At 33.8% G+C, this 72,089-nt stretch overlaps 1 protein-coding gene across 3 annotated transcripts; it reads left to right on the forward strand.

The window, feature by feature from the left end:
• The first annotated feature begins 27,990 nt into the window (after positions 1-27,990).
• Positions 27,991-55,453, forward strand: LOC149553402 (uncharacterized). 3 transcript variants are annotated; one of them, XM_089788865.1, is made up of 6 exons: positions 27,991-28,265; positions 37,326-37,927; positions 52,809-52,995; positions 53,469-53,533; positions 54,235-54,445; positions 55,012-55,453. In XM_089788865.1, exons 1-6 carry the CDS (start codon positions 28,182-28,184, stop codon positions 55,354-55,356), a joined length of 1,494 nt encoding a protein of 497 aa, XP_089644991.1. In that variant the 5' UTR covers positions 27,991-28,181; the 3' UTR covers positions 55,357-55,453. The 3 variants fall into 3 exon arrangements, with proteins under 3 accessions (XP_089644991.1, XP_089644990.1, XP_089644992.1); XM_089788864.1 differs by lacking the exon at positions 27,991-28,265 and adding an exon at positions 32,664-32,851; XM_089788866.1 differs by lacking the exon at positions 27,991-28,265 and adding an exon at positions 35,365-35,637.
• Positions 55,454-72,089: the final 16,636 nt, after the last annotated feature.

Genomic DNA, 72,089 nt, shown 5'->3' on the forward strand with positions numbered 1-72,089 from the left:
ATAACCAAGACATGCACACTGAATCGGATAAGGATGATACTCCACAGAGAGGCTTTGGGAAACACAACACCAAATAGGAAAATAAAAGAGATATTACTCCTCAACCCAAGCATTACTTTGATTCCTCCTCTGATAGGGATTATAATGAAGGGGCTAAAGGAATGGGCACAAGGGAAGAGAGTGATGAAGGTGCAGAGGCGAATAGAGAAGAGGAGGGTTTGGAGAGGAAAAAGGCAAAGAAATCCATCACTATAAAAATGCTGAAAAATAGAGAAGATTCTAAAAATACTGTCAGGGGTCAAAAAAAAAACACCCTGAAGCCAAGAAGGAGAAAAAATGGGTTAAGGGGGATGTGTTAGAAGGAAGTGAGAGGGATGATCAAAACCAAGGCTTTGAGGATTTTGGTACCAGTCGATACAAGTGCTTGATTACTAGTAGAGATAGAAAGGTGGTATGGAGAAATTTTGACACCACCTTGGCCAAGATGGGGTTAAATAGAGAACTAATTAGAACTCAAGTAAAAGAGGATGATGAATGCAAAATACTAATGGAGCAATTAATTAAGCCGACCTTGATTATTTTCAGTAACACTGCTAAGGAGCACCTAGATATGGACGTCATCGATAATGCCAAGAATAGTGCTATCGACAGTTTTCATACTAGTAAATGGATCTTCCATGAGCTCCAAGACCTAAAGTATAAGGTGTGTAGCCTTGAAAGAGAAAACTACAGCCTAAAGAACATAATTGCTGAGGAAGAAAAGAACAAGTATGACAAGGTGCAGGAAGTCATAAAAAGGGTTGAAATTATGGAAAGCTCCAAGCGGATCATCGTAGAAAAAAGCTATAATATCCTTAAGGAAGCCAATGAAAACCTCAAGATCCTTAACAACAATATGGAGGATCAAAGAACCAACAAGGATGAGGATCTGACCTCCCATAGCACCAAGGAAAAGACGTCAGAGGATTGCTCTAAGAAGCACACAAGATCTAGCACGAGGAAGAAGGATACTCCAGATCTTGATAAAGAGCATTCATAAATGAAGGAGCTAGCAGGAAGACTTTCGGAGCTCAAAATTAATGCAGCAGAAATGTTAAGAGAGATTTCCTGAGCGCCCTAGTTTTTTTGGGGTGGCTGGCTTTTTTCCCTTTCTCCCTAGCTTTTCACTGGCTCCTATCTTTTTGTAGGGAGATGTTTCTTTGGTATGCTTTTAGTTACTTTGCTACTTTAAGCGATCTTTCATGACTGTTCTTTTTATGTTTGGGTTTCAGGGCCCTGTTAGATCCTATTTTCCTTAGTCAAAAACAATATAAAAGTCAAAAGTTTGACCAACTAATAAATGTTCTCACCAGATTTTGAAAATATCTAAGAATGTTGAATCATTGGTTAACTCTTCCTCCTATTGCTACATCCATAAATACTAGCAATTACACCTTAGTGTGTAATGGGTATGCCATAGAGATATCAAAGGTCAACTGTGTATTTGTCTCTCCATCTCATCTTCTCTTTATTTCTTCATCTCCTCATCTTTATATTAGTCTATCTCACCATCTCCATCTCTTTCTATATCTTCTACTCTATCTCTCCCTCTTTATCTCTTTAAATCTCTTCCTATCTTTACTTCTCAATTTATCTCTATATTTCTACCTAATTTTTTCCCAACCTCTCACTCTATATTCATCTCTCCATCACCCCCTTCCTATACCATTAAATATTTACATCTCCATATTTATTCCCCCATCTCTTCCTTTATCTCCATCTGTATCTATATGTTTATCATTTTATCTCTCATTGCCTCTCTATCCTAGTACATGTTCCCATCTCTACATCTCTCTCTCTATATAACTTTCTACCTCTATCTTTATCTTTCTAGATCTTCCTTTCTCATTTTCATTTTTTATCTTTTTAGATCTTCCTTTCTCATTTTCACTTTTTAATATATTTCTATCTTCTACCCCCCACCCTCTCTCTCTCTGTCTCCTTTTCCTTTCCATATCCCTTTGCTTCTCAATATCAATTTGTATACCTCTTTTAGCTTCTTCCCTCTACACCTCTCCCTCTTTTTATCCCTATATCTTCCTATCTCTTTCCTTCTCTAGCTGTCTCTCTTCTTTGCAATATCTCTCTTTTTGCATGCCCATCTCTCTCTCTATATATATATATGTGTGTGTGTGTGTGTGTGTGTGTGTGTGTGTGTGTGTGTGTATACATATATATATGTATATGTATATGTATATATGTATATGTATATGTACATATACATATGTATATGTATACATATACACATACATATGTATATGTATACATATACACATACATATGTATATGTATATGTATATGTACATATACATATACATATACATATGTATGTGTATATGTATACATATACATATGTATGTGTATATGTATATGTATACATATACATATGTATATGTATATGTATATGTACATATACATATACATATATACATATACATATACATATATATGTATATGTATATGTATATGTATATATGTATATGTATATGTATATATGTATATGTATATGTATATGTATATGTATATGTATATGTATATGTATATGTATATGTATATATATATATATATATATATATATATATATATCCATTTCTATCTCTAAACAAGAATTTGAGAAACCCATTATTAATAAAATATATATATAACAATTATTTTCTACTATATGTATAGATATATCATTCAAGTAACTATTTTCTTATGTGGCCTCATTTTTCTTTTCTACAAATGGTTCATTTTGAACTTTTATATCAATAAAAATTTGTTCAAAGATAATTATTCTATTTTTTGTTTAGAGGGCCAAACCAATCATGCTTGTGTGTCTTGTTTTCCAATAATTATCTAGAAGTCTCATGTTTGAAACCTTGGTAGGCCTACTAGGACTTAATTGGTGATCTTTTGGTTTCAATTTTGCCAAGAGTCTATCTCAAAGCCCTTACAAACATTTTAGTGTGGCATCTTTGTGACCTCGACAAATCAATGCCCTTATATTTGTGTAGAAGCAAGTAATCCCATAGCTAGAGGTAATTGACATATATAAAAACATAATAAAAATATTTTTTACAACGCATTCACTTTTATATGTGTAAAGAGGATCATACATGCAATTTCTTTTATATTTTTTTATAAAATTCAAGATTTAAAAAAAAAATGTATTATCTTACTCTCAAATATGATAATTAATAGATCATCTACATAATTTATTTTTAACTATACATCAAATTGTATTTTTATTATTTTTATTATATATTTAATATTTAATTATCTCTTAAATAAAGAACAATATCTAAACTTTATTCATTATTATAAAATATATTCTAAATAAAATCTTATCCTAAAGGTTTGGAAATTTATTATGATGTACTTCATTTTTAGATAGAGTGATTTTAACTTTTAAAACTTTATATACAATTTTTTAGCTTTATTGATTAATTTTGATGTATTTCATTTTAATGAAAATAGGGGAAATGACACAACAGTCATCCAGGCTAACTTCACACACCTACAGTTCCTAATCCATATATCAAATTTACCATTTTTTTGGTGAACCTATGTAGGTGAGTGAAGAGCTTAAATCTAACTTTTTGGCTTTCTCGCATATATAGAGCTCCTTGTAGAACTTGTAGAGTGTGAGGTCGTCTAAAAGTGCCATTTTAAAATGTTCGCCCAATACCTACCACTATGACCCCCAATAGTCGTTATAGTACTTTTGGACAAATGGACCAATCGACAATCAAGAAAATTTAAAATTGAAAAGAAAAAAAGTGAATGACTATCGATGTTCATGGTGATTTGTTTTGGCATGTTGGACGATAATTGGGGGGAAGGTAACGGTTAACGTGGCAACATTGCATACATGGAGAAAAATTGGCTAGTTTCCCCTACTCAAAACTAAGAGAGATCTAATTTAAAGTTTGTAATTTTGGGGTTAGATGGATAAGGCCTCAATAGTAAGGGACACAATCGGCTATGTGCAGCATGTGCAAAAATTGAAAGGTTAATCGAAAAGTGCAAAATGGAAATACAAAACAACAAGATGCAAACATAGATGTTTATCGTGGCTCACAATAAATCGTAGCTACATCCACACTAAGAGTAGAGGAATTCTATTGATAAAAAAGAATGAGTTTACAAATAGATGTCATTAGCATTCATATATTATAAATGATCAGCTAAAGAGACACAAAATAATTGGAGGGAAAACACCCATGCCCGTTGCTCTTCAAATACTTAACAATATCCCACCTAAAGACAATGGATACATCAACTAATCATCCATTCCCCTTCTCTACATGTTGACTTACTTCTTTTCAACAAGGCCAAGATAAGTTTTGGCACATTTGTGCTGCAGTAGCAGAGCGAGAAATATGATAAGTAATGTTTTACGTTTTGTGTGTGTTTTAAATTTAAATATTTTCAATAATGTCCTACATGTGGTGGCATACCTGGAGTAGCAATTCAATGAGCTCTCCAGATATAGCCACCTAGGACTAGGTGTGTGGATTTTAAAATTAGAATAGTTGTTTTAATTTGTAGTTGTGCTAAATAATTAAAGAGAATTCCATCAAATACTGGTGACAGATAATAGGCAGTTACAAGAATATCCATGATTGTTGCATGGCATTGATGGTAAAACATCTTTCAAATTCCTATTCTTAACAGTTACAAGAATATCCATGATTGCTGCATGGTATTGATGGTAAAACGTCTTTCAGATTCCTATTCTTAGATGGAAAAGAAAACATTTTTATTACTACTGGACAGCAAGGCCAGTCAGACTTTGGTTATTAAAAAGCCAATCTTTTATGTAAAAAATGGTTCGAACTTGGGGAGGAATGGGAAGTTTTATGTCTCCTTTGGTTTCCTATGTTTTTTTTTCAAGATTATGGTTCTACTGTTATGTTTCATATATTTCTCATGGCAATCAGTTTAGGGAATAACAATTGCAGAAAAAATGTACTCTGATGTGGGGTCAATATCTGGGGTTTGAACCGTTGGATTTCTCTCAAATTTTTATATGTTGTTTGAAACCTAGTTACACCAAAGATCAACAGTTGGATTGAATAAATCTTTTCTAGTTCGAAAGTCGGGTCTATCCAAAGGCAGCAAGAAGATATTTTGGGGGATTTATTTTCAGAAAAAATGTACTCTGATGCAGGGTCAATATCTTGGGTTTGAACCATTGGATTTCTCTCAAATATTTATATGTTGTTTGAAACTAGTTATGCCAAATATCAATGGTTGGATTGAGTAAATCTTTTCTGGTTCGAAATTTATCCATGTCTGAGTGCGGGTCTATCCGAAGGCAGCAAGAAGATATTTTGGGGGATTTTATTTTCAAAGTTTTGTTTATTGAATCTGATTTTAGTGTGTGATCCTGAAGGTTGTAGATGCCCCTTGAAGCAACTCAGTTGAGTGACTGATTCCTCCTGAGTTTTCCAAGGTGTGGCTCTGCATCAATTTGAACTTCTCCTTAGCAACAACCTTTGTCAACATGTCTACCGGATTTATCTCTATATCAATTTTGGCAACCCTTAATTCTCCTTCTTCTACCACATAGTGAACATACTAAGCATGCTTGTCAATATGTTTGGAATGTTGCTAAGAGGAATGATTGTGAGCCATAAAAATTGCACTCTGACTATCAGGAAATAAAGCATAGTCATCTTGTTGCCAATGTAGATCGTTGAACAAGCATTTCAACCAAATCATCTCTCTAGCACCTTTAGAAAGAGCCAAGTATTTGGCTTCAACAAAAGAAAGTGCAACACAATGTTGCAACCTTGAGGCCCAACTAATGGCAACCCCAGAAAATATGAAAACATAGCCAATAGTAGACTTCTATTTTTCTCGATCTCTAGCAAGATTTAATTCAATGAATCCTTGCAACCAAGCATGATTTCTATCAAAACATAATGCATAATCAGAAGTGCCCTTGAGATATCTCAATATCCACTTGACTACTTCCCAATGAGGCTTCTCGAGATTGCTCATGAATCTACTAACTACTCGCACCACATGAGTAATGTTAAGACATGTAGAAACCATAGCATACATTATGCTACCAACCACTGATTTATAAGGAATATTATTCATAAATTCCTTCTCTTCTTGTGTTTTGGGACACAAATCATAAGTTAGGTAGAAGTGAGGAGAAAGGGGAATAGGAACATGTTTTGCTTCAGCCATAGCAAACTGCTCTACAACTTTGTCAATGTATGATTTCTATAACAAAATAAGCACCTTATTTTGTCTATCTCTAGTGATAGTCATTCCAAGAATCTTTTTGGCAGCCCCTAAATCTTTCATGAAAAACTAAGAGACTAACTCTTGCTTTAACTTGCTAACTATTTGAGGAGAAGAACCAGTAACTAACATGTCATCAACATAAAGTAGAAGAATTAAAAACTCACCATTAGAAAGCCTTTTATAGTAGATACACATATTAGATTCACATCGGGTGAAGTTATGTTTAGCCATGAACTGATCAAATTTAATGTATACCACTACCTTGGAGCTTTCTTAAGCCCATACAAACTTTGCTTCAGCTAGCAATGGAGATGTTCTTTCCCCTTTTGAACAAAGCCTGTATGCTATTCCATGTACAATTCTTCATTGATATCACCATGTAGAAAATTTGTCTTGACATCAAGTTGTTCTAGCTCAAGATCTCGAATGGCTACTAATCCCAAACTACCTAGATTGTAGTCATTCGCACAACTGGTGAGAAAATATCTACAAAGTCTAATCCCTTTTTTTGAGTGTACCCTTTGACAACCAACTGAGCATGGTACCTCTTTCTTCTACCATTGATCTGATTAGGATCTAGGACTATTACAGAGGAATGCTTAACATTATTTCATAAAGTAAAATTTTAAAGCGTTAATTAGCAAATTAACACAACTTAAATGTTGAAATGAACAAAGCATAAAAAGGTAATGACTGAAAGAAAGAGAGTAGAGAGACATAAGGCAAAACACGATTGATAACGGAGTTCATCCATGGGTCGGACTACATCTCTGGGTCCTGCTCCAATAGAGGGACCAATCCGATTTGCTCCAAAATCAATTACAAGTGTTCAAGATCTTCCCTTCAAGCACAATTATAGCATTACTCTCCAATGTGCAGGAATAATCATCAAGTCTCCAAAATCATAATCTCCTTCTCATCACTTGGATGCCTTTCCAAAGCCTACTACCCCCATTTTATACATCAAATTTAGCCAAAAATGGGCTAAAATAATTAACTAACAAAATCCCCCATTTTGGTTACATATTTCAAATTTACCCCTTTTACCATTATTTGGATATGATTTGACACCAAAATTAAGGGTTTGTTTTCAACAAATACCCCTAATTAAATAAGCTTGGGCGGATTTGTTATGAATAGATAACAACTCTTCCCTTAATATTACGTATGCCATAAATAGCCCATTGGTTGGTCTTAATTTTAGGAGGCCAATGGTTAGGAGTTCAACTCCCATTATCTCATTCCTTTAATTCGAATTAAATAGCTATTGTAATTCAAATTTGAATGTTTTCCCTCTCTTTATGATTTCGTGATGTCATGTTGATGTCATCGAAATCCATACTTTTACTAGAATTTGAAACCATCATAACTTTTATATCCGATCTCCGTTCTTGATGAAACAAACGCCATTGGAAAGCTTTTGACGAGCTCTTTCATTTGGAATCCATTGTCAAATACTTTTGAGATGATTATTTTTTCACCCTTTTACGACCTTTGGTCCCAGTTTGACCAAATTTTGACCAGTCATAATTTTTGCACTTGAACTCCAATTTTGATCATTCAAGTTATGTTGGAGTCAAAATTGTGAACACTTGTAATGATGTTGATTCTTGGAGCATTGGGGACATTTTACTTTTCAGTAATTTTCATCCCCTAGATCAAGCCTCCCCACTGAAGAGCTTTCGGACCTTCGAAAGTTTGGATTACTCAGAAAGAAGGTGAGGGTATAGTTCCCTCACTTTACCAATCTCCATCCATCTTGCCTTGCTTGGATGCATCCCCTTCAATCCCACTCAGAGGTATTCAACTGGTCCTCTTCGTGAAGTTCTGACATTCCTGTCAAGGATGACATCTTGTGGCAATTCTGACATGTACTCTGGTGAAAGGTCATCAACTGATGGAACCTGAACACTGATGTCTTCATCCAAGATCATTGGAGGCTCATACAACTTCAGATTCTCAACATTGACAACTGAGTAAATTTGCATGTATGGAGGAAGATTAAGGCGAAAAGCATTAGTACCGATCTTTTCCAAGATCTCAAAAGGACCATACCTAATAGCTTTGAGCTTCCTTCCTTCACCTTGCATTCTTTCCTTGCTGATATGTAACCAAACTCTGTCACCAACTTGGAATTGGTGATCAATGCGATGCTTATCATGGCGAGCCTTGTATTTTGCTTGGCTCTACTCTAATTGTGCTTCTACTGCCTGATGGATTTCTTGGACCTTCTGGATGAACTTTAAAGCCTTTTCTACATCATGGCGTCCATCTACAACATCATTCTTCCCAAAAGCAAAATCCATTGGTGTCTTAGGCAAGTAACCGAAGCAAGTCTCAAAAGGAGACCTCTTTGTAGAAGAGTGTGCCGCATGGTTGTAAGCATGTTGCACATAATGAAGACTTTCATCCCACAAGTTAGGATGTTTGCTGCAGTAGCCTCTAAGTAGATGCACAATTTTCCTGTTCACTACCTCTGTCTGTCCATTGGTTTGTGGATGGAAGGCTGTACTCTTCTTCAGCGTAGTGTCCATGAGTTCCCACAAAGATGACCAAAATTCCCCCCAGAATCGAGAATCTCGATCTGATACAATAGAAGTGGGTAACCCAAAATGAACCCATACATTTTGAAAGTACAAATGAGCAGTCAGTTCAGTAGTAACTTGCTTTTTACAAGGCATTAAAATACACATTTTGCTGAATCGATCAACTACTACATACAAATAATCATGACCCTTCCTAGACATAGGTAAACCTCCCACAAAGTCCATAGACAAACTTTCCCATGGACGGGATGGTACAGGTAGTGGTGTATACAAACCCAATTTCCTATTACTTGGTTTGCTGGTTGCACACATTACACATCCTTTTATATACTTAGTGATAGTTTCCTGCATACGAGGCCAATAACAATATTTCTGCAATTGAGCTAATGTCTTACTTACCCTGAAATGTCCTGCAATCAATGAGGTGTGTGCTTCACGGATTACATGTGCTTGTTCATTTCTAGGAATACATAATTTTCCCAAGTGGTACAACAAATTATCCTGCACATAGTAATCTTTCTCTTCTACATGTTTACCCTGGATTAAAGCTGCATAGATATCCTTAAAGTTCTCATCATTAGCATATTGTTCTTGAAAAATTTCATGAACCATAGAACTATTTTGAAGGATTATCAAAGCATTCTGAATAGGAGGTCTAGACAGCATATCTGCTACTTTGTTATGGGAACCCTTCTTATACTTAATTACCAAATGAAACTGTTGTAGAAAACCCATCCACCTAAAGTGCCTACTTTTTTGCAACTTAGATTGTGAGTGCAAATATTGTAGTGGTTGGTGATCAGTGTGGATTACAGTTTCCTTTCACATTAAGTAATGTTTCCACTTTTTAACACTCTGAACTAAAGCATAAAGTTCTTTATCATATGTAGGATAGTTACTTACTGCTCCTGAAAAAGTTTCAGAGTGGTAGCAGACTGGTTTACCTCCTTGCATGAGTACAGCTCCCATGGCAAACCCACTCGCATCTGTCTCGATCTCAAATGGTTGATGTAAATCTGGTAAAGCCAGAATTGGTGCAGTGCTCAACTTTTCTTTTAAAGTGTCGAAAGCCTTCTATTGCGGACCTCCCCACTGAAAATTTGCCTTAGTACTGGTTAATGCATGTAATGGTGATGCAATGTAAGAGAAGTTTGCAATGAACTTCCTCCAGTATTGAACTGCACCTAAGAAACTCCTGACTTCAGTAACTGTACTTGGCTTAGGCCATTTTACAATACATTCGACCTTTGTAGGGTCTACTTTCAATTGACCATTCCCTACGACATAGCCTAAGTACACTAAAGATGTCTTTGCAAATTCGCATTTTGACATCTTTACATAGAGTTTTTCTTTTCTCAGTATATCAAATACTTTCTTTACATGAATTACATGATCATCCCAAGACTTACTGAATACAAGAATATCATCTAAATAGACTATGACAAAATCATCTATAAAGGGACGGAAGACATCATTCATGACTCTCATAAATGTAGCTGGTGCATTACAAAGCCCAAATGGCATGGCCAACCACTCAAAAAGTCCCTGTTTTGTCTTAAAAATAGTTTTCCAAAGATCACTTTCTGCAATTCTTATTTGATGATATCCACTACGTAAGTCTAGCTTAGTGAAATAGATTGCATGTTTCAACTGATCAAGTAAATCATCAATTCTAGGAAGAGGGTACCTGTTCTTTACCATTATCTTGTTCAAAGCCCTGTAGTCAATACACATTCTCCAAGTCCCATCTTTCTTTGGAACCAACACAATAGGAGAACCACAAGGAGAAGTACTAGGACGGATAACTCCTTTCTCAACGAGCTCCTGAACTTGCTTTTTGATTTCTTCATTCTGCAAGACTGATAAACGGTACATGCCGATATTAGGAAGTGGTGTATCTTGCTGCAACTGAATCTCATGTTGTATCTCTCTCTTAGGAGGCAATCCTTTCGGTTCCTGAAACAAGTCATCGTGAGCAGAAAAAACTTTGACTATTTCAGCCTTATGTTTTGGATCACATCCCTTAAATGCCTCAGATGTTTCATCTTCTTTGGCTTTTACAAGCATCAACACAAAATTCTTACTAGAGTTGACTAACCTTTTCATCTGACCAGCATTAACTAGTGCCAAATTAGTCTTAACCTTATGTGCCCGTACAATGTATTCAATCTTGTCTTTAAACAAATGATATTTATTTTCCCCCCTATAAAAGATAGCTTGATGATCAAACAAATAGGGACTCCCAAGTACGAGACCACATATATCTAAAGGGACTACATCAGCTTCTACCTCATCTACAAAGTTTGCAGTGATAGCAAATCTTAACTTGCATTGTTTAGTTACCTGTAACTGTGCATCATTGCAAACCCATCCAAGAGGGTATGGTTTTGGATGAGGTGTTGTAGTCAAGTTAAGCTTTTTAACAACTTCCTCAGATATCAAATTAACTTGGGAACCCGTATCGAATAATGTATCAACCTTATTATGCTTGATAACAACTCGAATGTGAAATGATTCATTCCTTTGCTTATCATTCTTAGGAGAAGATTCTTTACTTGTACTTGCACTTATGCTAGAAGAACTTGGAGCTGATGAAAGAGATATACCTTTTCCTTTACCTTGAATCCCGGTAGCAACAATCTTTGTCTCATCTCCGGAGTTAGATCCAAGATCTTGTTGAATTACAGCAGCAGTTTTCTGTTTACCCTTGTTTCCACCATATCGCTTTGGCCTCTTTTCAGGATGTAACTTCCAGCACTTAGAATCATCATGCCCTTCTTTCTTGCAATGTGAGCATGTGGGTTTCTCACCCTCTTTCTTTACTATTGCTATATTTTTACCCTTTCCTTTTCCTTTGGACTTTTCCTTAAACTTAGATGGCTTTTTCTCAGACTTATCTATGAAAGTACCCTTACCCCTTGATTCTAAATGTGTTGCCTGGACACATACTTCATCCAAATTACAAGGATTCAGGATGAGAATAGAATGCCTTAGGTAAGAATGAAGACCACCTATATACTTGAGTAAGGTGTCCTGGGTATACAATGGGACATTTAATGAAATAGCCTTTTTGCGAAATTCATGGGTGTAATCCTGGACAGACTAACCTTTCCCTTGCCTAAAATGTTGCCAGTTCATCATTAACTGCTGCATATGGCCTAGGGGATAGAATTGCTTTTTTAAAGCAGTAACAAATTCTGACCAAGACAAACTAAACTTACCATGTTGTGAAGTTTCATCCCGAGACCTACTCTCCCACCAAGTTAGGGCTACACCACCTAAACGAAGAGTGGCTAACTGAATTCTGTCAACATCATCTACAAGGTTTTGAACTCTACAGTAGACTTCTACTTGCTGAATCCAATCATCTAGTTTCTCGGCATTTAACTCCCCACAATATTTTGGCAAGTCAAATTTTACATCCAACTTGATTTGAGGCTTATGTCCACCCTTAAAAATATTAGAAGACTCAGAATGGGTAGAAGAAGGAGAAGAGGGGGAAGAAGGAGAAGAGGGAGAAGAAGGAGAAGATGGAGGTGTCTTTGGCGGATCACGATCAGCTCCTTTCTTTTTCCCTTTGTCCTTTCGAGCTGCACGTCTTTGCATCTTCTCTTCTCTTTCTCGTACCAAAACCTCTACCATTGTCTGCAAATTCTGAAGAGTCTTCTGAATACTCTTATCTTGAGAAGCTTGTCCACCTTCGTCTGCCATTTGTGATGATGGTTTAGTCCTTCGTTTTCCAATCTCAGGATTGTATTCCTCAAGCTTTCCTTCGCCTTTCTCAATCCTGGATCTTGTTAACATTCAAATCTGCAATACTAATCCAACAAAGGCTCTGATACCAAATTTGATCTGATTAGGATCTAGGACTATTACAGAGGAATGCTTAACATTATTTCATAAAGTAAAATTTCAAAGCGTTAATTAGCAAATTAACACAACTTAAATGCTGAAATGAACAAAGCATAAAAAGGTAATGACTGAAAGAAAGAGAGTAGAGAGACATAAGGAAAAACACGATTGATAACAGAGTTCATCCGCGGGTCAGACTACATCTCCGGGTCCTGCTCCAATAGAGGGACCAATCCGATTTGCTCCAAAATCAATTACAAGTGTTCAAGATCTTCCCTTCAAGCACAATTACAGCATTACTCTCCAATGTTCAGGAATAATCATCAAGTCTTCAAAATCATAATCTCCTTCTCATCACTTGGATGCCTTTCCAAAGCCTACTACCCCCATTTTATACATCAAATTTAGCCAAAAATGGGCTAAAACAATTAACTAACAAAATCCCCCATTTTGGTTACATATTTCAAATTTACCCCTTTTACCATTATTTGGATATGATTTGACACCAAAATTAAGGGTTTGTTTTCAACAAATACCCCTAATTAAATAAGCTTGGGCGGATTTGTTATGAATAGATAACAACTCTTCCCTTGATATTATATATGCCATAAATAGCCCATTGGTTGGTCTTAATTTTAGGAGGCCAATGGTTAGGAGTTCAACTCCCATTATCTCATTCCTTTAATTCGAATTAAATAGCTATTTTAATTCAAATTTGAATGTTTTCCCTCTCTTTATGATTTCGTGATGTCATGTTGATGTCATCAAAATCCATACTTTTACTAGAATTTGAAACCATCATAACTTTTATATCCGATCTCCGTTCTTGATGAAACAAATGTCATTGGAAAGCTTTTGACAAGCTCTTTCATTTGGAATCCATTGTCAAATACTTTTGAGATGATTATTTTTTCACCCTTTTACGACCTTTGGTCCCAGTTTGACCAAATTTTGACCAGTCATAATTTTTGCACTTGAACTCCAATTTTGATCGTTCAAGTTATGTTGGAGTCAAAATTGTGAACACTTGTAATGATGTTGATTCTTGGAGCATTGGGGACATTTTACTTTTCAGTAATTTTCATCCCCTGGATCAACCATCTTCCACTTTCACCTTATATACCCAACAATTTTTAAGAGCTTTACGGTTGGGTGGAAGCAATAATTAAATCCCAAGTTTTATTGGTTTTAAGAGAATTCATCTCTTCTTCCATTACAATCATCCACTAATTTTTATTAGTACTTCTGCAAGCATCTTTAAAATTAACCAGTTCAATCTTATGCATCTTTAAAATTAACCAGTTCAATCTTATCAGAGATTAAAATCTTAGGCTCTGCTTCCTCTAAATGAAGTAACTCATAGTCTAAGTACTTGGCAGACATCCTTCTCTGCCTTGTAGATTTCCTTAAGTATGGAATGTATTTCTAACTCTCATAATTGCTTCATACTAATTCATAATCACCGCCCTTTGAAGATGTGCAAGTGTGTTGTTGAATTTGATGACCACAATTATCCATTGAATCACCTGAAATGATTGAACTGACCAAGTTTTGAGGCTTATTCTGTAAATAGCTGATTTTATTTGAGATGTATCCAAACCATGTTCCCTATGGGCATGATGTGTTTGAGCATTTGAAGAACCAAACACATTGTATCTCAATTCTTCTTGTGATTGCTGTAGAATGGGGCATGTGCTTCTATTACCCATCTGGCATGGGTTGCTTCTTGCATGGGATTCAAAGGGGATTCCTCATGACCATTTCTTAGGCCAAAGGAACTCCTATCTACTCTGGTATCCATTACATGACAAGAGTCTTGTCTTCCAATACCAATAGAACCATCAAAATATTGCCCAACTTGGTCACCTTGAGTAGAAACTCCCTTTCTCTCATGCTCTATCACTATCTAGTGGTGAAGACTTAGATTGCAATTACTAGTATTCATGCCACTGCCACTGTTCTCTTGACTGGACATTGACCAATGATGCATCCCGTGTCCTTCTTCAGGGTTCTGGAGTCTAGCATGAGTAAGAGGAGGGAATCCTGATATGGTGAGCGGTCCACCCATCATGATTCCCAAAGTCATCATTGTGCACATCATGCAATGGGAGGACATCATGAATATGGTAAGTTTATTGTCTGACTACAAAAAGATTCTTGCATACAGAAGAACCATTAACCTTCCATGTGGAGCAGAGTAGGTGGCAAAACTGTTAACCATGCTTTGCATCTGTCACACACTTTTTAGCAAAGCCTTATAAAGGTGAGATACTACAGTCTTCAAGAGAAGTGTGGTTAAGTGTTTCATCCATAGGTTTGTTGTGGTAGGCATGTGTAGGAGATTGAAATAAATCCTGACTTGTTTGTGGATATTGCTCTCTATGTGAAAGAAAAATATTGTTTGATGGCAGTAAACTTCCCTCAAACAAATCTTCAAAGTGTTGATTAGCATGATAAAGATACATGCTATCAGAGATAGAGGATGAAGATAGAGTGGGATTTAGGGCTAAAATAGAGGTAGTGTTAGTAAGCATAGGTGGAGACTATGGATTTAATGAAGAATTGTTCTTATTAAACAAAGACATAGGAATAAATTCTCCAGTAGGTACTTCCTAAGATGTTGATTGATGAGCTAGAAATTTTATCTCATTAAAGACCACATCTCTACTCCGCACAATCTTATTTGCAATAGGATCCTATAAATGAAATCCAAACTAATCTTAACCATAGCCCATTAAGATACACTATTGTGATTTTGAATCCAACTTGCTCCTTTTTTTGTTAGGAACATGAACAAATTCTTGACACCTAAACACTCGAAGATGTGAGTAAGAAATACTTCTACCCAACCATTCCTCTTCTAGAATTCCAAAGTCCAAATGAGATGAGGGACTTTCATTCATTAAATACATTGTTGTATTGATGGCCTTCATCCAAAATTATTTGCCTAAACTAGCATTAGATATCATGCATCAAACTTTCTCAAGTATGGTTTGATTTAGTCTTTCTGCTGCCCCATTTTCTTGAGGGGTGAATGGCACAACTTTCACTTGTTGAATACCTTGATCTTCAAAAAATTTATCAAACTCCAATGAATAGAATTCACCTTTGTTATCTAATTTTAAACATTTTATTTTGTGCCAACTCTGATTTTTAACAAGAGCTTTAAAATATTTAAATTTTGAGAAAACTTTAGACTTTCTAGACATCATATAAATGAAAACCTTTCTATTATAATCATCAAGAAAGGAAAAAAAGTACTTTTTGCCTCCATAAGAGGTCACCTCTATCAGACTGAACACAACTGAGTGCACTAACTCCAATGGTGTTATCTTCTTATCCTGACCATTCTTCAAAAAGCCAACACACTTTTGTTTCCATGAAGACGATGCTCACAAAATTACAAATTTGTTGATTGGAGACCTAAAAGTTGATCTTGATTAGGCATAACCTTTAGACCCTTTTTGCTCATGTGACCTAATCTTTGATGTCAAAGTGCGGCATCACTATCCACAACAGCCATCACAGCTCCCACCTCATCACTAGTTTCTACAACATATAGGCTGCCAACTTTATCCCCCTTTGGCAATAACCATGGAACCCTTGGTAATTTTCCATGTGTCCATGAGAAGTGTAAGAAAACCTTGAGCATATAACTAACTGATAGAAATCAAAATCATTTTTAATTTGGGAACCTATCTAACATCATTAAGCAATAATTGAGCACCTCTTTCTATTGATAACAAAATATCACCCTTTCCTACAATTTCACAAGCTTTGTTATCACCCAAATACATTCCCAAATTTACCTTCCTTTTAGTTTGTGAAGGCTCCACTACAAGAAGATGCATGAAATGAAGCCCCAGAGTCAATTACCCATGAATTTGAAGTTGTGTCACTTTTTGCAAGGACAAAAATACCATCATCCTTATCATGAATGATGTTTTCTCTACTGTCCAAAACCTTTTCTTGAGCCCTTTTATTTTTTCTACAGTCCTTTTTAATGTGACCAGCCTTTCCACAAAACCAGCAACCATTTTTTCTACCCTAGGACTGTGATTTCCTAGCTGATTATGACCTTCAATTGTTATTATTTTTGCCTCTATGTTGAGTTCTTCCTCTATTTTCCATGCTAACCATCCTTAGAGCATCGTTGGATGAAGAGTCTTTGTTGGTTCTCCTCATGTCTCCACTAAGCAAAGTAGCAACTACCTCATCATAAACTAGCTTATTTTTTCGGTAATGAAAGTGTTGATCGATATTACCACACCATCCTAGTTGTCTGATAAGAAAGATGACCACCTTATTTTCATCATCTTGAGGCATACCAATGGACTATGCCTGACATAAAAGAGTATTCAACTCATTTATGTGATTTGACATCGTTGTTTCATCCTTCGTCTTCAACTTGTAAAGTTTCTTCATGATAAAAAAATTATTTGCAGTAGATGTTGTTTCATACATACTTTGAAGCTTGTCCTATACCGCCTTTGTTTTCATTTCATCGTTCACATTGAACAACACATTTTGAAATAGTGAGAGAAAAATATCTGTCATTATTTTTTCATTAGTCTTATTCCAAGTCTCATCTGTAATGGAGGTTGTCTTGTTCACTTTATCTCCAATTACTATTGCAAGATCATGCTTGATTAATAATGATGGCATCTATACCTTCCATAGATTGAAATTCTTCCTCGAGAATTTTTGCACTCTTGATTCCTCCATGACTCTAGAATTCAATCATTGAATTCGATCACAGGCTCTGATACCAATTGAAAGGTTAATCAAAAAGTGAAAATGAAAAATAAAAAATAGCAAGACACATAAACACATATGTTTATAATACCAGTTCACCACAAATCATGGCTATGTCCACAATGAGAGCAGAGGAATTATATTGATTGAAAAGAATGAGTTTACAAATAGATGCCATCAACATGTATAGATTGTAATGCCTTTCTAGGGAACCCAAAAGAAATTAACCTAAAGTTTAACTAAGTTTGCCAAAAAAATTGAAAGATAATAAACAACAAGAGATAATATAGTGGAAGCACTAACTCACATACATACAACCATCATAAATAGATTAGATCTCTTAAGGGTTCCATAATGTTGAATCACATGTATAATTTTATTAATATTAAATCTAACACATATCCAAAATCCACATCATGGAATAAACACAAGTATGAATTCCATTTAAATAATACACAATTACATAGGATGTCACTCGACATAACTAGAATGCATAATCATCCAATGTACAAGTCACAGTGTATGATAAGCTCAAAGAATATACATCATTAATAAAATACATCATCTCATAAGATCTTTCAAATCAAATACAATACTACATTGTATAATCATCCAACAAAAATACAAGATCAGAAAGAAAGGAACAACTGCATAAGACATCCAACAACGACATCCAACTATTAGATCTCAATGGTATAAGAAAATGCACTACCACCCGACCTAGTGGAACCTAAATAGCCTGCTCCTATCGTGTTGAGGAGATAATCTCAAGTCTCATATGGATATCAATCCACAAGTCATAATCATCATCTAGGTCAAGGAAATCTTGATAGCATCTATCTCAAAGGGTACCAAGACACCAGTATCATCTAATCCCATAGGCAACAAAGACACATAGGAAATCTACTATGCAAGTGGGCGAGTGTCATTGCAAGAGCCAACTCTAAGGTTACCCTAGCAACCTCTCTGGACTCTACCCCCCTAGTGTCTTTATGCAACACTAGTATCCTTTCGTATAGACAAGGCAAACTAACGAAGCAAGGTCACAACCAAGCATCCTCTCTACTCCCATCCTAACCTGTAATAGCACTCGAGGCATGGGAGAGAAAAAATAATTACTCTTATTAATTCATTTTACTCTCATTTAATAAAATATTATCAATTATTAAAACAATTTACAATGGGTTACCCAAGCAGCCACTTAGGGCTCTGGCCTCCATTGCAAGCCACTTCCCAATGTACACATAGATTACTTACCCTAGGCTCATAAAATGTACAACTCATAAAATCACAATTTTCACCTCAATTATTTACAAGAAACTAGAAAGCACCTATAGATAAAACATAGTATTCATCTCAGTCCTTTACAAGCAACTGGAAAGAACCTAAAGACCAATCTCAATATCACCTCAGTCCTGTACAAGCAACTAGAAAGCACCAAAAGATAAATCACAACAATCAATTCAATTATATACAAGCAATTGAAAAGTATCAAAAAATAACTGATCAAAGACTCAAAGGTTACACCAGAAAAGTCACCCTATTCACCTTAGTTATACACAAAAATTGGAAAGCACTAACAAACGTTGATCAGAACTCAACATAAAAACACGTGACACATCACCATGGTCAGGTATAAAAGATCATGACCAAAATATAACCATAACATCATCACAGAACAAAACCCCCAAGCCTTTGGTAAACATCCTGATTGGTCAAAGAACTAAGTCAAACTCAAAAATCCCACACAAATGAAAACATACAACATCGTAGTGTAGTTTCATAGTTTTTGTTTGGTTTTGAAAACATACGATTTTGATTTAACAACAGGTTCGAGTTTACATACCTCATTTAAAATGTATCCTAAAAGCTCATAATGACCATTTAAATAAATCAACATTAGATTTAAATTAAATAGTTCAGTTATACTTGGTTGATTTAACACTAGAACCCCATTTCCAAATGACTTTTAATTATCAACAAAAATAATAATTTTAAATACATATTAACAAACAATTAATATTAACTATTAATATAATAACTATATCTATTAATAAATAATTTTAATTTATTAATAATCATAATTAATAATAATAATATAATATTAAATAATTCATATTACAATATCTTTTAATTTAAATAATTTAAGTTAAACAAACTATATTTATAAAATTTATTAATTTAAACTTTAATAAATTAAATTTTTTTTTTTTAAACTAAAAAACTAAATCAGTGTTTAAGCTATGTTGGCCATGCACTCACTGTCGTTGCAGTGCCACTGTTGTAGCAACATACTGCCTTATGGTAGTACTGTTGCTACAGCAACAACAACTAGCGTACGACCCTTACGCAAGCTGAGGGTGGGTGGGGATTTGGTGGCCCCACCCACCATTTAATTTTTTAAATTTTTTAAATTTTTTTATTGTTTTTTGATAAAAATAATTAACAAAATCTTGCCAATCCTATTTTTTTATATGATAGTATATTACCTCAATAATTTTTAATTACTATAGTAATTATATATTTATTTATTTATAAATTTACACAATAGTTGTGGTAGGAGAAATACAAACAATCAATTGAATCTATATATAACATTCTTGATTTCTTTCCCAAACCCTACTTGTATCAAAATATAATTCTCTAAAATTTTACAAAACTAGGGTTTCTAATTTTCAATTCATATACATATGATTTTGAAACAAAGAACAATGGAATTTGCAACAAGGGTTTCAACCCAAATAAACTTTGAATAAAGATCCACAAACATGGAGAAGATAGAGAATTCAAAGAACGAAAACTATTGTGCAAAACCCACAAGATCCTATGTGGATCTGATGCTGAAACAACAAATGCACGGAGCTAGTAAGAAATTTCTCCTCCTTCCAAAAACCCTCTTATCGAAAATTGGCTCCTCCAAATCTTCGTATGGAAAAAATGAGCTCTAATTCCTTAATAAAGAGAACTTTCCCCAATTAAGGCTTCGGTTTTGCAATCACATGTAACCTTTTTCTTAATTATTTTAATTCTCATGTGCAACCTTTTTGCAATTTAATTAGAATAACTTTATTAAATCAATTCCTTTCTCTCTTTTATTAAATCCTGGGACATTTTTAATATTATATTTATTAATTTAACTAATAATATTATTTAGAGTTTATTATACAAATGAAACCCCTAAATATATTATTATTAAATTAAGTGCATATGATTATGCCAAAATTAGCATTTTAATTAAATCTTTAAATTTAATTTTTTTTTAAAATTAATTCCTCAATTAATTAAATATAATTAAATATTGATTTTTCTTTATAAAATTTTCATTAAATTAAATCATTAAATCATATTTTCATTTGATTTAATTATAACTGAAAATCACAAGGGACCCACAAGACTAAATACGAAAACCCATCTGAAAGACATATTTGTCCTACCTTCTAGGACAATTGGCTAAGTGGTTAGGATTTGGACTCAAGGACTATCTCCCCTCTTTTACCATTGAGATACTGCGATAGGACACGCTCATCCTAACAATTTAGGAAAGTTGATGCCTGGTACCTGCAATCTACATAAAATCTAGGCATGTACATACATGTATAATCTAAACTAAATAGGCAATGACAGAGAGTGGTGCATTGTGTAGATCTCGACTAGTAGGTGACTATGACTCCCTCCCTCAACCACATCAGAAATGTCAAACATAAATCAAAACATACATGTACACCATAGACATGCAAGTATGGGGTAAGTAACCATAGAAACTACATATAAATCATCCATCTAGCTATCATGATGAAATAACTGAAATCACTATATACAAGCATAATCATCGAAGAATAACCACATACCCATTAATAAACGAGTACCAAGTAACTCATCACATAATTCAACTGAGTATGAAATAATATCCAAATAGATCAGATAACCAAGTACTACTAATCATAAAACTAGCTTTAAAGAATTCAATAATACAATCTAAAAAGTAAACTAGGGGTAGGCATTACTTTGATCATAAATGATCAACTAAAGAGACACAAAACAATTGGAGGCAAAACACCCATGACCGTTGGCCTTCAAATACTTAACAAAAATAAGTGAAGGACATCTAGATATCATGATACATAAAGATTCTCCCTTCATTGATGGAAATTCAGTGGTGACTGATGTGTTAGTTTTAGGTAGCTTGGACAGTTGTTCATCCACATGTGATTAATTGGAAAATAATTGTTAAGAGTTATGATAATTATTTGTTAATTAATTGACTCCTTCTAGAAGCCTTAGCCTATTAGTTAGGTTGTTTTAATCGAGAAGCAACTAGAAACTTCTTGGTTGAGTTGTCTTTATCAAGAAGCAACTAGAAACCTCTTGGTTAAGTAGTATAAAAGGGGGTCAAGGGAGGCATTTGGTGAACTGAACAAAATAGAGAACAACAAGAGTTGTAGAAGCATTTGTAGTGTTAGCAAATGAGTTTTGCAGTGATAGCTAACAATCTTGTAGTGTTAGCAAGGGCGCAGTGATAGCGTTGGGGATAGCAGTGGGGAATATCAGTAGGAGAAATTAGGAGATTGTCTGAATTCTGCCAATGAGAGGCAAGAAATTTTGTATCTCTTGATTTGCTAAAATTAATATATTTTCCATCTGCAAAACCAGTTTTTCCAGGGACGATTTGTCTGAAACTATTGTGTTCTTTGTATTCTAAATTTTTTTATGTATTTTATTGGTGAATTTGTAGTTGTTTATATTTTTCAATATTAGCTGTGAATTTATTTTCAATAGTTTAATAATCATTTATGATAGGAGATTAATAATCAGTGACTACAATAGTGTTAATTTTCACATGGTATCAGAGCATTGTTGAGGGTAGAAGAGTTTTTCCCTAGGAAAGAAATTTTGATCTCTTTAGATTTATTATTGCTTTAATCCCTTGAGATGGCTTGAGTTGGTTTGAGAGATCAAAACAAATTGGATAGTGTCTTGAATTTTGGTATCTGGAAGGTCAGAATTTCTTTATTGTTGGAAGAGAATGGTATCAAGGATTATACTACCAGTGTTGTAGTTGTACCAACATATGCAACATAGCTTGTAGTGTATAAGAAGGATGATGCCAAGGTGAGGAGGATTATAGATGATGGTGTCAAGGATCATATTGTTCCACATATCGTAGAGCTAGATATGGCAAAGAAGATGTGGGATGCCATTCTGAATCTATACCAAAATGCTACCACCAACAAGAAGATGATTCTCAAAGAGAAGCTAAAGAATACCCGGATGAACCAAGGAGAAAATATTACAAGTTACCTCACAAGGCTTAGACTTGTCAAGGATGAGTTAGCATCTGTTGGAGATAGTCCCAATGATGACGAGCTAGTGAGCATAGCCCTAAATGGGTTTTCTAAACAGTGGAGTGTCTTTGTTCAAGTTGTCAGTGGATGGGATACCTTACCAAGTTGGGATTGACTATGGACTAATTTCACTCAGGATGAGTTTAGACTTCACTCAGGATGAGTTTAGACTAAGTCTTGTCAATGGGGCCAACAAGAGTTAGAAAAATGAGGTGGAATAGGAAAATGTTAGCCTAGCGAGGAAAGGGAAAGCAAAGAAGGGATCTAGCTCACAAAGTGAGAAGAAGAAGAAGAAGGACCTTTCTAAGGTCAAGTGCTTTAGATGTCACGAGTATGGTCACTATGTCATTGATTGCCCAGAAAGGAATAAGGCAAAGAAGCAGGTGACAGCTTCAACTAGTGTAGATGAACTCTCTAGTAGAATGAAAGATGAGTTTGCACTTATAGCTTGTATGGTGAGCTCAACCTCACAGACTATCTGGTATATAGATAGTGGGGCATCATTTCTTATGATAGGAGTTAGAGAGTGTTTCTCTAACTATAAGGAGGAGAACACCAATATTCGAATTTCTATGGGAAACTTGTCCAAACTCAACCCAGTTGGGAAAGGGATTGTTCAGTTTTAGAGGGAGAATGGAAAGATAACTCCAATTCATGATGTATTATATGTGCCAGGATTAGGTATGAATTTGATTTCTATATTTGTTCTTCAGGATAGGGGGTATAATGTACTCTTTAGAGGGACACATGTGTTGATTAAGCACAAGGATTGGAAATCACACATAATTATTAGAGTTAGGAGTGGTCACTTTTATAGGTTGTACTTTGACAAACCTAAGGCACTCATGAGCAGTTGTAATCCTAGAGATATTGGAGAGCTATGACATAGGAGGATGGACCATATTCATCATGGAGCATTCAAATTACTTCATGAGATGGTGACAGGTGTTCCAGAGGTGAGCACAGAGCATGATGATGTATGTAGGGTATGCATGTTGGGGAAGTTTGAAAAAAATCTTTTCCAAGGAGTGACACTAGATCTGAAGGTGTTCTTGATCTAGTACATTTAGATGTATGTGGACCGATGTTGACAAATTCTATCAGAGGATATGAGTACTATGTTACTTTTATCAATGATTTCTCTAGAAAGACTTAGATATACTTCTTGAAGACCAAGGATGAGTTTTTCAACCGGTTCCAAGAGTTCAAGGCTCTAGTGGAGAACTCAACAAGAAGGAAGATAAAGGTTCTTTAGTCAGACAATGGAGGTGAGTACAAAGGAAAAAACTTCTAGGAGTTATGTACCAGGGAAGGAATCAAGAGATAGTGGACTATTCCTTACAATCCATAGTAGAATGGAGTTGTTGAGAGGAAGAACCATTCTATATTGGAGGCCACAAGAGCCATGCTACATGACTAGGATATGCCCCGCTACTTATGGGCAAAAGCGTGTAGTATAGCAGTCTACATTCAAAACGGGGGTTCCACACAAGGTACCAGGGAGGATAACACCAGAGGAAGCTTTCACAAGTAAGAAGCCTGATGTTAGCCATTTTAGAATATTTGGTAGTTGGGCATATTGTCATATTCTATGTGATATATGTACCAAGTTAGATTAGACTGTAGAGAGGAGGTACTTTTTTGGGTACAATGAAACCTCAAAGGCATATAGGATTTTTATCCCCATGACCAGAAGAATTATTGTCAGGCTTGATGTTAGGTTCATGGATGACAAGGCATTTAGAAGGTCTAGAGATTTGCTAGCAGATGATCAGAGTGAGCAGCCAACAAAACCTTTAAGGCCTAGTCAAGGGCAACAAAGCACAAGTACAGTTACCAGTACAAGTGTAGGCTCAAGTGATGAAGTTTCACAAAGCATGGAGCAAAAGGTGCAAAAGGAAATGCATCTAGAAGACTTAGAGGTTGATATCTCAGCCTCTAGAGTTGGCAGCAGGAACTGTGAGGTTCAAGAGGCACAAAGGGATACTCAGGAGTTTGTGGGAGCTCCTACAAAGAGTACTAGATAGCAGAGACAACTAACCAAGTTCAATGACTATGTGGCATTAGTTAGTCAGTTGGTAGATAGTGAGCATTCCAGCTATTAGGAGGCTACAAAGCATCAGGTATGGCGGGATGCTATGGTTCAAAAGTATAGCTCAATAATTTAGAATGATGTGTGGGAGGTAGTTCCTAGACCAACAGATAGAGTAGTAGTTGGATCACGATGGATCCATAACATAAAACATGGTGCAAATGGTAGCATCAAGAAATACAAGGCAAGGTTCATGGTCAAGGGGTTCTCTTAGAAGGAAGGAATAGACTACAAGGAGACATTTGCTCCTGTGGCTAGGTATACTTTTATATGAGTTGTGATCTCGTTTACAGCACAGATGGGATGGAAAATCCATCAAATGAATGTCAAGACAACATTTTTTAATGATGAGTTAAAGGAGGAAGTATACATAGAGCAACCAAAAGGCTTTGTAGCACACAGCAAAGGGACCCACATGTGTAGATTGAAGAAAGCACTGTATGGACTCAAGCAGGCTCCCAGAGTGTGGTATGAGCACATTGATACATACTTGTAGGAAATGGGCTTTGTGAAGAGTGAAGCAGATGCTAACCTCTACTACTTGGTGGTTGGAGGTGAGATTCTCATTCGTATTCTTTATGTGGATGACTTGTTTCTTACAGGTTCACTAGGGCTCATATAAGACTGCAAGAGGGACCTTGTAGAAGAGTTTGAGATGAAGGATTTAGCACTTATGCACTACTTTCTAAGCATGAAGGTGTGGCAACTTGGTCAAGGGAAATATTGCATTGAAATCTTAAAGAGATTCTGCATGGGGGATTGCAAAGACATGTCTACACCCATGATCACGAATTGGAGGAAGGTAGATACATCTAAGGAGAAGGATGTAGATCCCACCTTATATAGACAGTTGATTGGTTCGTTATGTATTTGGTCAACACTAGGCTAGATATAGCATTTATAGTAAACTCTCTTGGTTAGTTCATGGTTGAACCAAAGAGAATGCATTTGACAGCGGCCAAGCATGTATTGCATTACTTGCATGGTACATTTGAGTATGGGATTAGATATGTCTGAAGTGAAGGTATCAGGCTGATGGGCTATACTGATGTAGATTGGGAAGGAAGTACAACAGACCAAAGGAGCACTTCAGGGTATTGTTTCAGTTTGGGATCAGGAGTTGTATCTTGGTTCAGTAGGAAGCAAAAATCTGTGGCTCTAAGTTTAGCAGAAGTAGAATGCATAGCAGCTAGCATGGCAACATGTGAAGTTATATGGCTCTTCAGAAGTTGTTAGTAGTCATGTTTGGTCAGAAGGTTGAAACTATTGTGATACGCTGCGATAATCAGAGTTGCATCAAGTTGTCTGAGAATCCAGTGTTTCATGATAGGTCTAAACCTATAGACATCAAATATCACTTCATCAGAGATTGTGTACAACGAGGTGTTGTTCAGCTACAATACATACCTACGAAAGAGTAGGTAGCAGACATTCTGACAAAGGCATCGGGGAAGGCAAAATTCATCTTCTTTAGAGATAAGTTGGGTGTCATGCAGAACAACTTCCTCGTTAAGAGGCAATGTTAGTTTTATGTAGTTTGGACAGTTATTCGTCCACATGTGATTAATTGGTGAATAATTGTTAGGAGTTACGATAATTCTTTGTTAATTAATTGACTCCTAGAAGCCACTAGTAACCTATTGGTTAGGTTATTTTAATCAAGAAGCACTAGAAACTTCTTGGTTAGGAAACAACTAGAAACTTCTTGGTTGAGTTGTCTTTATCAAGAAGCTACTAGAAACCTCTTGGTTAAGTAGTATAAAAGGGGGTCAAGGGAGGCATTTGGTGAACGGAACAAAACAGAGAACAACAAAAGTTGTAGAAGCATTTGCAGTGTTAGCAAATGAGTTTGCAGTGATAGTGAATAGTCTTGCACTGTTAGCAAGGGTATAGTGATAGCGTTGAGGATAGCAATGGGGAATATCAGCAAGAGAAATTAGGGGGTTGTCTGAATTCCACCAGTGAGAGGCAAGGAATTTTGTATCTCTTGATTTGTTAAAGTTAATATATTTTCCATCTGCAAAACTGGTTTTCCCTTAGGAGTTTTTCTAAGGATGATTTGTCCAAAAACAATGTGTTCTTTGTGTTTTGAATTTCTTTCCATATTTTATTGGTGAAGTTGCAGTTGTGTTATTTTTTGATATTAGCTGCGAATTTATTTCTAGTAGTTTAATAATTGTTTACGATAGAAGATAAATAATCAGTTAATTTTCGCATGATGTTGATCTTGAGTGTGGAGGAACAATTAATATCGCAATTAACACAATATGAAAGAAACTTTACAATATGAAAGAAACTTTAGTCATGGCTCATCTTGGAATTATCTTTCACCACAAGCATTTCATTCTCATTCCACGCAAACCACACCATGCATTGCAATATCTCAAGAACTTGAGCTGATATGGAGACACAAAGTCAAATTCAGGTTAATAATATGCATTGATTATTAATTAATAGCAATGTTCAATGTTATAAAATTCAATGTTCAATGTCATAAAATTCAATGTTGAATGTTCTATTACGTTTTCTTGGCATATCACATGTCACCCATTACGAGCAGCCACTTGTAGAGGAACGGTCTTATCATCGTTGACTGCGTTTGGGAGACTTTCAGTCTTATTGGAATAGTCTTATCAACCGGTGGTGGAATGTGGACGGATAGGATGGCTTGAATGCTCGTCCATCCCTCTTGTCCACGGAGAACCGTTGATTCCGTAAAACAGGTCCTCCTTTTCGAATATGAAAAAGCCTACGGCGTAATAATAAATAAAAATAATTATCATGAAATGACTTCAATATTGAATTTGACTTATGATATATTATTATTCAATGCCGGGCCTTCCACAACACGTTCTTGCTAATAGACTGTCAAAACTTGCACACGTATTTCTCCAATGTTAATAACGAGCAAATGAAAATTAAATCAACTCATGTGCCCACCATATATTAATAGTTCCACATATTGCTTGACCTGCATTGAATAACATCTGCCAAAAACTTGGCAGAAATTCTCGGGTCAAGATCAACTTGTTAAGTTGATACGTCTACGGCAAAAAAACTCAAATCAGTGCCCCAAAATACGCGTTTTGAAATACATAATCTCTGTTATTATGCGCCAATAGATCCATAATTATAGCCTTAAATCCCACAAATGGAAAAACTTGTACTTTGTTTATTCCTCAAGCAGAAAAAGAAAAGAAAAGTCTCACGAATCTGGTTAAAAGGCTCAGTACAGAATTGAGTATACGAAATAGGATCTGCAACTATATTACTGTGTTTTCTCTGAAAAGGTGTGGAAATTCTATAAGAATGAATATTCTGAGAGGATCAGCCGTTACCTACTTTCTGGCTCTGGTTTTTGCATTGACGTTTGTGTTCGTCTTCAAGCGTTGGGTATGAATCTGATCCCTTGTTAATTGCTTTTGTATCAGAAATCTGAACCATTTTTGGAGTTAATTGAATGTTTGGGTTGGTTTTTATTCTTTTCAAAGATAGAGAATTGCAGTTAGAAGTTGTCCTCTGTAGAGGTTTCGACCATGGTTTGAAAGATTTTGTGTTTACAAATAGATAAAAGTGAAGGTTTTAAAAGTTCCCTTCGTATAAAGAGAAAATTCTTGTAAGATTACCTATCAATTAATGATACGAAGAGCACACAAGTCAATCATCCAAAATATTCTGTAAGGTAATGGGCTCGGCTATCCTCCCTACAAAACACCCTAAAAATCAAACTGTTTTTTAGATCGTCTAAAATATAGTGATCCTTTTCTAATATTTTTGTTGTTTTCCATTACAAAACATGAAGTCTATAAAGAACAAACAAATGTTAAACATTTCAGAAAAATCAGTTTCTAATTTTTAGTCAACTGTACATTTTGGAGAGAGGATACTTACAAAGGTTCCTCTAATTTTAACTATACTGTTGTTGAAAAAGATGATAGATATGTTGAAAAGATCTATTATATTTGGAAATCATAGCCTTGCATTTAAACTTAAAATACCTTAAATCTTTTACAAAATTCTAATATTTAGATAGTAAAATTATTAAAGAACCATGATCTTTACCAATTAATATTATTTTAATGGGTAAGTGCATACACGAATTGTTAAATAAGTTATAATAGATATTCTATGTAGCTAGTCTACCTTGACTTAGGGTCTGTTTGGTTCGTGGAATTTAAAAAATCCGGGTTTCTACAAACCTTGGTTTAGCCAAAACAAGGTTTTGTATATCTTCATTTTGATTTTTGGGATTTTACTGAAACTGTTTGTTTCACTCGGAAGATGTGTGTGAAGAGACATTTTTATGCGTAAGCTTGGAGTTGAAGGCAATTTTCAAAAAGTAGTCCAATTTATTGTTTTTACACTCCTTAAAAAACCAGGTTTTGATTTTCAATTTCTACTTTTTTTAGGAAGTTGGAAAACTTGATTTTGAGGCAAAATTGGAAATCCCTTATGCTAATTTCATTTTGCAAATTTTGAAACAAACGCACAAATTTTCAAATCCAGATCTTGAAAAAGCCAATTCCTGTCATCTTCCACGCCGTTTGACTCCTGGAAAATGACCACTTTAATTTAAATCAGCCTATATGACCATATATTAATTTCCACAAATAGACCGATCTGCATCAAAGGTGGCTCAAATTCTCTGGTCAAGATCAGCTTATTAAATTGACACGTCTACGGCTAAAAACCTCAAATTGGTGGCCCAAATCAGTGCGAATAAACCGTGGTTTCGTTTACTAATTAAAAATTAATACCTTGTGGCAACCGTAGAATAAGAAACGGGATCGATGATATACATAATCCCCCCTGTAATTACACACAGTAAGCGCATGTAGATCCATAATTATAGCCAGAAGCCCATACAATGGAAAAACTTGTAATTTGTGCATTTCTTCAACAGAAAAGAGAATTCACACCTGATAGAGAGATCATACCGAGAATCTTGAGATTTTATCCCGAAGACTTCGTGAAATTTGTGACGAAAGTGCAGTACAATTTTCTGAAGAATTCTCACGGGTTTTTTTCTCAATTTCTGGTGGGCTTTACCTTTTTTATCTGCCCGTAAACCGATCAAACAGCTCATAGAATTAAATTAAATTAAATTACTGTATCCCCTCTCCGAAAATCTGTCGATATTCAGCGAGAATGAATGTTTTGAGAAGATCAGCGATTGCCTGCTCGCTTACTCTGCTGTTTGCATTTACATTTGTATTCATCTTCAAGCGTTGGGTATGAATTTAATCTCTTCACGATTTTTTCTTTTTGGTTTTCGGAGTTAATAGGTACGAAATTAATCTCTCTATATTTTTTGGCATTTACGGACTTAATATCTTCATGATTGTTTTTGGTTCAGAGATCTGGTTTTTTTTTCAGTGAATTGAATGTTCTTTTGGATTTGTTTTATTTTTTCCAAAGATACATGCAGTTAGAAGATGTTTTCTACAGAGGTTTCAATCATAGTTATGGTTTGTTGGGATAAAATGTTCAAAGTGGGGATTTTAAAGGGTTCCTTTATATAAAGAAAATAATTTCATAAAATTATCTATTAAGTAGTGATATGAAGAGTAAACGATTCAGAATTAAATATATTGAATGGAGTTTATATTTGTCTGCTTTTCAATTGTTTCAGTATAGTTAATTATTAAAATTTAAATGGGTATTTAGTCTGTTAGTGAAGTTAAATGTATCTAAATTGGTTTACCAGAGATCAAATCTAGTTAAAAAAGACATGATGTTCTTAGTGAAATTAAATGCATCTGAATTAGTTTATAAGAGATTAAATCTAGTTGAAAAAGCCATAATGTTCCAAATAACTTTGACATAATGAATGACGATTAGTCTTTAACTTCGTCTAAAAGATCCAAAATTACAGATGCAATGAATTTCATATAGATATTGAAATAGGGTTCACAAGACAATATCTAAATTTGAATGGGTGTTTGGTCTTTTAGCCAACACGCGATATTTATGTAATCCCTCAAATAGGGTCCACAAGTTATTAGTGGTGGTGCTATTATATAGTAATCATAAAGAGTCAATATCAAAATTCAGATGACTATTTTGTCTTTTAGTTAACTTGGATGACTCTAAATTAGTTCAACTGAGACAAAATCTCCAATAAGATATGACTTTCCCAATGAATCTTAGAATGAATACCCATTAATCTTTAAATCTTATTGTAAAAGGTTTGAAAACTACCTATGCAAAAATATTAATATAGCAATTGAAATAGGGTCCTCAAATAATTAGTTACATCAGTATCGTATAATTATCAAAAGTCTACAATTAAATTCAAAAGGGTGTTCCGCCTGTTTGTGAAGTTGAATGAATCTAAATTCATTCATAGAGATCAAATTTAGTATGAACATGAGTGTTTATTGACCTCACATTAGTATTTATATGAACATTATGTTCATATACTATCTCTAGACTTGAAGATTAAAATTTAAATTAAAAATATATTCATACATGGTGAAGTTCTTTGGAAGAACTATAGGATAAAGAATTCTAAAGAAAAAAGTTGTGAAGATATTCAAGCAACTTATTAAGGTACAATAACTCAGGTAAATGATAGATTAATTTCAAGGTAGTTGTTATTTAAGTTTTTCTTAATATCATTCATATCAAATATAGGAGCTAAAGCAAATATCTATTTTAATATAGAGAAAGTCTGAACAAGTAGTTTATGATAAACGATACTACGTTCACCAAAAATTCTTAATTTGATAGAATTTTAATCTCAATTATTAAATTTTACCAATGTTTATACCATGAGTGGTCCATTTGAGTATTAATTGAGTATGGTTGTTATAAAACTTTTTTATGTGAGCACTCCCATTTTATTTTATAATCAGAACTAGAATTTTCAACTAGTGGGGGCACAATAGAGGTTCGAGCCATCCTCATAGTAATCATTATGTCAAAGTATACACCCCTCCTTGATTTCTCTCATACCAAATTCTATATATGCATGTATCTATTGACCTACTTATGACTCCAAAATCCTTATAGCTCTCCCAACCCCTTATCTACATCCACCCCCTTCATAATCCTTCTACCACATCTAAGTGCTTCCTTATCATGAACCATAGTGTTGAACGAGCATAGCCTACCATTGGTCCATGGTCATCAAGAGACTTTATGTCATCCATTTAGGTGATTGCAATGGGGGAAAACTCTCTCTCTAGAATTAGGATAGATCAATGTTAGCATTCAGCCACTCATTGCAGGTGCCTACTCCATTTAACAATAGTGATGCCTGCATCATTAGCATGTTATAGTTGCTTCAATCACCAAAATAATTTGATATTACCTCCAAAGTTTTGACCATAAAACCTCTCCATTAGCAATAATCATAACCACCATTCTCTTGCATGGACATAACTAATCACACCCAATTCATTTCTTCATTGATTAATTGTGTACCAATATTTTATTATTTCTCAACCCATATTAGTATATTACTACATCTCTTGTTAATCATAATGATAATACTTTATGATTTACAATTATGAATCATAATTATTTAAACCGATCTTCTCCAATTTTGTTACCACATATATTCATATATGTTAGTTCTTACTAGGTGTCTATAGATGTAGAAGGTATCTTTAGCCAATAAAGAGTCGAACTATACCTAGGTTATATAGTAAGGAAATAAAATAAAATTTGATAACATTATCTTATAATTCTTTGGAGTATTCATAATATCTTTATATTTGTGAGTTCAACATTTAACACATCAATATCTTGAGGTTGAAAAAGTTCATTTTTTTTCCAATCAAAGTCGCACGAATCTGGTTAAAAGGCTCAGTACAGAATTGAATACACGAAATAGGATCTGCAATTATATTACCGTGTTTTCTCTGAAAAGGTGTTGAAATTCTATGAGAATGAATATTCTGAAAGGATCAGCCGTTACCTACTTTCTGACTCTGGTTTTTGCATTGATGTTTGTGTTCGTCTTCAAGCGTTGGGTATGAATCTGATCTCTTGTTCATTGCTTTTGTTTCAGAAATCTGATTTTTTTTTGGGATGAGTTGAATGTTTGGGTTGGTTTTTATTCTTTTCAAAGATAGATATTTGCAGTTAGAAGGTGTTCTCTGTAGAGGTTTCGACCATGGTTTGAAAGAATTTGTGTTTACAAATAGATAAAAGTGAAGGTTTTAAAAGTTCCCTTCGTATAAAGAGAAAATTCTTGTAAGATTACCTAGTGATACGAAGAGCACACAAGTCAATCAAATAGTGAGATGAAGAGATAACAGTTCAGAAATCTATTTATCAGAAACAATTTAGAAATCGAAAATATTCCTTAAGGCAATGGGCTTTTTAAATGGCCTCGGCTATCTTCCTTACAAAAATACATTAAAAGTCAATAAAAAAATTTCAGATAGTCTAAAATATAGTGATTCTTGTCTAATTTTGTTGTTGTTTTCTATTACAAAACATAAAGATCATAAAGAACAAATGATGAAAATTTCAAAAAAATCTATTGTCTTCTAGATTTTCTGACTTTTAGTCAACCTTGTATAATATAATGGAAAACATTTACAAAAGTTCCTCTAATTTTAAGTGTCTATACTGTTGTTGAAAAAGATAATTGATATTTTGAAAAGATCTATTATATTTGGAAATCACAGCCTTGCATTTAAACTTAAAATTCTTTAAATATTTTACAAAATCATAACATTTAGATAGTAAAATCATAGAATCATGTTTAACGTGTCTATTATTTTTATGGGTAAGTGCATGCATGAATTGTTAAATAAGATATAATAGATATTCTATGTAGCTAGTTGATCTTGACTTAGCTACATTTAGATATCATCCTTCATTATTTTAACCATGTTATATTTTTCATTGATGTACAAACTTATTAAAGATGCATTTAGAGTGTCCCTAAGTTTAAGATGAATAGAAAGTGCCCATAATACTATATAGTCTAGTGCATTAGTCCTCATACTTCTAAGTATATTGATGGACTCATTTTTTTCCTTTCTTGATAACTCATATACTTCAAGGTACTTAATTGTGTTCTAGCATTGTGGACCAACCATTTTGTGACCCAACATAAACATGCCAGTTATACAAGTAACTTGAGGGTGGAAAATATTTCATGTTTGTGAATGCGTCCAAGATTATTTGTTATTGCTCTAAACTTTTAGTTAATTCTAGCTTTGTTTTTCTGTAAATAGAATATACAGGAGCTTTCAAGGGGACTACAAAAATATTATAGTTCAAAACTATTCTTATATATCTATAAGAACATGTTTCATCAACTAATATTCTAGTTAAAAATACTAGTACAATCAATATCATAATAATAACAATAATAAACCTAATAACAATAATAAACTAATTAGGTCAACATATAATTCCATTTGATTTGACACCATTGAAACATGACAATCTAAAAATCAAAGTCAAGTAATATGACAATTACCTACTACCCAATATTCTCACCTAAATTGAAAAGTTCTACAGAATACTTGACCATAACCTTTACTTCCTCGTCCTCTTCCCCTCCTCCCACTACTAAATCCATAATAATAATTATTATTATTATGAAAAGACTTCAATATTTAGTTCCACTCAAGATATATTATTTAATACTTGATCTTGCAATACACACCCAAATATAAATCTTAAAACCTACAACTTTCAATATAATATATTACCTTTATACAAAGTAATAAAAAACACATTAAAAGGGAATTTAATCAATTACATCAGTCTAAATTTAGGTCAAAGGGACTCCATAGGTAGCCTATGGGACCATATGTATGTTCTTTACAAAGTTATCTCGCTTGCTATGCATTTGCCTCAAGGTACTAGCAGCCTTGTATAGTTTGGTTCCTACAAAGAGTTGGTGTAACTGGCCGTGCTCCAAAGTATCTTTTTTTTACCTTTCATGTCTATCTATAGGTAGTCTTTAATTTCATGGCACCACATGACATTGAACTCTTTCACATAGTGTGTCTTCTTCATCCCTATTTATTTTGTCCACATGACAGTGTCAGCACATAACTCTTTACTCTTTACCCCTTCATTTGTATTGGGACCTTCTAGAAGGTCAATGTCCCACTTTATTATTCAAATCAGCCTATATGACCATATATTAATTTCCACAAGTAGACCGATCTGCATCAAAGGTGGCTCAAATTCTCTGGTCAAGATCAGCTTATTAAATTGACACGTCTACGGCTAAAAACCTCAAATTGGTGGCCCAAATCAGTGCGCATAAACCGTGGTTTCGTCTACTAATTAAAAATTAATACCTCGTGGAACCGTAGAATAAGAAACGTGATCGATGATATACATAATCCCCCCGGTAATTACACACAGTAAGCGCACGTAGATCCATAATTGTAGCCAGAAACCCATACAATGGAAAAGCTTGTAATTTGTGCATTTCTTCAACAGAAAAGAGAATTCACGCCTGATAGAGAGATCATACCGAGAATCTTGAGATTTTATCCCGAAGACTTCGTGAAATTTGTGACGAAAGTGCAGTACAGTTTACTGAAGAATTCTCACGGGTTTTTTTCTCAATTTCTGGTGGGCTTTACCTTTTTTATCTGCCCGTGAACCGATCAAACAGCTCACAGAATTGAGCACATGTAGGAGCTTTAATTAAATTACTGTATTGTCTCCGAAATTCTGTGGAATTTCAGCGAGAATGAATGTTCTGAGAAGATCAGCGATTGCCTCCTCGCTTACTCTACTGTTCGCATTTACATTTGTATTCATCTTCAAGCGTTGGGTATGAATTTAATCTCTTCACATTTTTTCTTTTTGGTTTTCGGAGATAATAGGTATGAAATTAATCTCTCTATATATTTTTGCATTTACAGAGAGAATGTGTACGGACTTAACATCTTCATGATTATTTTTGGTTCGGAGAGTTTTCAGTGAATTGAATGTTCTGTTGGATTTGTTTTTGTTTTTTTCAAAGATGCATGTAGTTAGAAGATGTTTTCTACAGAGGTTTCAATCATAGTTGTGGTATTTTGGGGATAAAATGTTAGAAGTGGGGGTTTTAAAGGGTTTCAATCATAGTTGTGGTATTTTGGGATAAAATGTTAAAAGTGGGGGTTTTAAAGGGTTCCTTTATATAAAGTCAAGAAAATAATTTCATAAAATTATTCATTAAGTAGTGATATGAAGAGTAAACAATTCAGATTCAAATATACTGTATGGAGTTTATATTTGTCTGTTTTTCAATTGTTTCAGTACAGTTAATTATTAAAATTTAAATGGGTATTTAGTCTGTTAGTGAAGTTAAATGTATCTGAATTAGCTTACCAGAGATCAAATCTAGTTAAAGAAGACATGATGTTCTATATAATTAGTCTTTAGGAAATTAAATGCATCTGAATTAGTTTATAAGAGATTAAATCTAGTTGAAAAAGCTGTAATGTTCCAAATAACTTTGACACAATGAATGACTTAATTAGTCTTTAACTTAGTCCAAAAGATCCAAAATTACAGATGCAATGAATTTCATATAGATATTGAAATAGGGTTCACAAGACAATATCTAAATTTGAATGGGTGTTTGGTCTTTTAGTGAACACGTGATATTTATGTAATCCCTGAAACAAGGTTGACAAGTTATTAGTGGTGTTGCTATTATACAGTAATCATGAAAAGTCAATATCTAAAATTAAATGACTGTTTTGTCTTTTAATTATCTTGGATGGCTCTAAATTAGTTCAACTGAGACAAAATCTCCAATAAGATATGACTTTCCCAATGACTCTCAGATGAATGCCCATTAATCTTTAAATCTTATTGTAAAAGGTTTGAAAACTACATATGCAAAAATATTAATATAGCAATTGAAATAGGGTCCTCAAGTTATTAGTTACATCACTATCGTATAATTATCAAAAGTCTACATCTAAATTCAAAAGGGTGTTCCGTCTGTTTGTGAAGTTGAATGAATCTAAATTAATTCATAAAGATCAAATTTAGTTGAATAAAACTGAATGTTCTAAAAGATATCAATAAAGTCTGTTTGTGAAGTTGAAAGAATCTAAATTAATTCATGAAGATCAAATCTAGTTGAATAAAACTCAATGCCACCCTTAAACATCACACACTAAGGGAAGAATTAGACTTGTGAAAAAAAGTCAACATTGACTATTTAACACTTTTGCTCTACGAAATAAGCTTAGTGTGTGATGTTTAAGCCAGCCATCCTTAAACATCACACACTAAAAGAAGAATTAAACTCGTGGAAAAAAAATCTAAAAATTGCATATACCATCCAATCTCTTCTCAACCCACGTAATCATATTACATTCTATAAGAATCTATACTCTAGAAATAATATTCATATAGAATTTTGTTGGGTAACCCATTTTTACTGTTTATTTTCATTGGGGATCTGAATCATTATAATAATATGAGACATTGATGAATTGAAATTGCAAAACTGTGTTGCAGTCAGAGGAGCTATGGGAGGAACAGGCAATTGCGGCAAGCAATCTATACCGCCCAGAATTCAATCCAAACAACGAGAAAGAATCCGCCACAATCTGGCAGAAGATAAGCAAAGCCAAGCAGAGCATAGATTGCTCCTGCAAAACCTCCCAAATATCCTCCATTTTTCCTAAGTTTGCATTACCAAACAACAACAAGAACCAATCCAGTGTTAATAATAATAACACAGAAAGCTGCCCCTTTTATTTTAAGTTCATTCGGGAAGATCTGAAGCCGTGGGAAAAGGCAGGAATAACGTTGGAAGCAGTTGAGAAGGCTAAAAGCAAGGCCTCATTCAGAGTTACTGTTATTAATGGAAGATTGTTTGTGGAGAGTTTTCATCACTGTTTTCAGACGAGGGATTTGTTTACTATATGGGGATTTTCTCAATTATTGAAGATGTATCCGGGAATGGTGCCTGATTTTGATCTCATGTTTAATTGCAACGATAGGCCTGTTATTCACAAGGATCAGTACATTAACTCTCAGCCTCCGCCATTGTTTCATTATTGTGGGAGCGCCAATACATATGATATTGCTTTTCCTGATTGGTCCTTTTGGGGATGGTATGTTTCCCTTACCTTTTTCCCTTTTTGCTTGAAATTGCTATTTGGCATAAATATATGTTTGGAAAAACTAGTTAGAAAATTATATAATTTGTTTTATATATCATTTTAGTTTTTGAATTGTAAATTATATTGGTGTTCAAAGATATACTATAATAACAAGGTTTTAAATCAACAATAAGATATATTATAAAAGCACAAAGAGATAATATGAGGACAAGTTGAAAGCATGTTGTTAAAGAAGCTCAAAGAGATCATTTAGTGAACAACTTCTTCTCACTCCTTTTCTTAGGATCTCAAAACTTTCATCAAACAAAATACCATGCCCCTTACATTAAAGGCAATGTTGTTCTTGCACTTCTAGCTTCTAGTTGTTTTACTAGTTTCAACTTTATTAAGACCTCCCTTCCTTTTCAACATGTTATCTTAGCGAATAGTAGTGGCGTTAGAAAAGTTCTCAATCATAATCCATTATTACCCTTTAAAATATTTGGTTCACGTTATCTTAGTTTCTATCTATTTGAAGAACCTTTCTTTTCAAATTTGTTAGTTCTTCAACAATTTAGCATCCATCCTATAATTGGTTATAATGGTCATAGTTGAAATAACTTGTAATTTAGTTTTGGGGTTTGTTACCCATTGATTTCTTGGTGCAAAATCTCCAATATCATGCTAATTCCTTCATTTTCCATCATAAATCATTTCAACATGTTGTGTTGGAACAATTTGACTTGTTGTAATAAACCCAACATATGCAAAACTACAACAATAGTTCAATGGGTTCACTAGCTTTAAAAAGAAACTTGATTGTCCTAGTATAGATATGTCATTCCAAATGCTTGGAAGTATTCCAATCTATCACACCATAATTAAGGTACTCTTGAAACTCCTTATAGATGAGTAAGTGATTACAAATTAATCATAAACACTAATTTTTCCCAAACATGCCAAGACATGGAGGGGAGACTATAGGAAACCACCTAAAACCAACATCTTTAAGAAACCAAGAAAACATGCATGAAGGTGTTACCGCATTGATTCATAATCAAACATATGATAATGTTACTAAGTGACAAGTTATAATGCTTTGATTCATTTAGGTCTTCTAGAAGTAATTTCTAAATTGTTTTCTCACAAAGGAAAATATGTTAGTATTCAATTTAAGTACTGACATGAGCATTTATTGATCTCACATTAATATTTATATGAACATTATGTTTATATATATCTCTAGACTTGAAGATTAAAAATTAAATAAAAAATATTTTCATACATGGTGAAGTTCCTTGGAAGATCTATAGGATAAAGAATTCTAAAGAAAAATTTTGCGAAGATATTCAAGCAACCTATTAGGGTACAATATCTCAAGTAAATGATAGATTAATTTCAAGGCAATTGTTATTTAAGTTGTCCTTCATAGCAAATATAGGAGCTAAAACAAATATCTAGTTTTATATAGAGAAAGTGTGCACAAGTAGTTTATGATAAAAGATACAACTTTCTCCAACAATTCTTAATTTGATAGAATGTTAATCTCAATTAATGAATTTTACAAATGTTTATACCATGAGCGGTCCATTATAATTAGAACTAGAATTTTCAACTAGTGGGGGCACAATAGAGGTTCAAGCCATTCAAATAGTAATCATTATGTCAAAGTATGCACCCCTCCTTGATTTTCCTCATACCATTTCTTATATATACCACTATTTATTGACCTATTTATGACTCCAAACTCCTTATAGCTCCCAATCCCTTATCTACATCCATCCCCTTCTATCTTACAATCCCTTATCTCTCCACCCCCATTATCTCTTTGGATGGATTCCTCCTTATCTCGTCTGATGGTCCTCCTTATCTCTTCATCTCCATATATCTCCTTGACTATCAGCTTCATAATCCTTCTACCACATCTAAGTGCTTCCTATCATGAACCATAGTGTTGGACAAGCATAGCCCACCATTAGTTCATGGTCGTCAAGAGACTTTATGTCATCCGTTTAGGTGATTGCAATGGGGAAAAACTCTCTCTAGAATTAAGATAGATCAATGTTAGCATTTGGCCACTCATTGCAGGTGCCTACTCCATTTAACAATAGTGATGCCTGCATTGTTAGCATGTTATAGTTACTTTAATCACCAAAATAATTTGATATTACCTCCAATTTTTTTACCATAAAACCTCTCCATTAGCAATAATCCTAACCACCATTCTCTTGCATGGACATACCTAATCACACCCAATTCATTTCTTAATTGATTAATTGTGTGCCAATATTTAATTATTTTTCAACCCATATTAGTATATTACTACATCTCTTGTTAACCATAATGATAATACTTTATGATTTACAATTATGAATCATAATTATTTAAATTGGTCTTCTTCAATTATGTTATGACATATATTCATTTATGTTAGGTCTTACTAGGTGTCTATAGATGTGTAAGATACCTTTACCCAATAAAGAGTTGAGCTATACATAGGTTATCTACTAAGGAAAAAAAAAAAATTTTGATAACATTATCTAATAATTCTTTGGATTATTCATATTATCCTTATATTTGTGAGTTCAACATTTGACACATAAATATCTTGAGGTTGAAAAAGTTCTTCTTCTTTTTTCAGAATAGGAGTTGTGATAACTTTATTAATAAAGGAAAAGGATATCTAATCTATTAATGAAATTTGATAATGGACTTCAACTAAGTCAAACATCTTATGGTGTTAAATGCAGAATCTTATACCATTTTATCACAAGTGTAAAATCTCAAACCATTTTAAAAAATAATAGAATGATATCAATAGCCTTGTTAAACTTTTCTCATTCTATTTATATACATTTAAATTTTATAGAGAAAATATATAGGAATGTGCATAGAGTTTTCTTGTAAAGAAATTTTTACTCATGCTAGATATTTCTTATTTGGAAATTTAATATTTATTTAACATTAAACAAAATTTTCACTCTTAAAACTTGAGTAACTATTTGTACATCTGCTTTATTTTAGCTTCTATTTGTTACACTTGTTTTTTTATCAATAAAAGGTAGAAGCATATATATTGTTGAAAATATGAGGAAGCCAAGGTTACTGGGAGGCGAGGGGGGCGGGGGGGGGGGATGAATCAGGAACCAATAAAACTTCAACTTATTTCACCAATTAATCCTTCATGAAATATTCTAATCTAATTGCATGCATGAAAGAATTAAAGTAGTAAAACATTCATAAAACTTTGACACAAGATATGGTGACCCAAAAACCTTCCAAATAGAAAGTAAAAATAAGGTGGGAATAATACCCACAAGCTTTAGTACTACTATATAAAGTTGGCCAGTTAAGGCTTACAATTGATCACTTATGATGATCTGCCTTGTTAGGAGCAATAAGGACTGTTAGGTCCACCTTGTTAAAGGATTTACAAAACATACAATGAAGTATGCACTTGGTAAAGAGATTTATCAGACTGTTAAGTCTACCCTATTAAAGGATTGATAAATCTTTGGTGTCCCTTATATTGTGTGTAGCCCTCTCAATTCCCACTTTTGCTCTTTATATTTGCTTCATACTTACTTGTTTAGATATGATACAATTCGTTATATATATATATATCCAAATCACAAATCATCAAAGTTGGCTACAACATAGATTTCCATCAAGATCACAAAGTTGGCTCAACTATTGGCACTCAAGTCCTGAAGACAAACTTGGTGAGGTTCTAATACTCAACAACTATTTTCAACACTTAGCATCATCATGTAGTCGGTAGACGTAGAAGCTTGGTTCATACTAATCACTTCCAAGTAGCTTGAATTCAGTCAACACTTGTGTGACTCGGTGAACACTATGGAACTTGGCATATAAACTGACTCACTTGGTTAACACTGTGTGGCTTGGTCAACACTAACACTACGAGCTCAATATAAACTTAATCACTTGGTTGACACTCCTTGGCTCGAAAGTGATTAATACTTCTTGGCTCGGTCAACACTGGATTTACATCACTAACACTATGAGCTTGGCAGACACTGGAGAACACGATTGACACTATGCAACTTGTTTAATACTGTGAAGCTCGGTTAGCACTATCACTGATAAACTTGGTAGATACTGCTCTACATGAATTGAATGTAGATTATGAAACTTGATAGAAACTATAGAACTCAGTAGCAACTATATATAGACTGCTTGGCTCGGTAGTGGCTTAACCAATTTGACTAAGTGTGAGTCACTAATAAACAAACTTGATCTTAATGTCAACAATCTCCCTCTTTGGCATTAGTGACAAAAACACTTATCAATCCAAAACTAAGTACTCAAAAATTTTAGGTCAAAACATTCTTTTTATCTCCATCTTGTGTCTTCAACTCAGTAACATACTCTGTTTTTGAGATTTTTCAAAATTTCTTTTGTAAATTTTTTTTTTTGATTATCTATACATGTATTTGTATAATATTATGTTGCTCCCCCATACATATATCACATATATACCTCATACTATACTTTTCCCAATACTCTTCATATATGCATTCATCTTATATTATACTTCTCCCCCTTTTTGACATAAATGCCAAAGGTGTATACTACATGTTGAAGCCAAAATGTGACAAGAAGTCAAGATGTACCTTCAAAATCAATGCTATTGTCTTGTCCCAATTTTCCTGTAACGCCTTGCTTACATGTAATGCAATAAGTACTTCTACTGATAACTCCATCATGTGATCAACTATGGATAAGTTATTGGCATGGATGAGTGACTTGGCATGTGCAATGTGTTTCTACAATTTATCCATATTTGGGAGAATCATGCCTTAGATATCTGCAAGTGTGGCCCTTATTTTGGCTTCTTTCCTTAATAATTCTACTTGCAAATTTGTCAAATATTTGATCTTTGAATAGTGAACAGAACTATAGCTTGGGTCAAGTGACAACTGGTGTGCATTTGCCTTTAAGTCTTCATCTATCTTAGATAATTTTTCCTTGATTCCTTGGGTAAGATAGATGTATCACACAACTTACTAAATAATAAAGTTACATTATTTGAAGAGGTTTCCAATGAAGTGAGAATAGTAGACAATTCTACTTGATTTATTGCAATTTTTTGTGCTAGTTATTCTAATACTTTGTTCTCAAATTTCCTTTCTACTCTTAGTAGCAACTTATCTTGTCCATTTAGATCTTCATTGAATTTCTGGACAACTTTTGCTAATTGAATCCAAATAGGTTGTACTATCAACCTCAATACTTAGTGCACCTACAAATATGTTCTTTACATCTTCAAGCACTTGGGTTTCCCTGCTCTTCTATTTTCTAAGCTTTTGTTGCTCAGCTCTCTTTTGCAATAATTCACCCATGATGTTCATTTCATCAGGATTTAGAGTAGAGATATCCCAATCCGGGATAACTATATCCTCATCTAGATCAATATCTTCTTCTTTACCCTTATCCTTATTTGAAACTTTAGTACTTGATTGAGACATGTTCTCAACTATCCTTGTACTTGCTATATACACATTTGGAATTGTAACAATAGTAGAAATAGAGGGCTAGCAACAAAATTAGATATGACACTAATAGTAGAAATACCTTGTTGCTGCATTATCAAATTTGATGATGGTGGGACTTATTGCTCGGTAGATGAAGTGTTGATCACTTTAGTCAATATGGTACTCAATTAAATAGGTGCAAAGATTGGTTGGGTGCTTAGTGTTATAGTGGTTTCCACAACCAACTTGGCAGAAGCTTTCTCAAAGCTTGATAGCATTAAAGCTTTGCCAAGAGAATTAGGAAATGAGGCCATCACTATCGCTACAATCTTTTCTTCATCAATTTATCAATACTCTGAATCTCAGGGAGATTTTCCTCTATAGCTTCCTGTCCTTCCTCCTTATCATCTAGATTTACATCTTTTGTTTCTACATCTTCTTCATCATCATTGTCATCATCTTCCTTGTCATCTTGATCATCTTTATCACTGAGACTCAGTATGAGTTGCCTCAAAGTCTATTCAAATATGTCTTTTGTAGTCTTTTTAGCATGCTCCCATCTAGGCTTGATTGCTTGCATAAGCTCATTGGGAATTTGTTGTACAAGTTGATAAAGAGAGTACTTCCATTTATCCAATTTTGTCATCATCATGTCCTCAACCTACTTTTTCTCATCTACATTTATGGTTTCATATATGAGAGATTTGTATTTTTCCATTCCAATTCCTCTTTCTATTTCATTTAATTTTTCTTGAAATGTACGTGGAGGCTTTTTGAAAATAATTTTCTCAACATCCTCTTTACCTAAATTCAATTTCTTCCTAGATTTTGGTGCTCTTCTTGTTAATACAGTAGTAGATGACTTAGTAGGTTTGGTTATGATAACCTTACCTTTCCTCCTTATAGGCTCTTCTTCCTTAGACTTTGTTTCTTCTACTTCATCCTTTGCTTTATGATATTGTTAGCTCTGGCTTTCTTTTCATCTTCAATTCTTCCACTGTTCATACAGTTCTTGGCAAGATGTCCAAGTTCTGTACAAATAAAACATCTTCTAGTAGTGTCCCTTTTCCTCATGTGATGTTTCACACAATTTGCTCCAATGTGCCCAAATTCTCCATAGTAGTGGCATCTACACCATGTGTTGTAGTCCCATCCAAATATAGCTTTTACAATTTGTTTTGTTGGATTCAATATCTTGGTTTTTCATTTAGAATATTTGTGTCCTTGTTTCTTGCACTTGTGACATTACCTTCAAACTTAGGCTTCTCCTTGTATTGACTGCAATTGTAACACTTTCCATTGAATTTTGCTTTACCATTATTCCAATATTTGTTTGATGTATGACCTAACTTACCACAATGATTACAAGTAGGCCTATGATTCTTTTGAGCTCCTTGCTTGGATGATTCACCTTCTTTTGTGTATCCTATTCCAACTTTGCCTTTTTGTTTGTATTGACTTTGCTCATTCAATTGATTCATGTCTTCTTGAGATTTCAACATTCTTTCATTGGTTTGCTTTTTAGTGTTTAGATCATTCTGCAGTCTTTCATTCTCTAATCTTAGATTCATGATTTATTCATTTGCATTAGTGAGATGATCAATGAAATCTACCTGTTGAAGGGATAGATGTTGAATTTTATTGATCTTTCCCTTTATCTCTTCTTTGGCTTTATCTTTTTTCTTCCATGACTTCATATAGTCTTACTAACTGGATTTCTTGTTCTCTTTTTAGCTTTCTAACTTATTCTTGAAGATTGGACTTCTTTTCTAATAGGTCTTTGATTTCTTCATCAACTTCATTTGAATTTCTTTCTGGGAAAATATCTTCAATTCTTTCTTCATTTCAGAGATTGTCATTCATTTGTATTACAAGATCTTTTCTTCTTTTCAATGATTGAGAGAGTTGCTCTTTTGCTTTCTTTAGTTGACCAATGGCTAATTCTAAATCCAAATTTTCATTGTCAATAGCCTTATCTAGCCTATATACCTACATTGCCTCTAATCTTTGCTCAAGCTACTAAACTTCTTCGCTGAGAACCACAATGCTCTAATACCAATTTTTGGAAATATGAGGTAGGAAAGGTTAATGGGAAGGGGGGTGAATCAAGAACCAATAAAACTTCAACTTGTTTCACCAATTAATCCTTTATAAAATATTCTGATCTAATTGCATGCATGAAAGAATAAAAGCAATAAAACATTCATAACACTTTGACACAAAATATGGTGACCCAGAAACCTTTCAAATAGAAAGTAAAACTAGGGTGGGGATAATACCCACAAGCTTTAGTACTGCAGTATAAATTTGGTTAGTTAAGGTTTACAATTGATCACTTCTGATGATCTGCCCTGTTAGGAGCAATAAGGATTGTTAGGTCCACCTTGTTAAAGGATTTACAAAATATACAATGAAGTATGCACTTAGTAAAGAGATTTGTCAAAGACTGTTAAGTCTACCCTATTAAAGGATTTGACTGATGCACCTGTTAGGGTGAACCAGTGGCTGATCTCTATTCTGCAACTTTGATTTGCTAATTGAGATTCCTTTGAAATGTGAAGATCACCTTTCCGTGATAGATAAATCTTTGATGTTCCTTATGCTACTTGTAGCCTTCTCAATTCACACTTCTACTCTTTATATTCACTTCATACTTACTTGTTTGGATATGATACAATTCATTACATATATATCAATCCAAATCACAAATCATCAAAGTCAGCTACAACATAGATTTCCATCAAGATCACAAAGTCGGCTCAACTGCTAGCACTTAGGTTTTGAAGACAAACTTGGTGAGGTTTTGATACTCGACAACTATTGTCAACACTCGGCATTGTCATGCACTCGGTAGATGTAGAAGCTCAGTTCATACTAATCACTTCCAAGTAACTTAAACCTGGTCAACACTTGTGTGACTCAGTGAACATTGCGAAACTTGAAATATAAACTGAATCACTTGGTTGACATTGTGTGGCTCTGTCAACACTAACACAGTGAGCTTGGTATAAATTGAAGCACTTGGTTGACACTCCTTGGCTCAGTCAATACTAGATTCACATCACTAACACTGCAAGCTCAGTAGACACTGGAGAACACAATTGACACTATGCAACTCGGTTAATGCTATGAAGCTCGGTTAGCACCGTCACTGATCAACTTGGTAGATACTACTCGACATGAACTGAATGTAGATTCTAAAACTTGATAGCAACTATAGAACTTGATAGCAAATATACATAGACTGCTTGGTTGAGTAGTATTTATTGAGGTTAGTAGTGGCTTAACCAATGTGACTAAGTGTGAGTCACTAATAAGCAAACTTGACCTTAATGTCATATATATATATATATATATATGTCAACTGGTAATACCTCAATTATTGTGGTGCATATAGGGGGTGAACCAGCTAAGCCCTTACTCGTTGGATGCAATAACAACTATTAGATGGATTTTAAAATCCTAACCCAACTAGTGTATATATATATATATTAGTCAACTAGTAATACCTCAATTATTGTGGTGCAGACAAAGATACCCCATCATGAACCATCTAAGCTCTTACTCGTTGGATGTAGTAACAACTATTAGATACATCTTAAAATCCCTGCCCAACTATTATTAATGCCAACGCCATATAATAGTATATATATATATATAAAGTTAGAGTAGTTTAATGGAGTCCCCATCCCCATAGTAATAATTTAGTTGTGTGATCAATCTTAGTGCTTCAAATAATTCACCATAATGAGAACTTAGAACTGAAAGATAAACATTAATGCACAAAAGATACCAATACCATAATATATAACACCATTTTTTTGCATCGAAACCCCATTAGGGGAGAAATTTCAATGGAGATCAAACACACTAGATAATGTACTAGTACAAAATAACCTATTATAGATAGAAGGGGAATGCACATGCACATTCCTACACACTTTCTAGAGACCATTGTTCAAAGACATAAAATGGAAACAACCTTGAGTGAAATGATTATGAGACTATAAAGGAAACAATCTTGATATGGAATATGATCCACTATGGACAACAATATACTAAATTATGAAATTTGACTAAGATCATCTATGATATGAAAATATAGCTCCAATGAAGTACATCAACTCTTTCTCAATAGATTCCACTCGTACCTCTTATCTTTATCTTTGATACAAATTATCTTACACTTTTCCTTCATTTACTAATTGCTCTCATTTACATGAATAATTTCATATTTATATACATTACATATATATAAACAAGGTTGGCCTTAATCATGAGCTTGATTATGAAAATAAATTACAATAATCAATATGATCCAAGACATGTAGATTAAGACATAGCTAGGACCCAAACAATTAATCTCTAGCATGTTGTGATCCTTTAATCAATCTCAAGATCCAAACAACATGCTATCTCACAAAGTAAGCCAAGAACACACAAACACACTTCAAGAAGTCTTTTGAATCCAATCACATAGCTCAATGCTATCTAGCAACAAGAATAGGTCACCATTAAGAAGAAACAACAAGCATAATGAAATATTGTACACCAACAATAGTAATGTATCTCTATCTTAGAATCCATGAACAACTATGTATTATGCATCATGACCATCAAATAAAAATCTCTATCATCAAAGAAAAAATACCAAGTCTTAAACATACCACTAGGTTAGCAAAAGAAAATATTGCACAATTAATCTATATCGATCCATGATTTGCAACATTAATATCTACATAATAACTAGAAGAGCCAATAAACCATATTCTCATCAACACACTGTAACTCACTTAAATTATAATTTCAACCATTTCAATCCAGTAATGGTCATCTATATATTTCCAAGCAATAATCTACAATTGTGCAAGATCTGATACTCAATACATAAACCATATTGATCCAATATCTCTATTGTACAAACTAAGAAAATTGTTAGGAAAAGAAATATGTTGATATCATTAAAAAAACACTAATGCTAGCACATATAGTTCAATCTCTTTTGAAAAAAGCAACATTATCCCAACACACACTCCCTTGGGCCTCCTTTAGCTCCCAAAACTGTTAATTTCCTTCCCTTCTTTTTAGTTTAAATTTCACTACAATCTAGCTTTAACATCCCTGAACTCATTTTTCAAAATCCCAAAGGTTGATTCTCATTGTTTAACTCAAAATTATTCTCCTTACAAAATTCTCTATTTTTAGTGCATACACATACTCTAAATGTAGGATTCTACCCCTATTTCTAATTTGAATAAAAAACAACAAATCTTGGATCTAGAATTTTATCAATGTAGGAATGTTTCATTTCCCCTTTTTATATTTCATTTATCTTGTAAGGGTTACTAAAACCATAAAAAATCATAAGAAGCCTCTTAACTCCATAGAAAGGCTTCCATATTCATCTAAATTTGTTAGTGTAAATTATGGCTCTTCAAAATAGAAATTTCCTTCAAATTGTCATTTCTCTATTTCAACATGAGGAATTTACTTAATAAACTTGAATCATAGCATGTAAATTAGTGGTATACTAAAGAATCCCCTTATCATCAAAAAATATTTCCCCAAACTCCATTTTTTGTTACCCCCTTCCAATACTCCCCCACCCATTTTCCTATATAAACCCTCACCCCAAAAAAATTCCCTCCCTTCATTTAGGAAATGTATTGCCACCTTTTTCTGCCCATTTTAGAACATCCAATATGAATGCATGTGATAGTGTATTTCCCCTTTGGTGAAGATCGTATGCATTTCACATAGATAATTTTTTCATTTTATTTCTAAGATTTTATTTCTTATTCAAATTTAAAGGAATTAGTCCTCCTAGTACACTAGACTAATTGCACTTTCTCTCTAAGTCTTACATTCTAAAGTTTGTATGCATGTCTCATTCATTTCCTATAAGTTGAAAACTTCTTCATCAAAGGCTAGTTTAGTATTTTTACTTTTTTTTAAATTGGAAGATTCATGGAAGCCTGTTTTCCAATTCATAAATAAAATCTCTATGCTTGCTAATTGTAGGCAATTTATTTAGAATTGCTTTGATTTTTCTCCCAATAATCTTGGAGATTTTCTCCATCCTGAATTAGATATTACAAAAGCCTTTAGATGTTCAATAGTACAATCATGATCTTTTTTATTAGAACCATTAGTGGATCTACCTTTTCCTCTTTTGTTCATCCATGAAACAAATTGAGTCATTTTATGATCAATCGTTACTTTCGTTATCAAACCATCATTCTTATATGTGTCACATTCTATTTTGACATCATTGAGTTATAATTTAATAAAAGATTCTGATGGTCTACTAAAATCCTTCTAGATTATCCTTATCCTCTAATATATCATTATAAATTTTCTAAGGACCTTTCTTTGCAATTAAACCTTCATTACTACGAATGTTAACTTTTGCAAAGATTTGATCTGCCAGTGATCCTATTTTGAGTTTCAACCCAACACTTATGAATGAATCCTTCAATAGTTTTCCTTAGAAAATAATTCCTAAGAGCAATAGATGTGTTTTTCTTAATTATTAAGTCATATCTTATCCTTCTTATATGAGGTTCCCATCTACCACACTTGTTCTTTACTATTCTCAAGTCGTCCTTTACAAAATGTTTAGTGACAATAATGTGACGCATTTTGAAGTCATCCCTTTCCAAAATAATAGATATTGTTAAATAAATTTCCAATAGATCTTATCTACTATTGACCCTTTTATTTGATCTTCTCCTCTCATAAGGAAAATCTATTATGCTTTACGAAATTGTGAATAGCCCAAAATAATTTCCAAAGAAAACATATAGCAAAAATTCACTTGACTCCAAATCAACCTCTTCGAACAAGGTCTTATTTTGAGTTTTTCCATCTTCTACTTCTGGAAGTAAATGAAGGGAGCTTCTAAAGACTTGTAGGTCCCTACAAAAGCCTAATTTTAAATCAACATAATTAGCCCCTTTTTTGTCATTGTTGATTAAGAAATGATATTTTATTTGCAAGTATTTCTCAATAAATTTTCTCCTCCATGTTTAATAATATTTTATCCTTTGTCTTCATATTTTAATGATTCTTTGAATCCAAGCTCCACGTGTAGAAATGATTTTGAGAGAAAAGAGAGAAGTATCCATTAAAAGGAAAGATCTAGGAGGGATATGGAGAATAGATAAAGAAATATGATCTAACTTCAAGAAAATACCTAGTTTGTTCCATATGATCTCTAAAATTTACATGTCACTATATTCGAATAGAAGATTCTAAAATTGTACCCATTAGGAGATGAACATGATGCTATGATCTCAAGGATTGGAGTTGGTAGACAAAGCTTGCTTATACAATCTAGAATGCTTATGGGATTATCCTTTAGTTTTGAAAATCTCTTCACTAGTCTCTTTAGTTTTATAATTAACAATGAAGAATCCCAAAGATTTATCCAAATAAGCAACCTCCTATATTTCCTTCCATTCTTTTTCAACCCACTTGGATTATAAAACATGAATAAAAAGGATTATATTCTAGAACTTATTGATAAGAGCTTGATCGTGTAAGTATTTAGATTTTATCTGCAAAATTTATTTTGAAAAAGGAATTTTAGATTTTTTACTCCACAAGTGAAACCTTGGAGAAAATTCTTTTTTTTTTTAAACTTCATCTTCTATAGCTCCAAGTAATTGGTGCTTTTTTATTTATTGATATAAACATCTTTACCCATTTCTTGAAAAGTTGTGTACAATTGGGCTTCATAAAATTTACCCTTTTTTCCTTCCATACCATGATCAACCTCCTTTCCTTATGTCTAATCTATGATTTGATTAATGTTTATTTCAAATTGTATTTTGTTTGTATTCCCTTTCTATTGGGTTTTCCCACTTTGTCTAGATCCCAAATTCTAAAATTCTGGTATGTGACATTTTTATGGAATCCCTCTTGTTAATTTTATTGGCCTTTTTAGGCTAAAAAGTTCTTGTTTCTACAACCCCATCATTAATGAAGATCATCCATCACTCTCTCTTCCATTAGGCTTTCCTTATATCTCCCTCGAACTAGACCCTCACCTTTTTTTCATATAAACTTATGCATCCCTTGTTATACACAGAAAAACTAATGCCTCTTTTAGGATCTTCTTTCCCATGAGAAACCCCATTTTCCAATGCTTTCCATATGAGGAAAAAAAAACCCATTACTCCATATTGAACACCTTGTAGTCTTCAAAAATATATTCACATTAGCAAGGAACATTTTTTATAGTCTTTCTAGCATATTTGAATCTCCCATCGCCAAACCTACTATACCCAAAACTATCACACCATTGAAAACAATGATCAATGTGCCCTGACCATCTCTATGCTTAAGCAACTAGACATTGATTTTTCCCTAGATCATGTGAGTTCCAAGATCATTGTATTGTACAATCTCTTGCAAGTTCTCAAGCAACTTGAAACTATAGAGACCAAAAGTCATTTTCTTGTTGGACTTCTTTTCTTTCTACCTTTCCAATCCCTTCTATTCTACCCTAGCCAATCCCTCTTATATTATTTTTGTGTCATAAAATTCAAATTTTAAATTTAGGGACTATATATTTGTATGATTGATGAAATTAAATAAATAATATAATAATGGGCATCGTTTAGTTCTACACATTCTAAATATGTTAATGAATTATTTAAAGAAGATAAACTCATAAAATTTTAATACACTCATAACACATGTTGAAGAATATATCTAAATATTACATAACATATATAATTAATTTAAAAATAATTCAAATTATTGACAAAAATAATGAAAATTTAATAATAAAAATCGCAGAAAAAATTTGTTTCTCAATAAATACACTATCATATTAAAAGATATCTAAACTCAAAATTTTGATTATATCATATTGATGAAAACTTGACATGGGTTGAAATACAAGATTAAAAGGTAGTTGCTTGTTTGTCACTAAATTGTAACTAAGTGATGAAAATTTTAAGAAATCTTTTATGGTGATAAGAGACGATACTCAGAAAATAATGGGTTTCACATGTAAACTCATCTTGTTTACTAATTGTGAAAAAAAAGCTATAGATTTAGCGTTTTAAATTGAAACTAGATTGTTGTCCCCTCATTAGACATGTGGGGTATTTTCATCATCAATGTGAATGATTACTTTTTATTTTTATTTTTTTTGCCAAGATTGGACTTCAAATATATTCCCACGAATGTAATATTACAAAAATAAAAAATTTAAGAATCATATGAGCAAGTTGATAAAAAATATTTATAAAAAAAATGAAAAAAATGATAATATAATTATTTAACATTAGTTTGAGAATGAAATAATTTTTCCTAGGAAAATGGCGGTCAAATATTGAAATAATAACCCTGGGATGAATAACTTATTATGCACGTCTTTTCAGGGTAGAATTACAAATACCACCATGGGAGAGATTGGTGCAAGATATTCGAAATGGAAGCCAACGTATCAAGTGGGAAAATAGAGACCCAACAGCCTATTGGAAAGGTAATCCTTGGGTTTCTCCCAAGAGGGAGGACCTTATGAAGTGCAAAAAGTCACCCAATTGGAATGGAAAACTATATACACAGGTAAATAAATTAGGTTAAATATTTCATTCATATATTTTAATTATAAATAATATGTTTTACTTCATAATTCATTATTTTTTAGAAGACATAGGATGTATTGAAGTATCATATAATTTACTTCAAATTTAAATCTTTATCTATCATGGTGTAATTAAAAATTAAATAGTAGATATTTCAAGTAAGCAACATTTAGTTGTTTAAATGTATTTTTTGTGGCACGAGGATTCATTGTTTTGAAGGTTTAAAAGTGTTAAATGTAGTGATTTTCAATAATAATAATAAAATATGGAGAAAAAAAAACATAAATAATGGAAAAAAAGTGCACTACTGTTATACTCTAATAATCCCCATGTTTATAATTATTTAGATATGGACTTATGTTTCTCATCTTTCATCATGTATATTATCATTTTCCACTATAAAAATGTTTCCTTATTAATATTTTTAGTTTGAATTTAAATTTATGTACGCAGGATTGGGGTAAAGAGTCTAAACAAGGATATAGAAACTCCAAACTTTCCAACCAATGCATTAACAGGTACAAGCTCTTCCCTTAAGAATTATTAATATATAAGAAATGGAAAAGTGAATTTTATTATTTATTTTAGTACTTATCCAAAATTCAATTTTATTTTTATCTTCACAAGAGAAATCTATATAGAATACCCGATCTTAAAAGTAATTTCAAGTTTATTTATAAGATAAGATATATAACTTATATACTACCTAAAATAAAATTTCTTATTAAACTAATTTATTCATTTATTAGATTTATATATCTTCTTATCATTTATTTGATTAAACTAGAACATTTTGATTACGACATGTTTTACTAATACATATTTAGAATAATTGGCAAGTATGACTTATTAAGTTGAACTATATTTTTTAAATATTATTTTTTATTTCTTTCTCTACAAAATTTTATCATTCTTTCCTAAATTACATTATCTATTTTTTTTAAATATCTTTATTTAAGGTTTGGTATACTAGTTATTATAAGTGGTAAGCATGTTATTGAGATAGACCATTAAATTGGTCTAAATAGTGTATCACATTCTTTCCACATTTTTGTAAGTGTTTGTATAGAATTATTTTTATTTAATATTTTATAAATAAATATTTGGTTAAATTTGTGCTTTTATAATTGTGTATAGCTATTATTGAGTAAATATGAACTGAAATAAAATATCAAAGTACATTAGATTAAATGACCTTTGATTTGTTTTATGTTTGCAGATACAAGATATACATAGAAGGAAATGCTTGGTCAGTAAGTCTCAAATACATTTTGGCTTGTAACTCTCCAACACTTCTTATAACTCCAGAGTTCCATGATTTTTTCAATCGTGGCCTTATTCCACGACATCACTATTGGCCAATTAAATCAAATAATAAGTGTGAATCCATCAAATTTATTGTCAATTGGGGAAACAAAAACACAAAAGAGGTGAGTGAAATTCCTTACATATTTTTTCAGAAATAGTTGTTTAATACACATTATTTTTTTATTTTTTTTAATATTCTTACATATTCGATGATATTGGGTTACAGTTTAAACTCTCTCTCTCTCTCTCTCTCTCTCTCTCTCTCTCTCTCTCTCTCTCTCTCTCTCTCTCTCTCTCTCTCACTCACTCACACACACACACACACACACACTCACTCACACACACACACACACACATTTTTTATTGATGATGGAGCATTATGGACAATCTAAAATATTATTTTATTTAATATTTTATATAATATTTATTCCTTTAAAAAGATCACACAAAAAGGCTTTGTAATACAAATCTATTCGTTGATTTTATGAATTACACACAACATATCTAATTCCTTTAAAAAGATGTTCTAAATTGAACCAAATGAGAATCTATTCTTAATTCTATTCAATATATTCCCATCAGATCAAAAAGTAGTGCTAAACATGATAATCATCTACACATTTATTCAAAATATTCTTCTTAAAATATATTTATTGTGTTTATTAAAAATATTTTGAAAATTTTGCAGGTGAAGGAAATTGGGATGGCAGGGAGTGATTTCACATTGAATGAATTGAAAATGAAGTACGTTTATGACTACATGTTCCATTCTTTAAAGGAGTATGCCAAACTATTAAAATATAAGCCTATTGTCCCTAAAAAGGCAATAGAGTATTGCTCAGAGAATATTTTGTGCTTTGTAAATAATGCACAAAAATCATATATGAAGGAATCAATGGCTAAAAGTCCGAGTTATTCTTTCCCATGTACAATAGGTGAAGTTGAATCAAATTCAAAAGTTGTTTTAGAATTTTTAGAAAGGAAAAAGGAGATCATAAAGAATGTGATAAAAATGGAAAAATCAAGAAAATAGACATTCAAAATATTTCGAGGGCTTTGTATTTTTTACAATACAATGTAAAATATATGATATTTAATGTTAATTATTATTTTTATAATATTGAAGACTATACCAACAAAGTGTATTATTTTGTATTAACTAAAAATAATCTTCATGTATTTCTCATATTACATTTTATGTTATCTTTAGAAGATGTTTTTATTAATTATTGGTTTGGAAGAGATTATAACACTATAACTCTAATATAAATAATTTTATTGTTTTTCTTATAAAATAGTACCTAAAATTTTGGTAATTTAGGAACAAGCTATCATGTAAAATATATTATTATATAACTTAAAACTAAAATTTGTGAGCATCAATCTATCTAAAGGACTACAGTATTTTATTCACATAAATTGACTAAGAATACATTAATAAAATACAAATTATTATTTAGGTTGATGTCTAAGAGTGTGTAATATCTCCTTACTTTGGCTTCTACAAAATGTAGGAGGGTATCCCTAAGCCCATACACTCAAAAATATTTGTAGCTAATAATAATGAATCAAAATAACCCTTAACAATTATGCCTAATATATATCAACCTCAAGATTTATCATTATTATAAGGAATTACTAGTTATTTACTAATCTTCCTTAAAAGTTAGTACTTATAATTAGAATCGTGTTCAATTCAAACTTAATTTGATGTTTTGAGATTTCATGTTTGTTGTTCTTGATCTAGTGTGGTGAACTTATAATAGTCTAGGTTACACTTATTTTGCCAACTTTGACATTGAAATAAATATTCTGGAAAAAGAAAAAAAAGAAAAAAAAAACATCACATTCGAATGCCTATTGCCACTAAAATATTACAAATTTGAAGATGATGTGAATTAGTCTTATATAGATGCCAATAAATGGAATTGATTTGAATCCATTTTTCTATCTCCCTCGAAAACTAGTGTTTTTGCAGTAAACAACATTTTTAAAGTGTGACACACAATTGTTCATTTTATTTTTTATTTTTAAATTTTCTAAAATAGATATGAATGTGATTCTTTTGAATTTAGTTTTTTGGTATTCATATCTAATATTCTCAATTGGTTTCATGACTTTATCCTTTATATTTCATATTTTATTAAGGTTTGAAGTTGAGTTAACTGTAAGTTTGACCTATGTCCATTTGTTCCATTGTAACTTTTAGTGCATGTGTACAATTTTAAGTTTATCTACTAGTTGATAAAGCACAAAACTTGGTGAATTTTTTACAATACAATGTAAAATATATGATATTTAATGTTAAATCATTATTTTTATAATATAGAAGATTATACCAACAAAGTGTACTATTTTGTATTAACTGAAAATAATCTTCATGTATTTCTCATATTACATTTTATGTTATCTTTAAAAGATGTTTTCTTAATTATTTTTCTTATAAAATAGTACCTAAAATTTTGGTAATTAAGGAACTAACTATCAGGTAAAATATATTATTATATAACTTAAAATTAAATTTGTGAGCATCAATCTATCTAAAGGACTACAATCTTTTATTCACATAAATTGACTAAGAATGCATTAATAAAATGCAAATTATTATTTAGGTTGATGTCTAAGAGTGTGTAATATATCCTTACTTTGGCTTCTACAAAATATAGGAGGGTATCCCTAATAATGAATCAAAATAACCCTTAACAATTATGCCTAATATATATCAACCTCAAGATTTATCATTATTATAAGGAAATACTAGTTATATATGTATCTTCCTAAAATGTTAGTACTTATAATCAGAATCTAGTTCAACTCAAGCTTAATTTGGTGTTTTGAGATTTCATGTTTGTTATTCTTGATCTAGTGTGGCGAACTAATAATAGTGGGTTGCACTTGTTTTGCCAACTTTGACATCGAAATAAACATTATGAAAAAAACAAAACAAAACAATAAATAAATAAAAATAGAAATAAAAAAAATTCACATTCAAATGCCTATTGCCGCTAAAATATTACAAATTTGAAGATGATGTGAATTAGTCTTTTAGAATTATATATATATTATATATAAATATAAATATAAATGTGTGCACACACACACACACACACACACACACACACACACATATATACATATATATAGATATATATATACATATATACATATATACATATATATAGATATATACATACATATATACATATATATATATATACATACATATATACATATATATATATATACATACATATATACATATATATATATACATACATATATACATATACATATATATATATATATATATATATATATATATATATATATATATATATATATACATATACATACATATACATATACACATATACATATATACATATATACATATACATATACATATGTATATGTATATATGTATATGCATATACATACATATACATATATACATATACATATGTATATATATATGTATATATGTATATATGTATACATATACATACATGTGTGTGTGTGTGTGTGTGTGTGTGTGTGTGTGAGAGAGAGAGAGAGAGAGAGAGAAAGAATAAAATGGAATTGATTTGAATCCATTTTTCTATCTCCCTCGAAAATTAGTGGTTTTGCAGTAAACAACATTTTTAAAGTGTGACACACAATTGTTCATTATTTTTTTCTATAATATATATGAATGTGATTCTTTTTAATTTAGTTTTTTGATTTTCATATCTAATATTTTCAATTGGTTTCATGACTTTATCCTCTATATTTCATATTTTATTAAGGTTTGAAGTTGAGTTAACTGTAATTTTGACCTATGTCCATTTGTTCCATTGTAACTTATAGTGCATGTGTACAATTTTAAGTTTATCTATTGGTTCATAAAGCACAAAACTTTGTGAATTTTTTGTAAATAAGGTTGCAAGAAGATTGGGTTTAACCATGGAGGAAAATATATAGTTAAAAATGCTTGAGTTGGAGTAGTAGTATTGGGGTGAGTGAACTCCCAAGAAGTTCTAGTGCTTTACCTCTATGAGTGCAATGTCACATCTCGTGTTAGTACAGTCGGCTAAACTAATCATGGCCTGTCACAACATTTTGTTCTTGATGAAAGAGTGGTTAAGAGTGTCATCGAAGAAGTGGTGTTTGATTTGCGACCTGACAACATTAAGAGGGTCTTTCAACTTCCTAAAGCAAACTAGTTCATCTAACTCTCCTATGAAGCAGCTGAAAGATGGTATAGGGAGCACCAACAAGAGGCCATTGACATTATATAATCCTCGTACCTAATTGAGAAGCCTCCTTAGGGAAGGATAACTAGAAAAGTGGATATGACTCAAGGATACATGAAGGAAGACATTGGATACTCCATTATTCTCCTAAGTAGAGTCATGGGCTTACCCGTAGTAGGTCACCTTAGCACATTCATGGTCAACTTCATTGAGACTATCAGACAAACAAAAATACCATTGGATTGGGCCACCACACTAAGTGAAAACTTGTGGGAGCAACTGAGGATAGTGAAGGACAAGAAGAAGTTTTACATGACTTCTTACCTAGTGTACTTGCTTGCAATGAGGATGACAAACTATCCCGATTTGTACAGGAGAGGCAATATGCAAGACCCCAATGCTTGGCCTTACATAGTTTATCCTCAGTGAAGAAGAAGCTCTCAGCACAGAGCAAGGAATATAAGATCGTGAATGATACGTTCATCTTTGCTATCATATGATTCATTAAGGGTGACTATGGAAAAAGGTTATCTGATGAAGCCAAAGCACAGATCACGGCTCTCGGAGCCTACTTCATCCAGTTCAAGACTTTCATGTATTTACAGGTAGTTGGTGCATCCATCAATCTTAAGAAGCTTATGAGATACCCAACTGACAAGTTGGTACTATTAGAGATCTCTAGGCAAATTGAGTCGGCCTATGAGAAGATAAAGAGGCAACGGATACCCTGCTGGGAATGGCCATTAGTCATTGGGTTGTATCAAGTGAAGTGGAAATAGGATATTCCATCCTTCGAGTGGGAGTGGGAGAACTATCCTCTTGAAGAATACAACTCTCCCTAGCCATATTTTGACAATGTTGGGAAAGTGGAGAGTCTAGCAGGAAAAGACTTCCATCATGAGGATGATGTTGAAGATCATTGGATGAATGCCACGAATGACTATGATGTCCACATTAGGGACTATTGTAGGATGACTTTGTATCTAGCAAAAAAGGCTTTCTAGTTGAACATCCCAAAGGAGATAAGGCAATAGGATTCTAAGGAATTACTAGATCCCCTATTCAACACAGATAAAGTTGGTGAAAGACCTATTCTGAATGCTGAGGTTGACAGAGAAGAAGGCGATAATATTAATCATTGAACAAGGCATGTTATTAGAATGACAAAGGATTGGATCAAGAAACCTTTTCCACTTGATCCAGTTCCTGACACAGTAATCTTCCATGCACATATTCACCCAGAAAGAGGTACAGGGAGGAAAGTAACAGTTACTATCTTTACACTCCAGTCCCCTGTTAGGCCAGAGACAGTCTACCAGCTTGATCGCCCAGTGGGATATTATCACCCTCCTAAAAGGAAGGGAAATAAAAAAAGAAAGAGGACCTCTCCTCAGAGGATTCAAATAGAATAGGCACCTTCCTAGCAACAAGAACAAAGTCCATAAGGGTCTCAAGATACTAGACCTACCCTAGTCCAGGATGAACCATAGTTGCCTCCTGTTGTGTCTAGCCAACTGGAAGAGGGAGAGATTCCACAAGTCTCCATTCCTCCTATGCAAGATGAACCTATTTTTCCTTCTACCTCCAAGAAATAGAAGAAGAGGATTAAGATTCAGATAAAGAAAAGGCAAATGATTAGTAGAAGATTAGTGCCTAATCCTTCTATTCTTGAAAGCATTCCGAAGGGAGATGAAGAAGAATAAGAAGAAATAGAATCAGAGGAGGAAGAGGAAGAACAAGTGCCCCTACAAGGAAGAACTCAGTTAACTAGAGCCACAGAATTATAAAGAAGAAAGAGTGCCACAAGCACCCCACCATCTGCTCAAGCAGAACCATTAGAGCTCTCTTCTTTAGAAGATGAAGTACAGTAGTGGGTAGATGAGTAGAGTGAATAGAGTGATGGTGTTTTCTCAATGTCAGATTTTGATTTCATGCCCATAGGTATAGAGTTGATAGGGGATAAGATCAGGGATACCCCTATAGGTGAACTCCAATAGGAAGACTGGATGTAGATGCTGCCAGAAACATAGGGTCCTGATCTCACTCCTCCCTCTCCACCACAGGTTACAGTGGTAGATAAGGGTTCAATAACTCCCCCACCTTCAAGTTCAGAAGAGGAACAAGTTCAAAAGGAACCATCACAATAGGAGCAACCAAAACCAAGGGCTATTGATGAAGCATCAAAGGAGGGACAAATGGTAGAATATGCACAACAACGTTCCCAAGACACTGAGATACAAGCTACAAGATCTATGAAGACTGAAGCTATAGAAGGAGAGTCCTAACAACAAGAGATGACTCCAACCAAGAGTGATAAAGGAAAGGGGGTAGTTAAACACACCCCCTGTAGACACCAAAAATTGTCCCAAATGACTATATTAATCTAATTAATACTAGTCACATTCCTCTACTTATTTAATTAAATTATTTTAATTAAATAGGTTCATTTTTGTCTAAGTATTTAAATTTAATTTAAATACTCCTAGCTCTAATGTGTTAATTTAAATTAACACATGATTCTCCACATATTCCTTTTTTAAATAAATTTTATTTATTTAAAATCCTCCATATTCTCATTAATTCTTCTAGACCTTGATTAAATTAAAGTTCATTTAATTTAATCTTTATTCAAATCGCCTAGAAGTATGTGCATTCATATGAGTTGCCATCACATGGGTCCATATATCTTTTAAGCACATGTTGTCTACACCATATGAACCTTCTACACACACATGTCATCTCATCAGTCTTATCCATCTATCTAGAATGTGAGATAAGGTGCTTAGTTGTCAATCCTTATCCTTATCTCCTAGTGGTTTCTAAACACATTCTAGATGCTTCCTCCATCTACTTTATATAGACGGCTTTTTTCAAGCATTTAAAAAGCTCGGCTGGGTTAGGAATCATTAGAAGTCATTGTCATCCATTAGGTACCATTAGAATTTCTTATCATTGCATCATCATTCTGTCATTTTGATTTCTCATATCATCTAGTCTAGGTACATATTCCATTTGCATTCACACATCCAAGAGATTCATCCATTATTGTGTTCCTAAGAGCATACCAAACATACTTTCCATTGTTATGTTCATAGTTTGAGGTTTGCATAATCTTGGTTACAATTTTATGCAACACATTTTGGCACGCCCGGTGGGAACCACTTCACGGGTTCAAATTTGTTCAAGCTAAGGTCGAAGGCTTGTGGTTGGAGATTAACTTGCGTAAGGAGCGTCTAATCAAGCCACGAGGTCCGTCACCATCTTTGGAGTGCATGAGGTGACTACCCTATATTTTGTTCTTCTTTGTTGGGTAAAAAAAAAAAGTATAGGGGCTTGGGGTAGGTTTTCTTCATTTTTTTTCTTTATGCCATTTATGTTATTAAAAAAAAAAAAGTGAGATAGGGGGGTTATTTTCTTTTATTTTGTGCATATAATAGGGGGGTTATTTTCTTTTTGTCAGTGCATATTAATGGGGAGGGGAGAAGAAAATTTAAAAAATAAATATAAGGAGGGTGTGTTTATTAAAAATATAAATATAAAAAAAAAAAATTAAAAAAAAAATTAAAAAAAATTCGCATTTCATATGCCCGAGCCGCCTCTCCAGTGGCTTCCTCTCCTTCCCGGCATCGCCGCCTCCCTAGTGGCTCCCTCTCCTTCTCGGTGTCGCCGCCTCCCCAATGGCTCCCTCTTCTTCCCGGCGCCGCCGCCTCCGCTAGCGGCTCCACCCGCATCCTGGAGCCACACCCTACGCTCTCCGCTACACACCGCCGCCACTGCGGCCTCACCTTCGCACCCCTCGCTGCCGATCACGCCGCTTCGCCCTCGGGCGCTAACTCCAGCCGCCACCTCCGACCGCTGGATTCCAGCGGGTTACGTTTCTTCCTCGCGGCGCTGTTTTCTCCCGCGGTTGTGGCCTGTTGGTGCTGCCCCTGCCTTTTTCTTTTGCTCATGGTCGCCCGCCGCTGCCGATAGTCTCCCGTTCACTGCGGCCATCGCGCCGCTCGATCCACCTGTTGCCTTCCTTGGATGTGGTAGCCGTTTCTTAGGCCCCCTCTCTGGAATCGAACCCTAATTCTCCGTCACTCGTGCACAGCTTCGCCGCCCTGCAACCACAGCAGCACCCAACGGCCGCCACTATGCAGCCCCCCAGCATCTCCCCGCGGCCGACACGTTGAAACCCTCGCTCCTCCGCACATTTTTATTGTATGTTATTAAAAAAAAAAAATTGTCTTCAACAACAAAGCAAAAAATTAAAACAATAAAAAAATAAAACAAAGAATTTTTTAAAAAAAAATTCAAAATTTTAAAAAAAAAATTAAAAAAATTTGCTTTTTATTTCCTTCAAAATTTGCTTTTTATTTCCTTTACTTTTATTTAGAATCAAATTTATTTTTGTGCATAAAGGCATTTAGATCTTTATTTTTATTTGCCTTTTAGCCAAAACATTCAAAAAAACTAAAAAAAATTTGCTTTTCGTGTGCCTGATTTTTACAACATTGAACGAACATTGTACATTTTAATCACGTGTGTCTTCAATTAGATTAGAAAACTTAAAATTTCTTTGGCAACGAATGTGTGTCTTTTAAACCTAAGTCCACTTACGTATTCTCTCCCCTCGCGCCTTTGGGTGATCTTGGGTGCACAAGAAATAAGTGGACTTGTTTTTTTTTTTGTTTTTTTTTTTTTTTTAGGAGGCCTGCTTGGGGATTTCATCACCCCTTGGGACGACCTCAACTCCAGCGTTCTGGCGGAGTATAAAAAGCGGGAGGTGAATCGAAAGACACCTCTCTTGGAAGTGTAATATTGTCACTCTTGGCTAAGCCCCAAAGAACTTTATACCTTTGGAAAGTGAAGGAGGAGATTTGGGTTACCGTCTCCCCCCGGCTATGTGGCAGTATTTTCTTTCATCTACAGAATCGGGCCTCACGTACCTTGCGTATATCGAGGACGCCCCTTAGTTGAGCCTTGTACAGCCTAGTTCAACCTTATAGGACTGTTGGTGTGTTTGGAGTGTTTGAAACACATTTGTATTGTACATATTTCATTATTTGCTTTTTGCATTTTAAACCTAAAAATTCAAAAAAAAAAAAATTTAAAAAAATCATAAAAGTTCAAAAATCCAAAAAAATCAAAAAACATTTCAAAAACACAAAAAGCACCTCTTCTTAATCATCATTCCAAATCATTTCACGTCACATATTCCTTCCATCCAAGACATTGTTCCCTCTTACATATCTTACCTTCATCATTCAAAACATTGCTTGACATCTTCATCCTCTTTATTTATCCAAATCATTTCCTTGTCATTCAATCACATTCCTAATCTTCATCCTAGTCATGATTCATCATTATTCATATTCAATTTCCCTAGTCAAGCTCATCATGCATTCTTAATTCGATCCTTCAAATCAGCATTCTTCTAATCCAATTCCTTGTCAAATTCAGTCATCCAAGTCATAATCAATCTTTCAAAAACTTCCTTCACGTCTTCTTCTATTTCAATCTGACATCACATATTCTACTTCGGACATAGGAGCATTGTCTTATCATTGGAATTCATTCAAATCAAACATTCACTTTGTTTGCACTATCATACAATTCTTATCAAATCAAATCGAACCCTCATCTAATCCAAATCCAAACTAAATCAATATCAAATCAATTCAAATTCAATCAAATCAAATCATATCAAGTGCAATCAATTTCAAATCAAATCAAATCAAAGTCCAATCAGCACATAGCTCCTAATTCCAATTTCATATTCCCTCTTCAAATCTTTTCATCACTTTTCATCTTGCATCATGGATTCAAATCCGCTCCTTCCAATGATTGACAATATTGCATGACAACATGGTCTCGTACCTCCTCCATATCAAATTCCTTCTCAACACTTCAATTCTAATCTATCTCATGTTCATCATTCTCCTACCTTTGACAAGGGGAATCTATCTCCTTATCCTTCATCTGTAGACAATTCCAACCATAGCCAATATAATTCCTCCATCATAAATGACCTCGCCATAGGAATTGAGGAACTAAAGAATACACTCTTGGACAAAATAAGTCCGCAGGAAAAGGTCATTTTCTTTGCTATGTGTCCTTCATTTTCTAGCTCTCATATCCCTCCATACAATTCCATTCATGGCCCACACAATGCCTCAAACGTAAATACCCTTGCCAAGAAAATGGAGGAAATGAAGAATTATCTCTCATATTTCAAAGGCATTAGTTCTCATGTCCCATCCAATCCAAATCCTCCATGTAATCCTCCTTACTATGAACTTAATCCAAATCCTTTATCCATAATTCCACCTCCACAAAATCCTAATCCTATAATAACATTATCCTCTAGTCCTCCAACTACATCATCCCCTAATTCTCCAACAATATCATCTCCTAAGCCTCCAACAATGTCATCCCCATCTCGTCAGGGGTATTTCACATCACTTTTGGCTAGATTGAAAATTCAGCATAATGTGAGCCAATCACCCAAAGCCACACCTCCAGTTCCATCTCAAGACCTTCCTTCAAAGCATGATGTTTCTCCTCTAGATCTGAGCACTTCTCCATCCCATCATTCCACTATCCCTCAAGATTCATACATCCCTCCTAGTCCATCTTCTGATTTCCCTCTTAACCAAGATCAAGACATTACACCTACCACGCACATTACCGATTCCATTCCATCTCCAACATTAGCATCCATAGATATTCCCCTTCATGAAAAAGTTTCTTCCACTCCATTCACTAATACTCCTCCATGTCAAGATCAAATTACTCCATCTCATGATTCCATTTCCTCCACACCCACATATGATGATCCACTTACCATGCTATGTGATCTTCTTTCACCACATGATTCCATTCCTTCCACGTCCTTATATGATTCTAGTCCATTTCATGATCCACTCCTTGAGCTATATGATATTCTTTCATGTCAAGATCAAAGTACTCCATCTCATAGTTCCACTCCCTCCATTCCATCTCATGAACCTATTCCATCTCACAATCCACTCGTTCCACTCAATGATCCTCTTCCAAGTCAAGATCAATACACCCCTTCATCCATATTTCACGATCCCTCTCCATCTCACGATCCTATTATTCCTCATGATCCCCCTCATAACCCTACTCCTTCACATGATCCTATTACACCTATCCAATCTCCTCATGAACCCCATACACCTAGACTCGCATCTTGTGTTGAGAATACTAAGTATCCCCTTAAAAAAATAATTCCTCAAGATATTGGTACACCTTCCACTTTTTCCAATTCCAAAACTCTTCCTTCTACACCTAAAACTTCTCCTCCTTCATCTTCCAAGTCCATTTTAGGTCCATATAGTCCATCCATTCTAGGTTCTAATAGTCCATCCATTCTAGGTCCTTATGTTCCATCATCAAACTCTTCTTCCCTTCCTTCCTTATTGGGTCCTTATATACATCCTTCTACCTTATCCACGTTTTCCAATTTATCCCCTCATAAAGATCAACAAAGGCGCACGTCCTTGAATTCCTTCCAATGTTCACCTTCCATACGTTCTCCATCTTATTTACCTTCATGCACCCATACCATGGCAAATGGAAGCAAATTGGATGCCAAAGAAAAAGAAAACAAAGTCAAAAATCCACAAAAGCGTAAGGATCAACATGTCCCATCTAAGTGACATGTCCAAGAAAAGAAAAATCAGATCCAAAATGCAATCAAAAAGCCACAAAGGCTAAAAATCAAAAGTGCAAAAGTTATGTGGATACCAAAGCTACTTAATGTAGCAATGAATCTCAAAGAAAGATTCCAAATGACATTCAATTCTGCTAATCCAAAGGCCTTCCTCCTGCATAAATTCTCCCAACCTCCATTTTCCAAATCCATTTTGGGTCCTTATACACCCAAATCCGCCATCCCAACTCTATCATCTCCTTCATCCATTTTGGGTCCCTATATCCCAAAATTCCAACTTTCTCCTACACATCCTTCACAATTTACTCCTTTCCACCACCCTTCAAGGTGTGTGCCAATGAAGATCTTTCCACTTCCTTCACAATTCTTCCAACCTAGTATCCATCAACCATGTCTTCCTCCTACCTACTCAACTCCCTTAATCCAAACTTTTTCATAGGTCATTGTCTTCTGTTCCCCAATTCACTTTAGCATTCTTTTCCTTACCCTATCAACATCTACGAGAAAATACCAACAATTCCTTGAAAATAAAAAAAATAATAAACAAATTAAAGAAGCATAAATATCAAGGGATACATCCATATACCTAGATGCTTGAGTCCTCCCTTCATTTTCCTACTATGTATCCATTGTCTTCCACTTTCACTTACCTATCCATTAACTTCCCTTTTTCCACTTGCACTCTACACTAGGGGCAAGTTCCATCCATATTGTTCTTCCTTACCTATCTTCTATATTCCATCAATCGTCCATTGTCATTCCCATCTTTGATCTTTTCCATATCTCTTTCGCATTATTTATATGTCTTTATACTTTTCCCATATTTGATCGTGACTTTCTCTTTCCTCTCATCCATCCATAAGTACCTTCCATATCCTTTCCTACATATTCCCATAATTCTTACATATATTTGATCTTGACATCCCTATCCTATAGTCCTTGTCACGTTCATGTTCATGCATCCATTTTCCATCCATATGCATACATATTCCCATCCTCTTTTCATGTTCATTCATATCTTTTCCATCCATAATCCTATGCACGTCTATCCTTCTTCCATATACCCTTGATCTTGGTTAACCCTTTCATTTCATCCACCTCTTATCACACATTTCCTTCGTATCCTTCATATCATCATCCCTTTTCCATCCATATCCTTCATATAATTATCCCTCTTTCATATCCTTCGTATCATTATCCCTTTTTCATGCCTTCCTTCATTCCACTTTCATACCCATGCTCATAATCAATACTAGAGGCACAACAACAAAAATGCTCATACATGCTTAAGAGGAGCACATGCCTTTTCTTCCTCCATATGCGAGCTTTCACACCATCCGTCCATTTTCATGTAATCCTTCCCCACCATTATTTCCTTCCATTTTCATATCCTTGGAATGGGGCATTGTTGGTCACTCCTTTGAAATATGGTTCTTAGTTCTCCATTATCTGACACTATATCCGTTGGTCATCCATATTATTCCTCCATTCATATATCTACCCAACCTTCCTATCCATTTACAAATACTGTGGCTCTCCCTTGTCATTGGTCTCAATCCATTCTATTCCACATTCATTCACTTCTATTCATTCATTCATATCAAATTCAATCCAAATCTTCCACATTCAATCCATTTTATTCCGCAATCATTCAATCAATTCATTTCTATCCATTCTATCTATTCATTCATATCAAATTCAATCCAAGTCTCTCAATCTATTCAGTCAATTCATTTATCCTCTAATTTCATCATATTCTCTTCTTCCAATCACTTCATTCACATCATTTCCATAATCAATTCCTTCATTCTATTTGCATCTACCTTGATCAAATTTCTAGTCTTCCATTCAACACATTTTCCTCTAACAGAATATTTATTATTTTCATAATCAATTTCTTTCATTCCATTCCAATTCAATTCATCCATTATCTTATCTTATCTTATCCATATTCTCACCACACCGAGCTTCCACCCATAAAACCAACCTCATCAAATAGTGATTGCAAACAAGCTTACACAAATTCACATTTAGATGCAATGATTTGAGAACATCATTCCTTTTACTGTCATTGCCAGCAACCAATCACAAATATCTCATTTCAATTCAATCAATCAATCAGTTTTTGCCTTACAGGATGAATCCTTCCTATAGAGGCTTAACAAATTTAACGAATTTATCAGGTTCATGGCATGGTGAATTGAATGACTACTTAGTCATAATGTCTTTTTGTTAATTTTATCTTTGTGTGTCAGTGATAGCCTCCCCCAGTGTGCCTCGATCTTCCATATCCTAGTATCATTTGAACAGCTTATCCTGATTACACATGTTATTTTGCAATATGATCTATTTTCATGATTCTTTAGCACATCTATGCGAGTTTCAAGTTATGTTAATGCATTGCTCACTGGGGGCAACGGGTTAGCACACTTTTCACCAAGCTCCTTAAAAAGACTTTGGATGTGCCTAGACCTATCCAGTGCGTATATGTCATTTGTTCCCCCATGACTCTAAAACCTACATCCATTGTGTTAAGAGTCTAATACACGCAAAGGAATCTTGTCATCTATGCTTCTATAGCATTTGGTGCATAACTCCTCTTGCAATATTAAAATAAGGTTTGCTCTCCATATGAACACAATTGAATCTCTTGCATTCATGTAGTTAAGTTGCATTTAGATTATCATTTTCCATCACCCTTCTCCTTTGTCATTGTCACCAGTCCTCTCCTATCTTCTCAAGGGCAACCTGTATTTTCTTTGATATGATGCCGTGCCGACATCACATCAAAGAGGGGCAAAATGTAGACACCAAAAATTGTCCCAAATGACTATATTAATCTAATTAATACTAGTCACATTCCTCTACTTATTTAATTAAATTATTTTAATTAAATAGGTTCATTTTTGTCTAAGTATTTAAATTTAATTTAAATACTCCTAGCTCTAATGTGTTAATTTAAATTAACACATGATTCTCCACATATTCCTTTTTTAAATAAATTTTATTTATTTAAAATCCTCCATATTCCCGTTAATTCTTCTAGACCTTGATTAAATTAAATTTCATTTAATTTAATCTTTATTCAAACCGCCTAGAAGTATGTGCATTCATATGAGTTGCCATCACATGGGTCCATATATCTTTTAAGCACATGTTGTCTACACCATAGGAACCTTCTACACACACATGCCATCTCATCAGTCTTATCCATCTATCTAGAATGTGAGATAAGGTGCTTAGTTGTCAATCCTTATCCTTATCACCTGTGCTTAGTTGTCAATCCTTATCCTTATCTCCTAGTGGTTTCTAAACACATTCTAGATGCTTCCTCCATCTACTTTAAATAGACGGCTTGTTTCAAGCATTTAAAAAGCTCGGCTGGGTTAGGAATCATTAGAAGTCATTGTCATCCATTAGGTACCATTAGAATTTCTTATCATTGCATCATCATTCTATCATTTTGATTTCTTATATCGTCTAGTCTAGGTACATATTCCATTTGCATTCACACATCCAAGAGATTCATCCATTATTGTGTTCCTAAGAACATACCAAACATACTTTCCATTATTATGTTCATAGTTTGAGGTTTGCATAATCTTGGTTACAATTTTATGCAACACACCCCTTCATCATTAAGAGCCATATCTGCAAGAAAACATATCCCGAGATGGTTTCGAAAGGAGATAATAAGAAGTGCTAAGCCTTAGTTCTATGCATCAGAGGATGACATTTGTGATATTGTAGAGATTTTGAACAAACCTGAGTCTCCACTACATGAGGTGATACCATTAGCGTTTGTCACCACCATGCAGAACCAAGATTTATTCACACAAGTGGCTCTCCCTCCTAAAGATATAAATGTAGAAGGCGTTAGCTTCAAAGATTATGAGATGAAGGATGCTATGTTGGGAAGGCCTACACAAGATTCAGCCTGGCAAATGATGACCATGGGAGTCAAAGAAGTCCTTAGGCACATGGAGCAAGATGAGATTGAACTTCAAACACTTCGAAGGCAAGTCGAGATCCTAAAGGGATATCTAGCCGAAGTCATTGGTCCTCTTGATCCTGAACACCTTGAGCATACTTTGAATACTATACTTAGAGAAGGGGGAGGTGTACAATTAGACCTATTTTTGAAAACTTTCCAAGAATGGCAAGAAAGTTTTAGGAGAAAGGTGTCACCATTATCGCAGAGAATTTGAAGTTACTACATCCTACGTAGGAGAATGTGAACAAGATCACAGCAATTTTGAAGCAAGACTTTAGTATCATGGATGAGATACAGGCATGGAGCAATGATTTGCAGACTCTACAAGCCATAAAAGGGCAAAGGAGCCGCACTTTGATCAATGCATATACCAAAGAAGAGCTAGAAATGATTGATGATTGTATAGAGAAGATAGTGGATGGCAATAAAGTAATTTAAACATTACATGAAGAGATGCATCGGCTCAAGGACTAAGCCCGAGAGTGAATTTTGGAAGCAGAAAAGTTGTACAATGATGCATGCTTGGATATTTTTGAAGATGAAGAATGAGAGAAGCTATTGCCAGTTGAGGTAGTAGTAGAGAATTTCAAGAAGACATTAGAGGAAACATCCAGTGATGAAGATATCAGGCAAGCCTTCAGGACAGAGGAAGCACTGTTAGAGTTGGACACCAAACTCGAAGATATTGCAGAGACTCAAATTAAGGTGGACAACTACAAACAGAAGATAAAGGATAAATATGAGGCTTTAGATCTTCCAAATGTAGCTAAAATTACTGAGATGATAGAGAAATTCAAGGGAAAACATCCAAACATAGCTTTGGGATGAAGAAGAACAAAACCCAAATGCCAAACTTTCAATTTTGACACTTAGTAAAATTTTGAGTTTTTGACCCAGTCGAGGTACGCAGGTCCATAGGTCCATAGGTTTGCAGCTCTACAATTCAAAAGTGCACCGACAGTTAACTGCCAGTTCCAAAAATAGCACCTTCCATGCATCGGGAACACATTCTAATGGTAGTTTAACTCCGACACACACCTAGTAAAGGACCAGCTTCTATTTTTGGCACCTCCAAATGCTCCTACTTAGACTAATGGTTTCCTCCTACTTTCTCTCTCATGCTTTCTTTGTTTTTGACATGTAAAGGGATCATGCATCCAATTAATGAATAAAATATGGATGGAGTCCCTCTAAGCACTAGATTAATTGTTAGTCTGTATATATTTAGTTTTTTTAATGTTTTAAAATCATTTTATTGCATGAAGATATCTCTCACTCTCAACACAAATTGAGGAGATGATTTCTTATAAATACCCCATTGTAAAATGTAACAAGGGCCGCTGTTATTATGCAATAAAATTATGCTTTTGATGCTCGCATTTGGAGTGTAGTGATTCTTTCCTGAATGTGTCATTGTTTTGTGAATTTTGTTCATGAGATTGTGATTGAGCTAAAGGTTTATTGTGTTGTTTCTGGTTGTGCAATCTTTTAGTTTTGGTGTTTGCTATAGATTTACGAATTTTGCTGACGTAACGAGCTTGAGAAGAGATTATTGAATTGTGTCTACATAGCCTTTTGTCTCACATGAGCGCACTTTCCATGGCCTTATGATTTGATGAAAGGTGAAATATCATACGATTGTTAAAGTTTCTCACCGACAATTACATCAGTGAACTCTAGGAAGCACTACTCCTATTTTTATTGGTTTCCTACTAATTTCTTCAAAAGTTTAACTCGCAACATGTTGTTTTCTATAGCTTATGTCCGTTTAGGATTTCAATTTCAAGTTATTTCAATTTCATGTTATTTGCTTTCAGTTTTGTTATTTGCTTTTCTAACCCCTTGTTAGAATAGGAACT

Source organism: Cupressus sempervirens, chromosome 6, assembly GCF_028749045.1.
Source record: "Cupressus sempervirens isolate cs-2001-9-10 chromosome 6, ASM2874904v1, whole genome shotgun sequence".
NCBI lineage: Eukaryota > Viridiplantae > Streptophyta > Pinopsida > Cupressales > Cupressaceae > Cupressus > Cupressus sempervirens.

What these genes read in the sequence shown, in the direction of transcription:
- LOC149553402 (XM_089788864.1), top strand. Translation starts at nt 32,762, where the DNA reads ATGAGAATGAATATTCTGAAAGGATCAGCCGTTACCTACTTTCTGACT. An exon ending in TGTTCGTCTTCAAGCGTTGG is followed by an intron (nt 32,852 to 37,325) that starts GTATGAATCTGA and finishes ACTGTGTTGCAG; the next exon opens with TCAGAGGAGCTATGGGAGGA. An exon ending in ATGGAAAACTATATACACAG is followed by an intron (nt 52,996 to 53,468) that starts GTAAATAAATTA and finishes TTATGTACGCAG; the next exon opens with GATTGGGGTAAAGAGTCTAA.